We start from the raw sequence: 72,089 nt of genomic DNA on the forward strand, positions 1-72,089 counted from the left end.
GTAGATATGATTCACCTAGTTGTGGGTGGTAACTTTTGATTAGATGGTTTCCATGGAAATGTGTCTCCACGCATTCAAGGTGGGGTTGCTTACTGGAGCCCTTTAAGAAGGAACCATTTTGGAAAAAGCTTTAGAAACAACAGAACCCACAAAACCAAAGATGTTTGGAAATGCATAAAGTAAATGCCACTAGAGAAGCCGTTGAAGAAGCCTGGAGAGAAAGCTAGCAAACACTGCCAGGTGTCTTTCCAGCTGAGAGAGAAACCCCAAACGTCATCAGCCTTCTTGAGCCAAAGTATCTTTCCCTAGATGCCTTAGTTTGGACATTTTTATAGCCGTGCCTTAATTTGGATATTTTCAGAACTTTAGAACTGTTAACTTGCAATTTAATAGATTCCCTTTTTAAAAGCCATTCCGTTTCCAGTATATTGCGTTGTGACAACTTAACAAACTAAAGCAGTGGCCCTGCCCTTCTCCTTTGCCCCTATCTTCCCTTTTCCAGAACCCTTCCTTATTCCATGCCACTCCTTGACTATCCTTACTGGATGACATGAAAGTATTTCTCACAGTGTAACTAGAGTTAATAATTCCATCAGATGCCTGTGGCTTAGAATCAATAGAATGCTAATGGATGAAAGGAGATTGCTTTCAAAAAACTGAAAAAAGCAGTAATATTAAAGAAGTGACAGATGCGAACATTGCTAACATTATTACTAAGTTTAATTAGGAAATTTGAAAAATATCAGAACAGTATAAAAAGCACGTCAGATGTGGACTTTTCCTTAGAGGAGGTTTTGTGGAGTTGCATGATACTGAAGTATGTTCAGTGACGGTTGGTAGGCTAAGCAGTGTGTCTGCTCATAAGCCCAAGAGTACCTAGGCATAGTCCCAAGGGAAGTTTGTAATCAAATGCAGCTTCCAGAGAGAGTTTCAAATCTTACATGATTTTCATAGTGAATGTTTTGGATTATCACAGTATGTTTTCCTATGCTCATTTTCATCTAGATGGGGGGGGGGGATTTCAAGAATCCATTTGCCTTATACTTTTTATTTCATTCCTTAAGGTACCCAGTATTTCCTTGCCAAAATGAACCATGTGAAAATTAGAATCCATCTTGAAATTCATCTGAAGACTGCATCTCTAATTTGTTTCAAGAAATTGAGAGCTGAACATATTGTAATCCTCAGAGCTGTCCGTAGACAGACAATATTGCAGAAGTTTTTGCCCATGTGTCTTTGTTTTGCAAATGAATATGCAACATTACATTAGAGCAACAAAAAAAAAAATTAATCTTGGAATCCAAGAACCTAACAAATGTTGAATTGAAAAACAAGTTAGTTAACCTTAGAGAAAGAGAAAAGAAACATCCTAAATGTATTAATGCCTCAGATTTTACTGTGATTTTTCCATTGGTGGTCAAGGGCAAGGAGAAGGAAGTAGAGATTGTGTATAGTATTAGATGCTGTTTTAAATGAGTATCTATTGTTCCCGTAAACATCATATAATAAATCTAAATTATTCAAATATTACTTGGAAATGTATTCTGATAAAAGGCACCAGGCACATAGCCAATATAATTTCAAAACAAAGAGGCAACAAAAAATAAAAACCTTTCATGTCTCGAACTGTTAGAATTCTGGTGTAAAAATTAGTGAAATTATTCTTTGCATTCTCATGTAGATATCTCTGTGAGAATACCTTCTAGTTTAATATGGCATTATATATAATTTATGGAAATATTTACAGTATATCCTTTTGTGAATCTATCTTTGTCTCTTTCAAGTTGCATTTTTAACAGCTTATAGTCTTGTTCCCAGTCAATTAGAATATATTGTGGACCCTTGGTTTAAATAATGAAAAGGCATAACTATGAATTTTCTGCAGTTTTGAAGACTAATAGTGTCTGAAAAGAGGTTGAGAAATCAAAGTAGAGAAATTTATGTACTTCACAATTTAGAGCAAAATGTTTTAAATAAATGTGCTTCTCTTTGTGTGATACAATGCCAGACAGTTTGAGAAACAAATCTTGTTAGAGTTATTTCTCTTTGTGTGATATAATTCCTGGCAGTTTGAGAAACATCTCTTGATAGTTATAAGTAGATACCTAAATGAAAGATTTTTGGTTAATTGATAGCTTCGCCTTGATGGCCTTGATAAAAAAAAAAGGCATTATATTCTGTTAAGTAATGCCAGATGGCTGACGGTAGAAATTCTGAACTGAGAAGTTATTGTCATCCTTCCCCACACCCTATAAATGAGGTCACCCAGCTGTGAGGTTTGTCTCCTGGCCCCTCCTCTTCTCCCCTCCAATTTATCTAATTTCTCACACTGCCCTGCCTCCTTGAGTATTACCACCTCTGGTAAGGACATTTCGTACAATGCAGGGTGCTACTGAAATTTATTCTCTTGCTTAATAGAAGTTCCCTTTATAATTCATTCAACTTTCCATAGTGATTTCATTATGTACTACACTACATTGCAGGTGGAAGAACTGGCACTCAAAGAGGTTAAGTGTGTGAGACCCAGAAATCAATGACTAAGATATGACCAGAATTTAGTTCCCCACCTTCTAGCATGGCTCCTTTACAAACCTGGTGCTGACTGGCTTTCAATTAAAATGAAACACATGTATTTTCTTGGAAGTATAGTTCTTGTCAGAGGTTATTAGATCCGGCTCTGTATTTTACCCAGCATGTCCATTCTTTCCACATCATTTCCAGTACTCTTTGAGGCAAAACCAGCACTCATTGTGGTGTTGAAGACACATGCTGATGATTCTGTGTGTTTGGGGCTACTTCTCTCTGGTCTGAGAAAGCTTCCTTGTCCCCTACCTAGACTTTACTGGGGTCCTTTCCACTTTCAGCAGTGACTTCCTTCTGAGTTAGCAAGTGCTGAGCTCAAATTGGTGGGGAAGTATAAAGAGGAGATAATTGCCAAATTGTATTTTTAAATTATAGTACTTATACATATGATATTTGTAAGATGTATTAAAAAATCTCATATCTTAGAATCATGTATACTATTATCCTCTGTGTTACCATTCAATGTGAATGTGTTTAGCAAAACATTTTTTTTTAAAGCTTAATGGGTTTATTGCTAGAGAGAGAAAGAAAGCAACAGAGTGAGAGCCAGGGGAGAGCAGGCAGGTGGGAGCCAGAGAAACCTGCTAGTGAAAGGAAAGGAAAAAGGGCTCCTAGTAAAACATTTTTCTATTTATTCAAGTTAGAGGTTTTAAAAGGCTTTTGGATATTTTCATTTTATTCAATTCTGTTGACCATTTTGGAAATAAAATCAAGTTCAGCTGAAATGAATACCAAACATATTATTTAATCCTTATTATAAATATTACTTCAAAGTTTAAAATTCCCCATTCAAAACTTATAACTACTTTGGGATTGAAAGAGGTGCACTTGTCAGTCATTTCACATCTACCATGCTTATGATTCAAAACAAATCAAATAGGGACAACTTCCAAGAATAAGTATGGATTACTTGATAAGACATATTGTTTTAACTTTGTTTATCATACATGACTTACTGTTTTTTTAATAGCTTTTCATGATATTTTTTATTTTTTGAAAATCCAGTTTGCTAAGTTTTTGAATTTTGCATGTTGTCTTGGTTATTTGTATGCTGGAGGATGTTTTTTAACTCTGTAATGCCCAAATACAAAATGTCATTTTAAAGAGTTTTTTCCAAAAATTTCATATATGGACAGAATACCTAATAATTTTGTTTACATAAATTTTATTTAAATTATTATTTTTAGCATTCTAAAGTTTGGCATATTTGGAAAGTTATTCTTTATGTAAATCTCATTTGGAAATAATTCTCTCTAGTGTTTATATGAACATATTCTTTATCTTCTGCTTATTTTTTTCTCAGTTGGCTAATTCTGGCATAATATATATAAATATTATCTCTAATATATAATATGAATATATAATATCTAATATATCATGAAGAACCTGCAAAGGCTGGTTATTAGGTGACTCTTAAAAAATTAGTTTCCTGCAAATGGAGTTTTCATTTTTCTAAATTTAATCCAGATTCCTTGAGAACATTTGGAGAAAAGCACAAATCTAGCTTAGCTAAAAACAAACACTCTAAGGGCCAAAATTCTCTACCTTTTTTTCTCTTCTGTAATCTGCTCTGGGGCCAGAAAACTGATTTCAGTTTAAGTCCTTTCTTCCTTATAGGATACCTGAATGCCAAACTGACTATCTACTTATGTCAAAATGCTTAGTAGCTGACTTTTAGGTCAGGTTGTAATTATATTATCTCATTTATATGATGCTGGCTTAGAGTGGAAATAGGGTTTACTTATCATTGGATGAATACAGTTAAATATTTCCCCCAATATTTTAGCAAATAACAATCTTCAGTTAATCACTAAAAAGGGTTATTTCACAGATATCTCTTTAATTTTTTAAGCTGTCAAATTCACTCGAATAAAGTAATTAATGATATATTTATTATCTATTTATTTTTCCCTTTGTATTTGAAATGGAGTTGAAATAAAGGAAGCCTTACATTTCCTATTTGAAGTAGAGTTAGGTGCTGAAAAGTTTTGTAATTATCTAAAAATGAGCTATTATCTAAAAAATATTGGCATAAAACTAAGGAATACCATGTTATTCTCTGACATAAAATACAAGAACCTTAAGAACAACAAGAAAAGGTAAAAAGAGAAAGGAAACACTAGGAAGAGGAACACTTTAAAAATATTAAACTATTAAAAAGAAATATTTTAACCATGAATCAAGAACAGAGTATTATTAAAAAGAACTCACAGAAAGAGAAAAAAAAGTTAGAAATTAAAGTTTGAATAGAGAAAACTATTTGAGTTGGAAGTGGAAGTTGAGAAAATCTCCCAGAAAGTACAGCAAACTATCCACCAGATTCAAAATGGGGAAGAAAAAATAAGAAATTTAAAGGATCCATCCAGTAGGTCTAATATCTGAAAGATAGCACTTCCATAGAAAACAAAAGAAAGAACCGAGTAAAACATCACTTATATCTTGGAATAAACAAGAATTTTTCTTTCCAAAATTGAATGACTTGGGTGTCCAGGTTGTGGCACCTGAATGCCTATAAAGTTGGGAGACAAATTCATGCTAAAGCATACTATCACAAAATTTCATAATCCTGGGGACAAAGAAAAAAGTTATTATAAGAGTCCAGAGAGTTAAAAAAAAAAAAGGCAGTTCTGATAAAAATAATCAGAAACGTTTGGACTTTTCAAGAGTAGTATTGACAGCTAAAAGGCAGTGAAGACCTGCCTTCCCCCCCCCCCCATTTTTTTGAATAATTTCCAGTTGGAAGTCTATGCTTCCCCACACAATCAGTCAGGGGGAAATCAAGGGTGCTTCAAGCACTCAAGTTCTCAAATAACTTATTTCTTTTTGTCATAAGATTTTGGGAGAATGTGTTCCACCAAATCAAAGAAATAAAACAGGAAAATAGAAGTCGTGAGATTTGGGGAACAGGAGATGGCGTGCAGAAGAGGAGTAAAAGCGAAGGAAATCACTGCTGAGGAAGAAGTTTCCAGAATAGAGCTGTGCCCCAGGAGTACAGAGCAACTGGCTAAAAGAGGCAGAAATCAGAGGGCTCCGTGAAAACACCTCTCAAAGCAAGTGAAATGAATGAAATACCTGATGTATCCGAACCTCTAGAGAGGAGATTTACTAATTGACGAAGAATTTTAGGTTGGATTTGTAACGAGCATAATGAAAACTAAGCAAGTAGATAAAATTAGAAAAATACATTAACTACACCGAAAACTACAGAAAGGGAAAATTGATCATAGTTTATTTCACGGACAGATTTGAGTTAGTTTATTGTCATAACATTATATATTCTGAATATTAATCTAAATAAGGTATAATATAACTTCTTAGAATGATGTGGGACATGGTAGACAGGGTCTGAGTTTTGGGGGCAAAGGGTTGGCAGGAAAGATAACTAAATGTTTACCTTCCATAGTAGAAGTAAATAAATTACACTTAAAACTGAAATTTAATAAGTAGCAAAAGAAATCTTTTTTTTTTTTTGGAAAGTCGGTTGCGTGCACCAACATAAACAGCTAAATGTAAAAGTTGTTGCCATGGGGAGAAAAAATGGGGGAGAATGTGTATGGAACTGTGTTCATAATAAATTTTGAAGAAATAGTTCACTTTGTTAAACTCCTTGGAATTATAGATTTTATTAAATCAAAACTAAAGCACAAAAAAACCTAAATCTAAACAAAACAAAAGAACAACTTAATCACATAAAATGCAAAATATTTTTAAACTTGTGACTTTGGAAAGATTTGAACGCAGGCAGCACTTCATATTCCTCATTTTTCTTTTAAATTTCTTTCTTATTTATTGGCAATATGTAGAGCAAGATAAACACGTGTTCTCACAAACCAACTTGAATTTTTGTTGGAACCAAGCAGGGTATAAATATATAGCGACATCAAGTCTAATAAGGATTAAAATCTAACAAATATAAAACAAATGGAGGGAAATTAGATGTCCAGCACAAATACATAAAATAGGGATTTGGGATATGGAAAAATCAGTGCCTGACTCAATAGCAGTTTATCTATAATTCTTTAACGGTTTCTATGACCATTACGTGGTTAATTTTTGTGTTTTGAGTCACAGTAGATGCAGAATATAATATACTGTTTCTTATGAAGGAATTGAATTAATGTGTGAGGAAATGTAGTTCGTTTAATAATTAGAAAATGACACGAGAAAGAAACCAAAATTCTAGGACTAGGGATGACTTCAGCACACTGAGAGGAAAGTAGAAGAAACTCAACAGAATGGAAAGAAAGCAGACATTTCAGGGAGAGCTGCATTTGCAAAAGGGCTTAAGGATAGGAGAGATTTCTGTTTGGACAGAAAGAAGAAAGATGATGAAATAGGAAACTAGGATGAAAATCTGCATAAAACTGGGAAGGAAGACACATACTGGCAAATCAGGGACAAGAAAATGATAGAGGTGGGAGCAGATTATTGAAGATTACGGATTTTAATATAACAGGTACCGGAAGTTATTCTGGAGTCTGGAAATGTGTGAATAAAAAGATTTTCAGATGGGTACAAGAAAAATCAGAGAGGAAAAAGTCTGGTGGCAACAAGGTTAGTCAGAGATTGATTGCTTGAATGAATTGATTAACATTTTCATTAGAGTGGAACTGGTGAGATGGGTATAAAGAAACATATCTAAGAATTTGTGATATTACATATTTTTTATATTTATGAAATAGGGTGAGAGAGTAAAGTGGGCAATTTCTGAAGAAGAGTTTGATGAAAGGCTTTTGAAGACACATTATAACTCCTGTAGCCAGTTATTATCAACACATTTGAAAGATTTCTTCTCATCTTCTGTTCTGGACTGCTAAAGATCTCTAATTAATCTTTTTTTTTTTTTAAAAACGTGTATAATAGGAGCTACTCTACAGAGACCGGGGCCTTGCACAAGGTTATCAATGTGAAGACAAAAATTGGGGAACTGCTGTAATTATTAAAAAATTTCTACTCCTAAGAAAACGATCACTGAAATAGTCAAATAATCACAGCATTTCTTTAAGTACACAGATAATGACTTTCATTTGTATGTCTGTTTAGCTGATAGAGATACCGCCAGTTTTTGAGTTGATAGGTATGTGCAAATAAATTCTATCTTTCATTGTGTGTTGTTTAATCTCTATGGGTTTGTCATTACAATGAGATCTGTTTTCTCTGTATATGTAATATATGCATATGCATTAAACTGTTTTCTGCATATGTAGTTAAGTACATTCCCTTCATTTTTATTGTTTAAAATGTTAAAACTATCAGATTCCTATGATGAGCAAGAGCGAACTTAATTAAACAGACAATAACTTAATCACATCACTGCAGTTGAAGTGAGTGGCAGATGTGTAGCTGAAATTCTATTTAAGATTTTAAATATTTATATTGTAAGCAATAAGTCTAAATGTTATTCAGATTGCGGCTACCCACACAGCAGGAAGAGGAGGAAAGTGTGAGAGTAGGTGGGGTTGCTGGAGGATGAAGAAGTAGGGAAGATAAGGCACCTCTCCACCCCGCATCTGAATTATTTTGTAAACCACAAGCATAAGGAGCCTTTTTGAATACTTGACTTGGACTTACAAAATTTTAGCTTACAACATTGTTTCCTTTTATTTGGACACTTTGTCAAAATTTGGTTTGTTCATTATAGCCCCAGACTATTTCCTCTCTTCTAACTAGATGAAATAATTATAGTTTTTTTTTTCCTGAACAATAACAAATCAAGCAGACCTGAAACACTTGTGTTTTTCTAGTTATTTTTTATTGTGCATTTCTGAAAAGTTAAAGCCAACTGCTGCTCTCCTCTGGTGGTATTAAACATTAATAATTTTATCAAAAGAGCTATTGAAGTTTTGACTTTGTGGTTCAAATTCTCATTTGAAGAAGAAATATGCCTGCAGGCCATTAATCAGGAAGAAATGTTGAAAATTGGTAATACTGCCCGTTGTGTGTGGCAATGTTGAAAATTGGTGATACTGCCCGTTGTGGCAGATGGTGGCGATGGAGCTTACCTCATTTCATGTGTGTATAATACACACCCTGCTAATGCACTGCTTCTCAGATGGAAAGTTTTAGAAACCTTAACTCTAACATGCCTCCTGGCACCAGATCAGAGTCAACCATTCTTGAGGAGAACCAAGTTCTCTTGGCACAGGAATGGAGAAACCAAAAGCTTTTTATACTCAAAAACTTCAATCCAGTGTAAGGAAAAGCAACATGGAGGTTGTCACTGGTGAGTGCAACAGGTAGACTGGTGAACCTATCTGAGGTACCTCGTGAGGTGCCACTAAGTAAGGGAGTACTTTTCAGTACCTTGGATACTGCAGTGAGTAAGATGGGGACCCATCCCCAGAAGCAAGACATAGTGGGACTTCTGAGTCATTGGAATTTTGCCCTAAGTAATGTCTACTTTGTATGTCAGGCAGTTAAAAACAGGAAATATTATCTATATATGCATATAAAATGACTGGAATTAAATACACAAAATGTTGACTGTGGTTATTTCTGGATACTGGGACTCTGGTAGATTTTTATTTTCTCTATTATTTTCTTTTGCATTTCTAGATTTTCTGCAACATTTATTAACGTTATTATCTGAAATGTTAAACCCCCAGTAAGTGAAAAATGTTGAAGTTCTGAGTCCAAATTTGTGGAATACAGTTGGCAGTTCATATATCAAAGTAAGGCCCGCAGGCTAAGGTGAGTTTAGTTCAGGTGTCAGGGCTGTTGTCCAGAGGTCAAGCTGGGAAGGGCATAGATGGAGGCTTGGTCTGAGCATAAGTCAGGGAGTCAAGTGCACAGGTTCAATCTAGAAAGAGTAGTAGGAGAGGGAAGCGAAGGCAGGGCAATGAACAGTCTGAGTCAGGGCTGGGTCAGGGCTCAGGCCAGAAACTTCAGCTCTAAGTTCCATTCTGAGCTTCCAGCATCTATGGCCCCTCACATGCAATGGTGAAATCCCAAATCTCTGGAACTTGAAAATTCTTTCTTTTAATTTATTTTGCAGTGAAACCTGATCTGGTTTCCACTCATTTGGTGGCAGAACCTGAGCTGAACTGACATAAAACAACTTATAGGCTGTATTCATCCCACTTAATATTAATATTCAGATGTTTTATTAAAAAGATTTTGTTTCTGTTTGCTAAAGTTGCCAAAATGCAATATGCCAGACATAAGGATTTAATACTTTACAAATTTACAGTTCTAAGGTGATAAAAATGTCCAAGTTAAGGCATCAAGAGGAAGATACCTTCTCTGAGGAAAGGCTACTGGCATCTGGGGTTTCTCTATCACATGGGAAGGCATATGGTGACATCTGCTGGTCTTCTCTCCTGGATTCTGATTTCAATGTCTGTTTCTTTCAGTTCTTGTGGGGTCCTCACTTGTTTTTTCTGGTGTGTTTCTCTCTCTCTTAGCTTCAGCTCTCTGAGTTTCATCTGTCTTTTCTCAAAGAGGACTCCAGCAGGGGGATTAAAATCCACTTTAATGGGCTGTGCCACATCTCCATGGAAATAACCTAATCAAAAGGTCCCACGCAACAATAAGTCCACCCCACAGGGATGGATTAAGAAAACACGGCCTTTTATGGGGTACATAACAGCTCAAACCAGCACCGATATTGTGTTTAATTTTTGGTGACTGCCTCAAATACTGTTGGGGGTGATAGATAATATATGTGGTATGCTCCATGTGACCTTTCTAAAATCCCAAATCATCTGAATTTGAGATACATATGGCCCTAGGGTTTTAGTTAGTCATTGTGGATGTATGTATCTGTCTACTTGACATTTCTCTATATATACACTGAAAAATCACCTCCAGCTCAATATACCTAAACTGAACTCATCTTGCCTTCAACACTATTTTTTTCCTGTTAATTTTGCCACCATATTTCTAGGTACTGAAACTTAAAACCAGTATTTTGGTGAGGCCCTTAACCTTTTATGCTTAGATTCCTTACAGTTATTAGTCTTCAAATAGAATATACTCTCCCCAACATTTCTCATTCTAGTCTCTCTCGTGCATTTCTGAAAGCTCCCAAGTCTCTAGTAGCCTCCAACTATCTGCCGGATTAAATAAATATCTCACAGCAGCATTAAGGACCTCACCATATGCTCCCAGTCTATCTCCCTGGGGGACTCTTTTTCTTTTCTTCCTTTCCTTCTTTCTTTCCTTCCTTTCTTTCTTTGAATTCAGTCTATTCTCCTTCCCTAAGTTTATTTTTTATTTTCTTATTTTACCTATTTTGCTTATTCCATCTTCTTCTCCGAGAGTAACCTTCAATTCCATCAATTTAAATCCTAGATTTTCCAAGTAGGATCAGCACCTCCCTCATGAAGCCATCTATGGGCAGCCACAAATAACTCCCAATCTTTTCAAATCCTACCATGTGTTAACTAAATAGTCCCTGTGAAGTGGATTTATAGCCTTGTATTGTCTGTATTTGCTGTCAGCAGATGCCTGCTTGACCCAAGAGTGGAGCATATCGTTGGCCCCTCAATGATGTTAATTTCCTACCACCTGAATAGCAAGGGCTGTTTTTTACTTATCTCCGTACCCACCCTCCCCAATGCTCATAGTAAATTCTCAGCAATTATTTTTTAAGCAGTTGGATGAACTTATTGTTCAGGACCTACTTAATTTGGTGTAAAAAGTGAACTTTTTCTTCAAGAACTAAAATTTTCCTTTGAGATGAGTTTAATATTTCTATAGTCACTTCTGAGAGTTCCATGCTCACAATGCATAACCCTCTGCTAGAGATATTATTATGGACAAAATGACTGGAGATTTCATGAGATTGCAGAAGGCTCTCTGAAGAGCATTCTATGAAACCTATGCAAAAGTTACTCCAGCGAAATTTCCCATGCTAATTAAATATGCCAAAGATGGCTATGTGGAGATTAACCTTTGAATTTATGGGTAAGTTTACTTCCTCCTTTTATTTAAAAAGTTACTTCTTACTGTATTGGAAAGCCAAATAAGGTGAAAAAAAGTGAATTCGCTAGAGGCTGTGTGTAAAGAAAGAGCCAGAAGCTCAGAGGCCTAAAGACTTGTCTAAGATTTTGAGAAGCTTCGCAGTTCTTGAGTTACTCCTGCAGTCCTCTCAAGAGTGGGGACTCAGAGAGAATTGCCAAAGAAGGGTAGAGGTTTAAACTCCTTCTATTCGAGCTTCCGTGGGACGGTCAACAATAATCTTATTTATTGTGCAGTAGAGTTTAGTGCTATTTTCCTTTTCTGGAAATTCATCTTCCCTTGGATTTACCGATAATTTCATTCTTTTAGGTCTTCAACCCCATAAACTGTTGCTCCTCAGTGCTTTTTTTTTTTTTTTTCACCTCTCAAACCCATGAAATCTCTGTCTACTCCTCTCTTTTGGGGAAATTTCACAAACTTTCATGATATCAACTCCATAGCTCCTAAGTGTGTCCTTATCTTGGATCTCTGCCCTAAGCTCCTGTCTATATTTCTACCTACCTTTTCAGTTGGATCCTTAAATTTAACATGTCCGAAGCCTACTCATTATGCCCTACATATGCTCCCCTGCAGTGTATCTTCCTATTAGGTTCCCTTCCAAAAGAGCTTTACTCCAAACCTCAGGCTTCAGACCACAACCAGCTTCAACTTTTTATACATCTACTCCTCTAATCAGACAATGATTTCTGTCTGTTTTAGCCCTGACTGTCATATACGTTGTTTCTTTCTATATGCTTTGCTACTACTTACTTTAGCTCCTTCCTAAACTAATTATTATCATTGCGTTAGTGGTCTCCCTGGCTCTAGCTTTCCAATTTAGCCTACACTCCAGTCTAAGGCAAACTTTGGAATATCTAGCTTCTATCATGATTTTTATTCAAGTCATCCAAAGCACTTCTGCATCTTCCCTTTAAAATTACTTCTGTGATCCAATTCCAACAGAGCTTTTCAGCCTGGTTATTATTGTCATTATAAGAGCCACTGTTTGATGAGGTTTTCTTATGCTAATATTGTCCTAAATTCTTTATCTGCATTATGTCATTTAAGCATCACAAAAACTTCTTGAAGTAGGTATTGCTATTCCCCACATTATAGATATCACTATCCCTACATTATAACAGGAATACTAAGCTATAGGGGTGGTCTGGTACACATGCCACACAGCTGAGAAGTGGGCAGACTGCGATTTGAACTTGGGCATTTAGACACTTAAGCCCAAGCTCTAAATCATTACTTTGCCCCAAATTAACTTTGCATCTTAAGCATCACACTCATCATCATCATCATCATCATCTTCATCTCTAACATTTATTGAGTGCCTACTGTGTGCCAGGCACAGGGTTTAGATCTTTTACATATGGTATCTTTAGTCTTCAGCATAGGAATTATTCCATTTCACAGATGAAGTTTTATTCTATGGGAATTGTCCAAATAAGAACATAAGGACCAGTCATTCACATTTGTGCATATGGAGCACCATCTTTACCCTTAATTTAGTTCAACAAAATCTCAAAGGCAGACATAGTATTGAGGCATGGTTGTATGCCTCTGCCTTCCTTTTAAGTTCTTTTAAAGCAGAACACACAAACTCAATGTCTGCATAAGTGGAGCAGGTAACATCAAGGAATAATTCAGGTTGTAAGACTACAGGACTGGGGAGGATCGCAGAAAATAATCAGGTTTAATTTGTCATGACACCACGCAGGCAAACACACACACATGCCACACTCCCCACACACACAGTCTGCAGTCCCTTAAATGATTATTTCTTCCTTTCTTAAGCAAAAGTTATTGTCAAATAGATTAGAAAGGTATTTCAAGAGACATACATTTCCATGTTCAGGATGCATGTGAAGTAATTGGTTTGCAGGTATTCACATTTACACCCTTAAGGCTAGCCTGATGAAGACATGATGGATGATCAGTTTTAAGGGGTTTCTGCTTTGGTTGAATTGTTTCATTTAGGCGATAATAACAGATGAGAGCTTTAGTAGTTTTTCAGCTCAGAAAAATAGATCACACACTCCTTGTCTTCTTTGATCAGATGATTATCACTCATAGCTTGAGAGCACAGCAGTTCCCTCTCCGTGTGAGGAGCGAGCCAGGGCTCCACATGCACCATGGGCAGTTCTGTGGTCCTGCCGGGTCCTTGGGCCCGTGCGGTAGAAGGCTCTCATCCCGAATGAGGAAATGCTGCTTGGTCTTTCAGTGCTGGCTGACGGGACTTCATTGTTTCAAAGTCGCAGTTTGGAAAATTCAGACATTAAGGGTTTATCTACATTTTAAAATAGTCCTTTTGGAGGAAATTATGCTATAAACGAGAAACCTGTGTGGAGTTCTGGGTTCTCTCTTCATGTTAGCTTTGGCAGGGCCGCGAGCCTGTTTTGATGATAAAGCCAGCATTTGAAACCTGTATTTTTATATCACAGGAAAACTAAGCAACTTTAAAATACTCCACATTTGCCTTTTGACACCCTATAACCAGTAGACGAACTTTCATTCCTGGGAGGCCTCCCAGTGATTAATGCCTCTGCATTTATGACGTGAGAAGAATGAGCCGCATGTTACAGTCGGTCTTCTGTCCGTTTCTGAAGAGCGCCGGTGCCAGGAATTTGATGTGCACTCGCGTTCTGGCACCAGGCTTTACACTTCTCACCCAGCACCGAGCCAGCTCGCAGATCCTGCTCGGCGCAGCGACTCCAGACATGCGGCATCCATTTGAAGGCGGCCCCCGAAAATGTGTCAGGCACAGTCTCCCTCTTCCTATTTGGAGCCTGTTGTGTCAGGCTAGGACCTCTCTCAGCTGCCTGCAGAGCAGCTTGGAAGGAATGAGTTTGCTCGCTCCTCACTGAAACAATCTCCATGAAGTAAATGAAGGCTTGGCAGTGTGGGGCTGCTTCTCGAACATTTTCTGTTTCTTAGACTTACTGTTAAGAGAAAAACCTTATACCGCACTTATCACATTTCCATTAGCGCTTGTGTGCTCTCTTCTCTTGGAGGGTCAGTTCTGGGGTGACCACCTTTAGGGCCTTCCTTAACTCCTGCATCCCCGAAGGGATGACATTCACTGAGCCATATGTGATAGCTGTTAATTCTGCTCATTAAATATTTTTGGTTCTTCCTGCCTCGAGCCACATGGTAGGATTGCATTTCCTGCTGTGTGAGGCTGCGTGACTTGTTTTGGACAATAAAAATGAATAAAAGTGGCAAATATTACTTTAGATCGTAAGTTTTAAGAACATGTGTGGGATTTAGCAATGTCCTCCTTTCACTAATGTAGAGTTTGTGTTGAAACAAGGCCTCCATCTGCCCTGGGGCCCTTTGATGAACAGAGCAGCCCTGCTCACCTATGTTAGACTTGTGGTGTGAGCAAGAAATAGACAATTGGACATTAACCATTGGCACTTCCAGACCGAATGGAAATCTAGCCCACACTGACTAATATGCCTTGTTAACTAGAGAACAGAGCCACTGCATTGAAGCTCAAGCAGTGTGGAACCACTTTCTTGTCTCACTCTCTCTTTTATATATCAATAAAAAGGCCAGTTTTCTCCCCTAATTTTCTCCTCTAGGTAGAAAAGAGACAGAGTCTCCTTTATCAAGTCCACTATCCTCCAGATTTTCTTCCTGTGTTAGAAGAGAGACATCAAAATCTAAATCAAGAAAGGAGATAGGAAAACCTCTTATGTTCTCCAACTAGCTTTACCATGAATAAACCTACTATAGTTTGATCCCCACCTGATTCAGGTCTATTTCTTCTTACATTGGTCAGGAAGCCATTAGAAGGAGAAGTGAAGATGACTGCCTACCCCTAACTCCCACACTTAGAGATCGTAGATCTTTCTATGGCACACTGCTTAGACCTCCATGTACACAACAGATGCCAGCAGACATTTTAGTTGTTTCTTAAAAGTTCTGGAACGGTATCAGCCTAATGGTTCAGTGGTGTGGGAGGCAAGATTCTAAGATAGGTCCTGAGATTCCTACCCCCTGGAGTTCATCCTTCTATAATCTCTCCCTTTGTGTCTAAATACAATGTGATATCACTCTCATGATTAGGTTCCATTGTTTGATAAAAGTAAAGAGATTTTGGTGACATAATTAAAGTCCCTTATCAGCTGATTCAAGGTTAATCAAAAGGGGGATAATCCCAGGTGGGCCTGACCTAATGGGGAGAGCTTTTAAAAGAAAATTTGTAGGTCGCAGATGGAAGAAACATGAGAGCCATTTTCCTGATGTCCTTGGGGAAGCAAACAGCCATGTTTTGAACAGCCACGGGTAGTCACATGGCAAGGACCTAGAGTGGTCTCTAGGAGTTGAGAGTGATACCTGGCTGATGGCTAGCAAAGAAACAGGGACCTCTATTAGAAAGAACTTCTGCCAACAACCTGAAGGAGATTGGAAGTGGATGTTTCCCTAGCTGATCCTCCCAGTGAGGGTACACCCAGCCAATACCTTGGCTTCATCCTTGTGAGACCATGAGCAGAAGACCCAACTAAAATGTGCCAGGCTCCTGACCCACAGAAACTGTGAGATAAAAAGTAGTGCTGTTGTTTTATTATACTAGATTTAGGGCAATTTGTTATGCAGCAATAGAAAACTGATACAAACAAATGAGAGTTTTTCTTGCTCTATCTGGCTTTCATTAATAATGAATCATTTAGGCACACTCTCCATCTCCTTAGCTCCCTGAAATCAATTTAACTCGCACTTGGAAGAGAGAGAATGGAAGAAGCTTAAAGCATGGATTGTTTTCTATCAGGCTATCAACTTCAAAAATGAGCCAATGAAGCAATAAAAATCTCTCTCCCCTTTGCAATGAGGCTCATTTCTGTCTGTGCTACAATTACAAAAGCATATATTCCAATGTTTAAATCTTAAAGGTGGTATTTGACCTCCCCAGTACAAATCTAAACAAACCCCTGCCAGTGCTTCATGGTCTGTAGTTCTTCTGCTGCACAGTGTCCAGTTTCCTTCACTAGGAGTGATTTTGTCCCAGTCATCCACTAATTCAAAGCACCTGGGGATATCAGGATGCCTGCAGAGTATCTCTAAAACCAAATGATGGGTCTTTTTGAGCAGTTCTGAAAAAGAAGTATCATATATGCAGAAGCATACTTTACCTAGTTGGAAAGCCCTTGACCTTTTAAGGTAGATTTAAACATTGGAATATATGCTTTTGCAATTGTAGCACAGACAGAAATGAGCCTCATTGCAAAGGGGAGAGAGATTTTTATTGCTTCATTGGCTCATTTTTGAAGTTGATAGCCTGATAGAAAACAATCAATTTCATATAATAACTATTTGAGGTAAATAATTTTTCTTTATATATGCCAATGGTTTGACTTGCTACATTTTATGTAAAACTCTTAATAAAAAGAAAAACAAGCAAATGAAAAAGCAACACGTAAATGGCAAAGAGTTTTAGGTCTGTTACTCAGTTTGATGGAAAGACACTGTTCCAGTTTGGAAGGATTATGTGCCCTAGAAAAGACATGTTTTAATCTTAATCAATCTTGTGGGAGCAACCGTTTCTTCTAATCCTTATTCAGTACAATAGGTAGGAAACTTGATTAGGTTATTTCCATGAAGGTGTGACTCACCCCAATTGTGGTATTAACTTTTAAATAGTGGGAGATATGACTCCACCTATTCTAGTTGGGTCTTGATTACTGTGCTGGTCTGAATCTGTGGTGGACCCCAGAAACGCCATGCTTTTTGATCCTCATTCGATATTGCTGGGTGGAAGCATTTTGATTGTTTCCATGAAGATATGACCCACCCAATTGTGGGTGGTAACTTTTGATTAGATGATTTCCATGGAGGTGTGTCTCCACCCACTGAAGGTGGAGTTGCTTGCTGGAATCCTTTAAAAGAGGAAACGTTTTGGAGAGTCCCTTTTTTTGGTAGAGCCATGTGAAAGCCATCAGATGCCACTATGTTCGCCACGTGCCCTTCCAGTTGAGAGAGAAACATTGAGCATCATTGGCCTTCTTGAATCAATGTATCATTCCCCGGATGCCTTAAATTGAACATGTCTATAGACATGTTTTAATTGGGACATTTTCTCAGCCTTAGAACTGTAAACTAGCAACTTATTAAATTCCCCTTCTTAAAAGCCATTCTGTTTCTGGTATATTGCATTTTGGAGCTAGCAAACTAGAACAATTACTTTACTGGAATCCTTTAAAATTCTGGAATCTTTTTCCAGATTCTTGGAGAAAGCTCGAGAATGATGAGATAATCACACAGTCCACTAGCCAGTGACCTGTGGAGATGAAGGAGAATGCCCCCATGGAATTTCATGAAGCATGAAGCTTGGAGAGGAAGCTAGCAGATGTCCCCATGTTTGCCAGGTGACTTTACAGTTGAGAGAGAAACCCAGAACTTCATCGGCCTTTCTTAAGTGAAGGTAACCTCACTTAAGAAGTGGTTGGTGCCTTAATTTGAACATTTTTATGGACTTGCTTTAATTTGGACAATTTCCCAACCTTAGAACTGTAAACTTGCAGCTTAATAATTTCCCCCTTTTAAAAACTGTTCCATTTCTGGTATATCACATTCCAGCAGCTAGCAAACTAGAACAGACACCAAGACAGTTTATTATTTAGGAGAAACCATGTAGATTCGCCAAATGCTAAGGAAAGAGAATCAGTTTTCATGAGGAAGAAGAGAGAGAGAAAACAGGAAAATTGGCAAATGTGTGGAATGTGTTGTTTTCTTTTAAGCAAGAACAGAGAGGCATCTGATCAAGTAGCAATGACTGGTCAGAGCGGCACAGAGCTCTACACCAGGTGAGTTGAGCACTAGGATTCCACACTATGGAAATATTATTATGAGGAGAAAACCAGGAGTAAACAGGTCAAAGGTATCCAAGGGTGCAGCTTTCCCTCAAGAGTTTGTTAAGGATTTTTTTGAACAAGAAAACAGATGACAAAGAGAGAATGAAAGGGACTTCCATGTAAAAGTGTTGACTTGACTCTATGGTTTAAGAGAGTTTTTGGGAACTTATGAATCACTGTTTCTCCCATTGATTGGTTGAGTAAATCTAAATTTTAAAAATATCATGCAGTTGCTAATCCACATTGTCTCACCTGTGTTATAGATCATCACTTCTTGGAAGAGAGGCCCAGCTGGAGCTAAGAAATGGGAAATATTTGTTCTCCTGCTGCCCTGTGGTGAATCAGAGATTTCTAGGTAGTCTAGTGCTTGGATTTGTTCTTCCTACCCTTAACCTTTGCCAGAGAAGGTACACAAGCCCAAGGGGAAATTAGAATACAGGCTAGATATGTTGAAAACATCAGTCTTTAATGCATTTTGTTCTGGGTGACCAATGGTGCCACTTAATTTAGAAGTTTGCTGTTTGACTTTCTTGAGCCTATACTATTGGCCACATGTTAATAGTAGCAAAGTTCTCAAAGGAAGTGGTTTTCAAAGTCTTGTTGGTTTTGAATAGAAGCTGAGATCACTAAGACAATGAAAAGATGCAAAGTCAGCTCTTTTATTTTTTGGCATGGGCAGGTACCGGGAGTCAAATCCAAGTCTCCTGTATGGCAGGTGAAAACTTTGCCACTGAGCTGCGGTGGCCTGCTGTCTCCCTTTCTTTTTGATCGTCTTTCCTCAACCTATTATGAAGCAATTCCCTCTCCCTAGATCCCAGGAACTTTATCTAAGCCAGTCACTATTCAAAACTTTTATTTCTTTTTCTGTTTAAAGTTGCCAGTTTACCTTGCTAGTTGATTTCACTTAGAAGGGTAAAAATCTGATTGTTTAGTGGGTGGGGCAAGATGCTGGCATAGTGAGGTGTGAAATTTAGTTAGTCCTCCAGGGAATATCTATGTGGGGGACAGCCGTGACCAGACACACATTATACACCAGTCTGGAATGGGTGGAATCCCACACAGAACTGTAATTTTCCCAAGCCAAAGAGGCTGGCACCTCTCCCCCAGGGCATGGCAGACCGTCTTTGAGTTTATGTCCCGAGGGAAAAAGAAGCACTCTCGACTGGAACAGGGAAGGTATCTCAACCAAAATCCAATCATAGAATTAATGAATAAATTTGGACTGCTGAACATAAGCTCCAAGCACATATAAACCTGAAATAAGCATGAAAGGAACCCAGAGGTTTTGTTCTGGCAGAGAGGAGATGGGGCTGAGGGAAAAAAGAAAAATTAGAGGCTTTTTGAGCTGGATGAGCTCAAAATATTGAAAATAGGAAACAAAGAGCCAAGTACCAACTCCGGCTCTTGACTGGCAAACCCAGGGTACTGAGGTCCTGCTCTGAAAAAGATTTAATTATTGTATAGAACTGCAGGCATTCTCAGGCTCCAGCACTGCCTCCAGAAGGCAGAATTAACATACGTCTCAGAGATAATGTAACTAGTGAGGTGAAGAAGATAATCCCCTAATGGGCATACCTTCAAGGAGTCTCTCCTGGGAATAAGGAAAGGTAGCTCAGCTGAGCTCCAAATGTGGTTTTAATCCTGGCAGAGAGGAAGTGTGGCTGAAAGACAAAAAAAGAAAGAAAGAAAGAAAATATAGAAAGAATAAATACAGAGGATTTTTTCAGAGCACCAGAAAGGAGGTGGGAGTGGGGCGCACATAGAGCCAAGTACCAACTCTAGCTCTTGACTGGTGAAACTTGGGGTCTGGGGACCGGCTGTGAAAAGGAATTTCTTTTTACTTTTCTTCTTCTTTTTTAAAGCTATTCTAAGTAGCTCATTAGAGAAAGCTTCAGGCATTTTCAGTTGTCAGGGGGACACAGGCAAGGGCTGATTTAAGTCTGAGAGAAAAAGTTATCAGGCAAGTGGGGGAGGGGAGAATTCCCTAGACAGTATATATCTCCCCCAAAAAGCGGGTGGGGTGGGGTACAGCTCAAGTGGCAGCCTTTCTTCAGAGAATCCAGGCCCCAGGGGCTGCTAACCAGAAGCAACCTAAGCCCACCTTCTATGTCAGCATTTGTTTTAACCAGGCCCCTGGCAGGGAGGGTCTGCTGTGCATTAAAGGCACTGCATCGTTTTACATTGGTGGGGAGAGCAAGCTAATAAGGGTCACCTGCTGGGAAAGAGAGGAAAAGCATAGAGTCAAGAAGCATCACAGGGTCCCTGCTGGGTCTCACTCTCTGGGAAATTAAATATTGACTCCACTCTCCTTCTGAGACTTGAGCCTGTCTGATTGGGGAAAATCTGATAAGGGTTGATCATATCTGGGGAGACTGTCATCAAAGAAAAAGTTCCATATAGGCAGGACAAGAACCAGGAAAACAAGAGCTGAGAAATTCTGATTAATTAGATAGAAGCCAGGCTAGAGGTCTAGAATAAGTTTGAACACCAAAGAACAGAGAACAAAGCCAACCAACAAGAAAATCCTAGGGGCAAGCTGGCAATGTAGGGAGTTATGGAATTTAGTTAGTCCTCTAGAGCAGCTAGTAAATAGTCAGAAACTGTCTGGAAGAACTGTTTGGGGAACATCTGTTACCAGAAACACATTGTACAATCTAGAAGGGTGGAAAGGCCAAGATCACACCACAGATTTGTAAGTAAAGGCCCCAAATCTGGAGGCTGGTGCCCATCCCTCACTGACACAGCAGCCTCATTCAGAAGCACTACCTCATGGGGAAAAGAAGTCTCTACTGGGAGCAAGGGAGGGCAGCCAAGACAAGCTCCAATTACAGTTTTAATTAACAACTCTGGAATGCTGAATACAAGCTTCAAACACAGAACTGAGAGCAAGCAGGAAAGGCATCCTGAGTTTTCACCTGGCAGACAGAAGGTAGGGGCTGATAAAAAAAAAAAAAAGGAAAATCAAAAATGAGAATTTTGAGTCAACCCATCTGAGAATATTGGGAAAAGTTTGTGCCCCAAGGCACAGAAAGCCAGGCACCAACTCTAGCTCTAAAGAGGTGAACATTGGGGGCTGGGGACTGGCTCTGAAAAGGGATTTCTTCTTATCTTTTTGACTATTCTAAGTAGCTCATTAGAGAAAGCCTCAAGCATTTTCAATTGTCAGCCCTGATCTAGGCAAGGGTGGAGTTAAGATAGTCTGAGAGATAAAGTAACAAGTCAAGGGAAGGAGATAATTCCCTAAAGGGCTTATCTTCCCCAGCAAAAGGGGAAAAGGGCCTAGCTAAAGTGCAGCCCTCAATCAGAGAATTCAGACCCTAAGGGTCTCAAAGAGTGGGTGAAGTTTTAAAACAATGCAATGTCTTCCTTACCCCTTAATCCTGACCTAATCAGAATTCTTATCTCTAAATACCAGGTTGTACATATATAAAACAGCTCCTCAAAATCCAGAAATAACAAGTACCACTCTGGACTAAATATGACTGCTATAAGAGCTTAAAATTTTAGCCCCAGTTTTCTTATAAGTATTTGCTAAATGAGATCATACAATATTTTCTCTTTTGTTTTTGGCTTATTTTACCTCACCAAATGGCCCACAGGTTCATTCACATCATTGCATGCCTCATACATTCATTCCTTTTTGTAGCAGCACCGTGTTTGATCATATGTTGACACCATCATATGCCATTGTACTTCTCAGTCAGTGCATCCTTCAGCTGCCTCCATTCATTGGGTATCAGGTATAAAGTCCAAAGTTAATAGACCATCAACACTCTTATATTTAGATAATTTCATTGTCCTTAAGAGAAAGATAGCCAATAAATACTAACTACCTCACCAAATAGAAAATCCAAACCTATCCCTAACATTTGTCCCTCTCCCCATTATGTACCCCTGGTATTACTGCAGTACTATTGATGTTGCCTGTTAAACATAGCCCAGAGAATGCAATATCATTCATTCTGTCTATACTCTGAAATTATACACTCTTTGTACAAGATTCATACCTTTGCAGTAGCTCATGCAAGAGCATTTTTATATTTTTAGTGCTAATAGGTAGGACAAATGAGTCTACACAACTCCTTTCAATCATGTTCACTTTCAATATGGGAAGATTATTTAGAGACCCACTAGTGAACTGCCTTCAGTTGTGCTTATTCTCTTATAATTGTTCAGCCTCATTAACAAACTATTCACCCATTTCAAGCATCTGTGCATCTCTAGGTCCCTTATATTCTGTGTTACAGAACACTCTGATTTTACCTTTACCATGGTCATGAAATTGAAATCATATAATGTCTGTCCTTTTGGGTCTGGCTTATTACACTCAGCATTATGTCCTCAAGGCTCATCCATGTTGTCATGTGCTTCAGGATGTCATTTCACCTTACTGCTGCATAATATTCCACCGTATATATATATATCACATTTTGTTAATCTGTTCATCTGTGGATGGACCCTTGGATCATTTCCATCTTTTGCAATTTTGAATAATGCTTCTATGAATGTTGGTGTACAAATGTCTTTTTGTGTCACTACTTTCAGCTCTTTTGGGTATATATCCAGTAGTGAAGATACCAGGTCATAAGACAACTCAATATTTATTTTTCTGAGGAACCGCCAGACTGTCTTCCATAGTGGCTGTACCATTATACATTCCCACCAGCAGTGCATAAGTGTCCTGATTTTTCCACATCCTCTCCAACATTTGTAGTTTCCTGCTTGTTTAATAGCAGCTATTCTTACGGGTGTGAGGTGGCATCTCATTGTAGTCTTGATCTGCATTTCCCTTATAGCTAATGAGAATGAGCATCTCTTCATGCGCTTTTTAGCCATGTATATTTGCTCTTCAGTAAAATGTCTATTCATATCTTTAACCCACTTTAGAATTGGGTTGTTTGTTCTTTTGTTGTTGAATTGTATGATTTCTTTTTGTATACCAGATATCAAATCTTTATCTGATTTCCAAATACTTTTTCCCATTGAGTCAGCTGCCTCTTCACCTTTTTGACAAAGTCTTTTGAAGCACAAAACTATTTGATTTTGAGTTCTCATTTATCTATTTTTTCTTTTATTGCTTGTACTTTGGGTTTAAAGTTTAGGAAGCAACTTCCTATTACTAGGTCTTGATGTTTCCCTACATTTTCTTCTATGAGTTTATGGTACTGGTTTTTATGTTTAGGTGCTTGATTCAGATTGAGTTAATTTTTGCATAAGGTGTAAGGTAAGGGTACTTTTTCAGTCTTCTGGCTATTGATATGTAGTTCTCCCATGCTCATTTGTTGAAAAGACTATTTTGTCCCAATTCAGTGAATTTGAGGAACTTGTTGAAGATTGCAAATAAATAGAAGAATACAAGTGCTGGAGAAAATGTAGAGAGAGGGATGTACTGCAAGCCTGTTATTGAATATATACTTTGAAGAACTGTGAGCAAGGACATGAATAGGCATTTACACATTGGTGTGCAAAGCAGCAATATTCACAATTTGCAATGGTTGGAGGTGGTCTAAGGTGCATCCACCAAGGAAAGGAAATGCAAACTGAGGTCTATACATACAATGGAATATTGACCAGTTGCAAGAAGGAGTAAAGTCGTGAGGTATGCAAACTAGGTAAAGAGACCTTGAGGAGATCATGTTGAGTGAAATAAGCCAAAAAGAAAAAGGCAAACATTATAATGCTTCACTAATATGGACTAAACATAATGTGCAAACTCTAAGAATTGAACCTGAAATCATAGGTTATCAGAGCAAGGTTGATTATAAAGTTTCCTAGGTTGTAAACACTTAACAGCAGTCACATCTATTCCTGAGTTGTAATGGTTATTTCTAAATTCTGAAATGCTGAATTCTTTGTGTATAACTTTGTCGGTCCCTGGAACTTTGGGTATCTGTGTGATACTTGAGACCCAGAGTTAGAGTTCTGTAGCTCAGAAAGTCAGCATTACCCTGTAGTGCACTGTCTAAAAAGCTGAAAAAAAGATCAGACTTCAATTAGATACATAAATGAAGAAGATCTGGTTAGGACTAAAGTAAATCATACTAAAGGGTAAAGGATGATATTGACTATGTTTTAAAACTTTCACTGCCTGTGTGAGAGCAAAGAAAAAGATGTTAATTTGGTGCAAAATTTATATTTTCTGAAGCACACTATCTAATTTAAGGTGTATGGCTAATTTATTCAAACAACATAATTACATGGAACCTTGAATAGGAACTGTGACCTTGTTGGTTTGTACAGGTTAGTATGATGCCCTGATATATCCTAAAGTAATTCGGGCAGGGAATAAAAAAGTATTTGCAAAGTCCCATTGAGGGACTGGGGAAAATGTGGAAATATTAAACTTCCCCACCTGGGGAATTTCATATATTCTTGCAAACATTGAGGACTACTAATTTGATAAGTCAAGCCCTTGAGCTTGAGGTTTGCCCTTATGAAAATTATTCCTACAGAGGATAAACTAAGTCTACATGTAATTATACCTAAGAGTCACCTCCAGAGAACCTCTTTTGTTGCTCAGATGTGGCCTCTCTCTTTAAGCCAACTCAGCAGGTGAAACCACTGCCTTCCTCCATATGTGGACAGGATTCCCAGGGATGAACCTGGCTCTGGCATCATGGGATTGAAAAAGACTTGACAAAACGGGAGAAGAGAAATGAAACAAAATAAAGTTTCAGTAGCTGAGAGATTTCAAACAGAGTCAAGAGGTTATTCTGGAGGCTATTCTTATGAATTATATAGATAATTGTTTTTAGTTTTTAGTGTATTAGAATAGCTAGAAGGAAATACCTGAAAATATTGAACTGTAATCCAGTAGCCCTGATTTGTGAAGACAATTGTATAACTACATAGCTTTTATAGTCTGACAGTGCGATTGTGAAAACCTTGTGGCCCATACTCCCTTTATTCAGTATTTGAACAGATGAGTACAAAATAAGGACAATAAATAAATAAATAATTGAGGGAATAAGGGGTATGGGTGTTCTTTTTTACTTTTATTCTTATTTTTATTATTATTTTTTGGAGTATTGAAAATACTTAAAAATTGATTCTGGTGATAATGCACAGCTATATGCTGATACTATGAACAATTATGCACTTTGGATGATTATATGGTATATAAATATGTGTCAGAAAAATTGCATTAAAAACCTAATTATTTAATTAAAGTACATGAGGAGATTCACATTGTGAAAGATCTGTGGGCTTGAACTTTTAAAGTATATTTAAAATTTATAAGATAATTTCATTAATCTAAACAAATCTCTGTTGGAGCAGTAAAGTAGGGTTTTCTTGAGTCTAAGGAGCTGTGTTCTCTTCTGACCACAGCTGCCACTCTTTCATGTCTTTTCTCCATGAAGAACAGGGTTCTGTAATTTAATACTCCATTCCTAACGGGCTGCCAACCATCTGTAGTGAATAGAGACTGTTTTCTCTCAGGACATATTGTTTTCATTGGGGTTTATACCACTCTATTATCTGCCTGAGTTTTACACCAAGCGTAAGATACACAATGGAGTCAAGGAACTGGAAATAAAAATGTCAGGTTCATTACTTGATAGCACTACCGAGAACAAAACTTGGACATATGGAAAAACTTTGCTGTCTCAAATTGTGCCAGAGAATTAAGTACTGACTTAACTACTCAGTCAGAGGCTGTCTGGAAAGCCACAGAACCTGCCCACAAGGAGAGTTTCTTTACCACTAATCTTCCTGCAGATGAAGAATTGAACCAACCATATCTTCTTTGAAAGCTCTCTTAGCCCAAAGAAAGGGGGAGTGGATGCAGAAGCACTGAGCTACTCATGCATGGTTCCACTTTTAAATTTATCAATCAGATCCTTTTTTCCAGAATTGGATGTATGATTTGTAAGTACCAATGCAAAATGAAAATGTATAGTTGAAAAGTTAAGAATTTCAAGATGGCGACAATAGAGCATTAAACCAAATGAAGGTCCTACTAAACAGAGGACCCTGTGTGACTACACAAGTCACATGCCCATTAAACTAAACTTGCTCATTTCTTCTTCTTTGGAGAAGACTAAGTAGTGGAATGGAGGGAATACAAGAATGAATTACATGAATTAATGTCCATCTACCTGCTAAGACCGTAAGCATCTTACGTGCTAAGTGTACGGAGGTTTCCCCAAAGAACAACATTTCTTCTATTCTCATAATCCTTTAATCTTAACCAACAAATCAGTGTTCCACTAGGGTGGTGGCCATCCCAATCAGGAGAGGAAGGCAGCAATAATATAGAAAATTCCTGCTCTTACAGTCATGGATCCATTCCTTTGTACCAGCCACTATTACTTTGTTGATCCTTTGGGTAGGCAGTGAAGAATTTACTTAAAAAGACTCTGAAAGTAATTAGACAAGAAAAAGAAATAAAGGAAATCATTGGAAAAGAAGAAGAAAAACTTTTACTGTTTGCAGATAACTTGATACTATATTTCAAAAATCCCGAAAAATCTACAGCGAAGCTACTAGAGTTAACAAATGACTACAGCAAAGTAGCAGGGAACAAGATCAACACCCAAAAATCAGTAGTGTTTCTGTATACTAGTGATGAGCAATCTGAGGAGGAGATCAAGAAAAAATCCCATTTACAATAGCAACCATAAGAATAAAATATTTAGGAATAAATTTGACTAAGGATACAAAAGACCTATACACAGAAAACTATAAGAAATTGCTAAAAGAAATCAAAGAAGATCTAAATAAGTGGAAGGGCATACCGTGTAAATGAATTGGAAGACTAAATGTAGTTAAGATGTAAATTCTACCCAAATTGATATATAGATTTAATGCAATACCAATTAAAATCCCAATAACTTACTTTGCAGAGATAGAGAAATCAATAACAAATTATTTAGAAAGGCAGTTACCCCAAATAGCTAGAAATATCTTGAGAAAGAAAAATGAAGTAGGAAGTTTCACACTATCTGTCTTTAAAGCATATTACAAAGCCACAGTGGTCAAAACAGCGTATTACTGGCATTAAGATAGATATACTGACCAATTTAATCAAATTGAATGTTCAGAAATAGATCCTTTCATCTATGGACAATGTATCTCTGATTTGGCAGTCAAGCCAATGCACCTGGGACAGAGCACCCTCTTCAATAAATGGTGTTTGGAGAACTGGATATCCATATGCAAAAGAATGAAAGAGGATCCATGTCTTACACCCTAGACAAAAATTAACTCAAAATGGATCAAAGGCCTAAACATTAGAGCAAAGATTGTAAAACCTTTAGAAGAAAATGTAGGGAAATCTTGTAGTAGGAGGCAATTTCTTAGACCTTCCACCCAAACCATGAGCATTGAAAAAAAAGAAATAGATAAATGGGATCTCCTCAAAATTAACACTTCTGTGTACCAAAGAACTTTGGCAGGAAAGTAAGAAAAAGTAGCCTATATGATTGGAAACAATATTTAAAAACCCCATATCAGATAAGGATTTAGTATCCAGAATATATAAGGACATTCTTCACCTCAATAACAAAAAGACAAACAACCCAATTAAAAATAGACAAACAACACAAACCAACACTTCGCAGAAGAGGAAATACAAACGGCTAAATGACACGTGAAAAGATGCTCAACTTCAGTGACTATGAGGAAATGCAAATCAAAACTGCAATGAAATACCATCTCACACCCAGTAGAATGGCCATTATAAGAAACAAAACAATAACAACAACAAAAGGAAAAACAGAAAACAAGTGCTGGAGAGGATATGGAGAAAGGTACACTTATCCACTGCTGGTAGGAATGTAAAATGGACAGCAGTTTGGCAGTTCCTCAGGAACTAAATATAGAATTGCCATATGATTCCAGCAACCCAGTTACTAGGTATATATTCAGAGGAACTGAAGGCAAGGACACAAGAGAGTATTTGCACACTGATGTTTATAGCAGCATTATTTATGATTGCCAAGAAATGGAAACAGCCCAAATGTCCATCAACAGATGAGTGGTTAAAAGGCTGTGGTATATACATATGATGGAATATTAGGCATCTGTAAGACAGAATAGTCATGAAGTATGTAAAAGCAGGGATGAAACTTGAGGATATTAGGCTGAGTGAAACTAGTCAGAAACAAAAGGACAAATACTGTATGGTTTCAGTAATATGAATTAAAATTAATGAGTAAACTTTGAGAGTTGAAGTTAAGAACACAGGCTCTCAGGAGATAGAAATCAGGTAGAGACTGGACACTTAGTGCTGAAGGCATATGGACTGTGCAACAAGACTGATTGTAAAAATTCAGAAATGGATAGCACAATTCTATGTGATGGTACCACAGTAATATAAGTACACTGAATGAAGCTGGATTGAATATAATTGAAGGAGAAGGGCTGGGGACACATATGCAACCAGAAGGAATGATAGACGATAAAGAGTGAGACATTATAACTTAGGAATGCTTACAGTGGACAATGATGGTGATTAAATGTACAAATATAAAAACGTCTTTGCATGAGGGAGAATAAATGCATGTCAACATTGAAGGTGTTGAAAATGGATGATATACAGGAAAAAGTACAATCAATGAAATCTAGGGTCTATAGTCAATAGAAACATTTTCATATGCTTCCACTGAATGTAACAAAGGCATTATGCCAAAACTAAATGTCAACAGGCAGGGGGCATGGAGGAAGGGTATGGATTCTTTGCGAAAGAAAGGAAATGTCTTCATATAGATTATGGTGACGAAGGCATGTCTATTTACTCAGGTTAGATTGTATCATGTGTGAATAAAACTGTTTAAGAATGAATATAGAGAAAAAAATGCTAGAGGAAATGTGGAGAAAAAGATGTACTTATTCATTGTTGGTAGGGAAGCTGAGAGGTGCACATCTTCTGGAGGGTAGTGTGGTGGTGCCAAAAGAAGCTAGGGTGGGGTTGCCATATGATCTTGCAATCCCCTTGCTGGGAATACATCTGGGGAAACTGAGTGTGGGGACATGAATGGACATTTGCACACTGGTATTTATGGCATCACTGTTGACAATTGCAATGGATGGAGGTGGCAAGGTGCAACTGTAGTAGATACATACATTGGACTACTGAGCAGCTGCAAGAAGGAGTGAAGTTGTGAGGCATGTAACCAGGTGTATGAACCTGAAGGACAGTGTGTTGAATGAAATGTCAGAAACAAAAAGACAAATAGTATCATGCCTCACTCATGTGAACTAAGTATAATATACAAACTTGGTGAATTGAAGTAGAAAGCATGGGTTATCAGGTTGGGGCCTATTGTAAAGATTGTAAGATCTGACAGCAGTCACATACATTCAGGAGCTGTCACTGTTATTTCTAAATTCTGAGATACTGAGCTGTTTGTATATAACCTGATCATTCCCAGAAACTTTGGGTATTTATGTGACACCTGAGACTCAGAGTTAGAGTCTGAAGCTATGAAAGTCAGCAGTACCCTATACAGAAACTATTTAAAAAGCTGAAAAAGAGATCAGACTTCAACTAGAGGTATGAATGAAGATTACCTGGATAGGACTAAGGTAAATCAGAATACAAGGTGAAGGATGATATGGTCCATATTTTAAAACTTCAACTTCTGTGTGAAACCAAAGGGAGACGTGTTTATTTCGTATAAAATTTATATTTTAGGTAGTGCATTTCCTCACTTAACTTGTATGGTCAGTTCAGCTGAACACCATTGTTACATGGAATCTCAAACAAGGCGTAAAAATCTTGTTGGTTTGTCCACATTAGTGTGAGGCCTTCCCAGATACTCCCAAAGTAATTTGGGCGGTTAATAAAAAAATATTTCTAAAGTCTCCTGGGGGACTGGGGAGAAAGGAGGAAATGTTCAGATTCCCCATTTGGGGAATTCCTGATATTCTTTCAAGCAGTAGGAACAACCAAATCAATAGGCTGGGCTCTTGATCTTGGGTTCATCCCTATGAAGTTTATATCTGCAAAAGGTTGGCTAAGCTTACTTATAATTACACCTAAGAGTCACCCCCAGAGAACCTCTTTTGCTCAGATGTGGCTTCTCTCTCTAAGCCAACTCGGCAGGTGAACTCACTGCCCTCCCTCCCTACATGGGACATGACTCCCAGTGGTGTAAAGCTCCCTGACAACGTGGGGCAGAAATCCTGGACTGAGCCAGGAACTGCCATCATGGGATTTAGAAACCCTTCCTGACCAAAAGAGGGAAAAGAGAAATGAGTCAAAATAATGTTTCGGCGGCTGAGAAATTTCAAACAGAGTCAAGATGTTATCCTGGAGGTTATTCTTATGCATTATATAGATATCTCTTTTTAGCTGTGGTGTACTGGAGTGGTTGAAGGAAAGTACCTGAAACTGTTGAGCTGTGTTCCAGTAGCCTTGATTCTTGAAGACAATTGTATAATGGTATAGCTTCTACGATGTGACTGTGTGGTTTTGAAAACCTTGTGTGTGATGCTCCTTTTATCCAGGGTATGGAGAGGTGAGTTAAAAAAATATGGATAAAAAAATAAATAAATAATAAGGGAGAAAAGGGATAAAATGAATTGCATAGATTGAAATACTAGTGTTCAATGAGAGGGCTGGGTAAAAGGTATGGGAGGTATGAGTATTTTTCTTTTTATTTCTTTTTCTGGAGTGATGCAAGTGTTCTAAAAAGATCCTGATGATGAATATACAACTACGTGATAACATTGTGAGCCACTGAGTGTGTACCATGCATGCACTCTGTGTGTGATGATTTCTAAATAAAACTATTTTTAGAAAAGATTCTGAAATGGGTCAGAATCATATAGTCATCACATTAACTTCGAGGCTACCTGGTATCCAAGGCTGAAGTTTTATGTCTCTCTTTTGATGTATCCCAAATTCTGTCCAGTCATATTGTTCTGCAGAACTATTTGTGCACTGAAATTAAATTACATCTTAATAATATTCCAATAATAGAATGACAACAACAAAATAAACCAATTAGAATATAAGCCACTCCTATTATCAAGTTTCCAGGGGGAAATTAAAGTTCAAATCGTAGACTCCCAAATAAATTAATGTTCATAATTCTTAAGTTAAAGTAAAAAAGAATTAAAGTCTGAAACCATATTTTCTGGTTCTTGTTATTAAGTATCCAAAGAAATCACAACCCAAGTGTATCCTCCTAAAGCCTTATTTTTTTCGGTATTACCTAGAATGGCTATCAAAGAGAAATAAACAGGTTTTACGAATTTTGTAATTTTGAAGAAATGTTCATTTCATATCTTTGGAAAGAAAGCATGGCCTTAAAACAATATATTAGTCTCTTCATTCTAGATGTAATTTTATATAAAATACATACTAAAGTGACCATGGAGAAAAATTGAACAGCACTGAATATGGGGGCATATCACTAACAAATTTTTTTTATATTTGTGATTGTTATTTGGGCCACATGGCAAAAGAGAGTAAGTAGTTCCACTGGTGACCACCATCAGGTAATATAAATCTGCCACAGGAGCCTGGAGGATGGATGATCTTCCATTTAATTGGGAGTAAGCTGGGTGGCCTTGGAGAGGCCATGAGTAGGTCTGGAACAGATCTCTTTTTATGCAGTCAACAGGGAGCCAGTGGTGACACAGGACCTCTGTGTTCCTTCCCTCTGTCACAGGGCAGCAAGGAAAACTGATGGAGGAACAGTCCTGTGCAGGGAAGAGTAGCCACACCAAGGGCTGCTTGGGAGACATGATACAGAACAACCTTGTCCTCCAGCACCAGTGCTGGCTGTGGGAGAACATGGCAGCCTCTCCAAGGATTGTTCCGTTCCAGTGGTGACCAAAGGCGGCAGAAACACAAGCCTCCGATATTGGGTGGAGAATCTTCCTTCTTCAAGATGTCGAGTCTGAGTTCTAGCATCAGTTTTAAGGCAGCAACCAATAAAATGGACCCAGTAGCCAAAATAAGAGCACACGCTTGTCTGAAATTTATCACTGAGAGGTCTCTAGGGGGAGGAGTGCTATTCTTCTGATAAAATCAAAGCTCAATTAATTAATTATTAACTAATATGTTTGTTAGTTGCATTTGTGGAGCCTTAAAATGAAGACTTCTTTTTCCATCAGTTCCTGCATATTCACTTCAGTGTTGCCTTCTCTCTGAGAATGTATTATCAGTTGTGTTTCATGCATTTCTGTCCATTCCCCTCCGCTGTGTTCTTGCTCTGGGAAAGAGAATGGAGATTGCTTTTCTGGCTCTCATTGCACCTCTCCTACCTTTGGGGGGAAGGGGAGTCTGAAAGAGCCTGGGTCATAAAGGGGGAATATGGCTGCAATGATCTCTCCTGCCTGAGGCTCTGTCCTACAGGCAGGAGAAATGTGCTACACTGGGAGAGTGAGAGACTTTAGGAGGTATTCAGAAGCCTCTGCCCTTGACCCTTTTCTGCCTTATCCAGAGAAGTCTAGGAGTGGCTGCTGGTGATGGTCGTGGAGGGATAAACAAGCGGTAGCTACATCCTCTGAGTCTTCAGAAGCTAAGATCTGTTTTATGAAAGATAAAATGTAGCTGATGATATTTTCATTACCTTCAAAAGGGTTTCTTTTTTTCTAAGAAAAAAGAAATCAATGTAAGGGAAATTCTATTCCCCATGAAATAAAGTTTTGTGCTCCTATATGTTCAAATCAGTCTATAATTTCAACAGTTTTGTCAATCTGTTCTTACTGCTTATACAGCACTAAGGATGACTGTGTATATTCTAAACCACATGTGGTTTAAACAGATAAAATGTGTGACCCTGGAGCAAATAAAGTCACGGAGCGAATTTTCACTTATAGAATTTTCTTTAAAACATTTTAAGATTCAAAAGCTTTCCGTCGTTAGACTTCTTTCTTCATGTTTTCTTGCTTTTGTTTACCGAAAAAAAAAAAGCCCAAAACATGTAAATGTAGGATAACAACTAGATGATACCCAAAAGAAAACTGGCTAAAAATGGATTATGATATTGTAATATCAAAGCAAATTCACAAACTATATCTAAGTTAAAAAATTCCTTACACCAAGAATTATAGGTTTTGTCCTTCAGTGCTCCTCTTTCTCAGTGTCTGCTCTTCAGATCTAGAAGATCAGCAAGCCAAAGAGTTCTGGCATCTCCCCTCACCCTTTAATTTATTCTTTTTCATTCCTGTACTAACAAGCAATGCTGGGCTCTCATAATCTCATATATGCTATATTGTATCAGTCTCCTAACATAACTTGGGCCAGCAGCAGCTCCAGGCCTGACTCCTCTTTCAGTTGAGACTGGTGAGACAGGACCTTTTTCTTTGCAGCAGGCTCTGGGCTCCAAGCCCTGGCATCCTGTTCCACTTCCTTTTCCTTTTGTGAACATGTAGTATATCATGGGGTCTGTCCTCCTCCAAACCACGCTGTCCAGCAGCCCCTCTACTGAAACCCCTGAATGTGTGCACATCAGCCCTTTCTATTTCAGTGTTGCCACAGGTAGAGTGTAAGAAACAAGAAGTAGCAAAAGTGAGAAGAACTCATACAGTTTCTGACTCCATTTTAATAGGTTAACTGCTAGATATATTTGGCTTTGTTCCTTGGCTTTACTGTAGAGGATGAGGTTCAACAAGTCTTCCTAGGCTTCCAGATTCGACCTTAGTAAGGGACATTTCAAAGTTAACCTCACATCTCAGCCTGCTGAGGTAATTTAGACAGAAATGTAGGGTATCTCCTAGATCTTAAGTGTGCAATTATCTCTCTGAGGGCATCCAAACGGAATGAAGCTCAGATCCCTTTTTAATTATCCCCAACAAACCCTCTCAGGAGTTTTTCACTTCTTACTTTCTATTTTCAGTCCTATCTCCCACTCTTCCTCCAAATCTGTGGGTTTCAATCTGTGCTCTTAGAGCACTGCAGGGGGTCACAGAGCCACCATATGTCCAGAGCAGGAGGAGATGGTGAGGGAGTGCAGAAGCAGGCGGAAATGTGAGCGTGGTCTGTCCCTTCACCCAAACGAGTTGCTTTGTTTTGTTTTTTCCTTCCTTGCTGCTTTTTCTCCCCCTATTTTACATCTTGGGTTGGAACATAAGGATTTGAATCTTGCTATTCCCTCAAACAATCATCCCAGATCCTTCCATCCTTTCCCAACACAATTTCTTGAAGAAAAAAAGTACCTGCTCATAAATGTCTTTTCAATTTTCAAAATAGCTTTTTTTTTTTTCTTTGACACCAATGATCATTCTTTCCTCAATCAAGACTCTTCTTTCACCATTTCTGGGACATTGTGCTATTTCTCTAACAAATATGGTCTATATTTTTGTTGACTTTACTTCTCCCACAGATGGCATTTGTCTTAGGTCAGTTTCCCTAGAAGCAGAACCTGGATGGGTATCACAGTTCAAGTGGTTTATTAGAAAACATTCTCATGAGAAGGAGGGGGAAGGAGAGTAGAACAGGGTGCAGGGGGTGGGGTGAAGAGTGAAGGGAGACAAGAGCATGGCCTCAGTTGCAGACTCACTTCAGTCAGATCCCATAGAAAGCTCTGGAGCACAAATTACAACCTTGTATTTCCTCTTTGAGTCAGGGAGACTGGTTGTTTATAGCTCTACTTTTTGCATCCCCTCATGGCAGTTGGGAGATGGATTCTCTAGGTAGTCAGGGGATCTGGGCAAGGCCTTAACAGCACCCACTATCAGCATCACCTTCAGCTATGCCCTCTTTCTTTACATCACCTCTTTTAAAGGGAGGTACTTTCCCAATCTATGTGTATGTCTGCCTCATGCACATCATCAATGTTTTGCCCCAAATGCAGATGTTAATTTCTTAATTCATTTCACATTGGGTGTACTTCAAAGTCCACATTTTCAAAATCAAAATTATTCAATGTTATTTTACCTCCCCCAAATAATGGTGTTATATTTTAAATGCTACTGTTGCCAGGGTTCAAAATATTTTAAAATATCATGCTTTTTTTTTTTTATCAGACTTTCATACTTTTCCCACTTCCAATTTATTTCAAACCCCAATGATTCTGCCACTTAGATGCTTTTGGTTTTGCTACATTTTCTTTAATTTTAATGCTTTTCTACCCATTTGCATGTGGAAGAATTTTTGAAGGAATGTGTGAATAAATGATGGTGAACTTGCTTTTTGTGGTCCTTTGCTTCCAGCCATACCTTCTTTCCCTTCATCTTTGAATCTGTCCTTTTCCTGTTGACTTTCTTCATTAAGTGAAACATCTTCATTCTCTTGTCCCAAGCCAGGACTTTGTCCTTTCTCACTAGATAATCATTGCAAAGTAACAAGTGCAAATATATTTGTGAGAGAGGGACTAAAGTGCATTACTGTTTTAGAGACAATACTTGTGCCTTTGTTTTCTAATCAACGATGTCAGGTTCAAAATTTAACTTAATGCGATAGGATAAGAAAATATGACTGTGGAATATTTGGTGATGAACTGTGAAATGACATGGTCCAAATTCATCACAAGTACTCACAAAGCTGGCCCTCATATATGCCGTATTCCTACTAAGTAAGATTCTCACATTTGGCAGGTCTGCAAATGTCCAGTTATCTGTAACCATGGCAATAGACAATACTTCAATGTCTTCTTACAATAAAGACAGCTCAGTATACCTGGATGAATCTAAGATTTTAAAATGTTCTTATAGAGAGTACTTCTGTACATTAATGCTAAGGATATTCTGTCAGTTTCCTCCTCTCCAAGGGCTTTGCCACAGGCCAGCTCTGCTATGTACAGGGAGCAGATTTCACCCATTCAGTGGAGTAATTATATCCTTCATAGCTGAACAAGGAACTCAGAAATGAATATTTGATTAGCTCTAGAATTGACAAAGCACAATTTCAGAGGGGAATGACATTGAACAAACTTAGTAATAACTCTCTTTCTATGCATAAAACAAACAATATATTTACTTTCTCATGTTGTGCTTCAGCATCAGCCATAATCTGACACAAAGCAATGAAATTATTTGCCTGTTACAAACATTTTTAGAATTGTGTTACTATTTTACATTTCTAAGTGTAATCATCTATATAAAAGTATTAATATGAAGATAAGTTTCAAATGATCAAGGTGAAAAGAATATGATTTGGAGAGTTTCACTTTCAATAGTAGCAGACTTGTTAACTCACACCAGTCTTCCCATCAGGACAACTGAAGAAGCTGCTTAATATTTCTTAAAAAAGTATGTTCTTCAACTTACCAAAGATCTTAGAATCCAATGAAGAATAGTCAGGCCAAGACTTGGGAAAACTCAGAAGAAGCTGTTCAAAATTGCTTTTGCTCTCAGGATATTTTCTTAATCTAGAGAAGCAGCTGCAGAACTGAGCTGTACTTTCGGTGGACTCATGAAGCTGGAAGGACAGAAATCAAAGCCCATATTCTGCTAAGGATGAGGACTCTGGACTCCATGTCTGAAGAGTTAAGCCCTTAAGGAAGAGTGAATGAGATGAGAAGTAAAATATGATAGGAACTTGCAGCCAGAATTCCATTATTTAGAGTTAATGAGACCTCAGTTTACTCTAATAATCACAGAAGTTAACAAAAATACTCTGAAGAAAGTTACCATTATAAAATATATCAAAATCATCTACCAAATAATTTATTAAATAAAACTTCTAATCGGAAATCAACAATTGGTCTTATTGTGGTTCCCTTGCAATGGGATGAATTGCTTTTCTCTTACCACTTTTGGAATGCTCTCCTTCTCTTTAGCATTTGACATTCTGATGAGTATGTGTCTAGGAGTAGGCCTATGAGAATTTTTTCTCTTTGGCATGCACTGCACTTCTTGGGCATGTATATTCATGTCTTTCATAACAGTTGAGAAATTTTTGACGATTATTTCCCCAGATGTGCTTTCTGCCCCTTTTCCTGTCTCTACTCATTTTGGGACATTCTTGACACATATGTTTGTGCATTTCATGCTGTCATTCAAATACCTGAGAACCTGCTCAAATTTTCCCATTCTTTTCTCCTTTTCTGTCTGGAGGATTTTAATTGTCCTTAATCTAGCTCACTGATTCTATCTTCTGCCTGTTCAAATCTGCTTTTGTATACCTCTAGTGTGTTGTTAATCTCTTCTGTTATGACTTTCAGCAGTGATGTGCTATATTTAAGGTACTAAAAGTGAAAAACTGCCAGCCAATTTTGAATGACCTGTCATTTAAAAATGAGGGAGTTCAAAATATTCACAGATAAACAGAAACTTAGAGAGTTCATCCAAAAGGGATATGCCCTGCAAGAAATACTAAAGGGAGTTCTTCAGCCTAAAAGGAAAAGACAGGAGAGAGAGGCTTGAAGGATAGTGTAGAAGGGAAGATTATCAGTAAGAATAACTGAAAGGGTAAAAAAAGGGAGCAAAAATTTAAATATTTGACATTCTTAAAAAGCCAAAGGATAAAATAACTGAAGTACTGCCTTTATAGTAATAACATTGAATATTGATGGATTAAACTCCTAGATCAGATATATATTGGTAGAATGGATAAAAAAGTATGATCCAACTATATGTTGTTTATAGGTTCTTAGACCCAATGACACAAATATGCTGAAAATGAAAGGTTGGAAAAATGATGTTCCATACAAACAGTAACCAAAAAAGAGCTGGGGCAGCTATACTAATATCAGACAAAATACTAATATACTAATATTTGGCAAAATATAATTCAAATGCAAAGCTGTTAGAAGAGACAAAGAAGGACACTATATGTTAATGAAAGAGCAATCCATCAAGAAGAAATAAAAATTATAAATATTTATGCACTTTACCATGTGCCCCAAAATACATAAGGCAAACACTGTCAAAACTAAAGGGGAAAATAGACATTTCTACAATAATAGTTGGAGACTTCAATATACCACTCTCAACAATAGATAGAGCATCTAGACAGAGGATCAATAAGGAAACAGAGAACTCGAATAAAATGATAAATGAACTAGACCTAACAGATATGTACAGAACATTACACCTGAAAATAGCAGGATATATGTTCTCCTCAAGTATGAATGGATCATTTCCCAGCATAGACCACTATATAAGTTTGAAAAGGTAGAAATTGTATAAAGCACTTTCTCTGATCATTGTGGAATGAAGCTGGAACTCAATAATAGTTGGGGAACTGCAAAATTCACAAATATATGGAAGTTAAACAACGCTCTTAAACAATCAGGATTAAAGAAGAATTTACAAGAAATATTATAAATATCTTAAGATGATTGAAAATGAGAATACAATTTATCAGAAGTTATAGGGAGTAGTGAAGGCACAGATGAGAGGGATGTTTATAGTCTAATCATTTGCATTTAAAAAGAAAAAAGAGGGTGGTGCAATGGTAGCTCAGCAGGCATGCTGGAGACCTCGGGTTCGATTCCCAGTGCCTGCCCATGCCAAAAAAAAGAAAGAAAGAAAGAAAGAAGAAGAAGGAGCTAAAATGAAAGACCTAACTGCACACCTGGAGGAACTAGAAAAAGAACAGCAAACTAATCCCAAAGAAAGTAGAAGGAGAGAAATAACAAAAGTTAGAGCAGAAATAAATGAAATAGAGAATTAAAAAAATAGAGAAAATAAAAAAAACCCAACAATTGATTCTTTGAGAAGAATAAAAATGACAAAACTTTAGCTATTGACAAAAATACAAAAAGTTAAAAGACACAAATAAAATCAGAAATAGGAGGAGGGACATTAATACTGATGCCACAGAAATGGAAAGAATTATAAGAGGATACTATGAACAGCTGTGTGCTAACGAATTATACAACTTAGATGAAATGGGCAAACTCACAAAAACACACAAACAGTCTACACTGACTCTAGAAGAAATATAAGACCTCGACAGACCAATCACAGGTAAAGAGATTGAATCAGTCATCAAAAACCTCAGAACAAAGAGAGCCCAAGACCAGCTAGCTTCGCATGTGAACTCTACCAATCACTCCGAGAAGGATTAATACCAATTTTACTCAAACTCTTTAAAAAATACAACAGGGAAAACTACCTAACTCATTCTATGAGGTAAAGATCACCCTAATATCAAAGCCTGACAAAGTTACTACGAGAAAAGAAAATTACAGACCAATTTCTCTAATGAATATGGGTGCAAATACCTGCAAATTGAATCCAACAGCACATTGAAAGAATTATACACCAGGATCAAGTGGGTTTTACCTAGGTATACAAGGATGTTTCAAAATAAGAAAATCAATTAATGAAGTATACCAAGTTAACAAATCAAAGGGGAAAAACACATGATCATCTCAATTGATACAGAAAAGGCATTTGATAAAATTCATCATCATTTCTTGATAAAAACACTTCAAAATATAGGAACAGAAGGAACATCTTCAGTATGATAAATGGCACATATGAAAAACCCACAATTAACAATCATACTCAATGGTGAAAGATTGAGAGCATTTTCTCTAAGATCTCAAAAGAGGTAAGGATATTCACTTTCACCACTGTTATTCAACATTTTGCTAAAAATTTTAGCCAGAACAATTAGGCAAGAAAAATAAAATAAAGTGAATTCACATTGGAAAGGAAGAACAAGAACTTTCACTATTTGCAGATGACCCTATACATGATCCTATATAAAGTCCCCCAAAATCTATAACAGATCTCCTAGACCTACAAAAACAGTTCAGCATAGTGATGGGCTACACAATCAACACGCAAATATCACTAGTATTTCTATGCACAAGTAACAAGCAATGCGAGGAGGAAATCAAGAAAAGAAATCCATTTACAATCCCTACTAAAAAAGTAAAATATCTAGGAATAAATTTAGTCAACTATATAAAGGACTTGTACACAGAAAACTACAAAATACTGCTAAAAGAAATCAAAGAATATTTAAATAAATGGAAGGACACCCCATGTTCATGGATATTCAGGAAGACTGAATAATATTAAAATGTCAACTATACCCAAATTGATCAACAGATTCAATACAATCCCAATCAAAAGTGCAGCACCTACTTTACAGAGATGGAAGAGACAATTATCAAGTTTGTTTGGAAGGGTAAGGGGACCCAAATAACCAAAAGCATCTTGAAAAAGAACGAAGTTGAAGGACTTAAACTTCCTCTCTTTAAAGCATACAACAAAGCTGCAGTGGTCAAAACAGCACAATACTGGCATAAGGCTAGATATATTGACCAATGGAATTGAATTGAAAGTTCATAAATAGACATCTATGGACTGCTAAATCCACTTAATTGGAAAGAATAATCCCTTCAACAAATGGTGCTGGGAGAACAGGTGTTCATATGCAAGAGAATGAAAGGTTGTAATTTTTCATTATACCATATCTCACACCATTTACCAAAATTAATTCAAAAATCAAATACATTTTTTTCTTATTTAAAAAACAGCCCTATGTTATATTACTATAAAGTTCCTAGAAGAAAATATAGGGAAGCATCTTCAAGATCTTGTGGTAGGCATTAGTTTCTTAGACTTCACACCCAAAGCACATGCAATGAGAGAAAAAATAGGTAAATGGGATCTCTTCAAAATTAAAAACCTTTGTACATAAAATGACTTTGTCAAATGAGTGAAAAGATAATCTACTCAATTGGAGAAGATATTTGGAAACCAAATATCCAATAAGGGTTTAATTCCCAGAAAGCATAAAGGGATCATACAACTCAACTATAAAAAGACAAACAATCCAATTAAAAAATGGGCAAAAGACATCAATAGACATTTATCCAAAGAGGAAATAGAAATGTCATAAAAGCACATGAAAAGAAGCTCAACAAGGGTAATTATTAGGGAAATGCAAGTCAAAACCACAATGAGATAGCATTTCATACCTACTAGAATAGCCACTATTATAAACACCAAAAACTGTAAGTTTTTGGAGAGAATGTGGACAAATAGGAACACATATGATGCTGGTGGGAAGGTAAAATGGTGCAGCCACTCTAGAAGACAATTTGGTGGTTCCTCAGGGAACTAAGATCTAAGCTAAGAAGTATATATAGGTATATACCCAGAACAGCTGAAAGCTGGAATGCATACAGACATTTGCATTCCGATGTTCACAGCAGCATTATTCACAATTGCCAGAAGATGGAAGCAACCTAAATATACATCAACTGATGAATGGATAACTGATGAATGGATGAGCAAAACATGATATACATGCATGATGTTATATTATTCAGGTGTAAGCAGGCATGAAGACCTGATACATGCAACAGTGTGGATGGATATTGAAGACATTATGCTGTGTGAAATAAGCCAGACACAAAATGACAAATATTGAATAATTTCACTATTATGAACTAATTATAATTAGCAAACTCACTGAGTTAAGAGTCTAGAATATAGATTACCAGGCGATAGAGTAGGTTTAGGATATAGGGAGTTGATACTTTAAACTTGTACAGATCTTCTATATAGGCTGATGGTAAGGATTTGGAAATTGATGGTGGTGATGTTAGCACATTATTTTTAGTGTTGTTAACAGCACTGAACTGTATTGGTGAAAGTGGTTAAAAGGGAAACTTAAGGATGTATATGTTACTAGAATGAAAATTGAAGGATAAACATAGGACTGTCCAACACAGTGAATCCTATTATACATGAAGGATTATAGTCCTTAAAAGTACAAGAATAAGAATGTTCTTTCATGAATTATAACAAATATATGACACTAATACAAGGTGTTAAGAGTAAAGGGGTATATGGAAAAAATAAATCTAATATAAACTATGACAGTAGTTAATAATACTATTTTAATAATCTTTCATCAATTAAAACAAACAGAACTACTGTTAAAAAATAGTACAATTATAAAAAAGTACTATCAACAATTGTAACAAATGTTCCACACTGGTTCAGGCGTTGTAAGTGGGGTGGGGTATGGAAATCCTGTATTTTGTGCACTATTGTTCTGTAAATCCACACCTCTTTTTAATTTAAAAAATTGAATGGAAAATAAAACTTCTATAGCACATTTACAGATAAGGAAAAAAAAATCAGAAAAACACAAAAGATATACACCCACAAAGTTGTGAATGTAGGAACTGCCAGGCAAAATAAGGCAACTATTCTAACCTTAAAAATTAAAAGACAAGATTGAATTATTTGTTAAGAAACAACATATCATTGTAAAAAGTTACATAGACAATTTAAAAAGAAATCAACTAAAATTATGCAATTAAAACTAAGATAAAATAAAAAACTAAGATAAAATAATAGAATAACTCAGTTTATGACTTTTAAAACAAATTAGACATAGCTGAAGAGAAATCAATGAACTGGAAATAGATAAGAGGAATCTATTGAGGGAGAAGCATAGAACAATGCAAAGATAAAAAAAATACAGATGAGAGAGAGTAATTTAGAGGACACAGAAAGAACACCCTCTATCTACTTGATTTAAGACACCAAAAAGGACAAAAGAGAGAATAGAGTAGAGGAAATATTTCATGAGAAAACTGAAAATATTCCAGAACAGATGAAAGGCAGATCTTAAAAAGCCAATGAATCGCAAGAGGAAAAATAAGAAAAAAGAAGACTTCCCTTAGACATGGCATAGTGTTACTTCAGAAAACCAAGAGCCAAGTTTTAAAGCAGCGGAGGACATTGACTTTAAAGAAACTGGTCATAGTGACCTCTTGCTTCTTGAGTGCCAACACAGAAACTTAAAGGACAGAGCACTAGTGTTTACACTTAAGTAGCAGGAAATCAAAGTTTCAAAACTGGAATTTCATACCCAATGAATATATCTTCAAAAATGAACCAAAAATAAGAACATTTTCAAATGAACAACAGCAGCAACAACAAAATAGAGTGATTTACTAGCAAATTACACCAAAAGCAAATTCTAAAGTATATACTTTCAGCAGAAGAAAAATAATTCCAGATGGAAAATCAGATGTGGGAAAGAAAATGCTACACATAAAGATAAACCTATTGAATACTGGCTGTGTAAAGCAATAATAATGATGATCCTTCATAGGGCTTAATATATTTCTGGCTTAATGCTGTATCACCAAAATACCTGACAGCAGCAGTTTTTAAATCTGGAGTTGGGTAAATGGATTTTAGAAGTTCTAACTTCTTTGCATTGTCCTGGCAAAGAGTAAAGATATAGAAAAATATTAAATCTTGATTGGTGAGCTTGCATGATTTAATGGAGGGAATAAGCAGTAGGACAGATGCTGTTGTTCCCTGATCTGTATTCCATTGACCCACTTTAAAAGCATCTGCTGATCTAGACTGTCCAGCATAGTGACGGTGTAACAGCCCAAGTGTGTGCTTCTCTTTCCCTTTCTCTTGAAGGAATTCTGCGGTAAATCTGGAACCTACAGCATCACAAATAGATGCCATCTACTTTTAGTGCAGGGACACTGACTGTCTCATGGGAATCCCTCAACCAAAGGGGATAGAAATTTGGTGAAAAATGCCCTAGCCACCCCATCCTTCTGTGGGGTGATGCTGAGGTATGTTCTATCCACATTCTCCCAGAAGGTCACCGTAAATTGAGCCCCTATTGCCTACAGAAGTACCTTATTCATTATTGATTTCTCTCCCTTCTGTGTTTCATATCCAAACACCTCTCAGTTCTTCCTGGGAGTTCTCCCAAGTAAATTTCTGGCACCCAAGTTCTTATCATAGGGTACTATTTTAGGGAAGTCCACAATAAGAAAATCGCACCAGAAGTGGCCCTAGTAAACAGACCTTTGGACTGGGATTATGGTACTGGATTGCTTGCCTATCAGAAGACAAGGACCTGATTGCAGACGGTAAACAAGTTGTTGAAAAACTTTCATATATTGTGGTATCACAATTCCTTAGACTATTGCTGTAGAGGATTCGGACAATGTAAGGCAGGAGCAATGGCTTATTCAACTAGACCAGCACCTGAAAGATAAGGGGGACATGCATGATAAGCATTGTGAGTTGTCTGGACTGCTAAATGGTCTAGAGGCCTTGAAGAAGGAGAAAGACTCAGATCAGCTATGAAATCCAAAAGGGTCCTGTCTTAGTGTCCTATGGCTGCTGTAACAAAGCACCACAATAATGGCTCACAACAACAAATTTATTGTCTTATAGTTCTGGATCCTAAAAGGCCAAAGGGAAGAATCCTCCCTCGTCTCTTCCTAGCTTCTGGTGGCTTGCTCTCCATCCTTCAACCTTACTTGAGCATCACATGGTGTCTGTGTCCAATTCCCTCCTTCCTAGAAGGACACAGTCCTATTGGATTATGGTCCAACCTAAACCAGTTTGAACTCATCTTAACTAGTAACATCTTCAAAGACCTTATTTCCAGATAAGTTCACATTCACAGAGCTAGGAGTTAAGAGCTGACTGTATCTTTCGCAGGGACACAATTCAACTCATAACAGCTTCCAATGAAGCATTTAAAGAAACCTTTATCTCCTGTCTCAGGAGAGCTGAGGACATTGAAACACAGGTCCAAAAATTGTGTGAAGGATGGCAGAGCTACAAAAGAGGTTAACTGCACTGCTCTAGCAAGAATCAGAGGCTAACATAAGGACCTTAACAAAGGAGCAGGCCATAAGACCTAGCAGAGAGGGAGTAGTGGGATATGTTTGAAAACTTTGAACTCCAGATGTCCTTGTGTCCTCCAGGGCAGCAGAAGTAGTCTTTTCTTCTTTGCCGGAGGAGAGCAGCATCTCATTGTTCTTAACTATCTTAATTTTGTTAATGAATAAATTTGCCTTCCTAGTGCCACAGAGATGCCATTAATAAGTAGTACCGTGGTGCCGTGCAACTGGTGAGTATTAAGAGGGTGATTTCAAAAGAAGCCCCATGAAACATGTGACACTGGAAAGATGTCCATTTCTTTGGATGAAGGCCTTATGAGTATTCTTGGGAAGCATTCCTGACAGACCGAGGATACAAAGCATAATCTTTTGTTCCTAGGCAATCAGTTAACGCTCACCTTCTGAAGCTGGAATTAGGATTTTGTCCTCCTGAAACACATATTACCAACACCCCCATTTTGGTTCTCTTTGATGTAGTTTATTCTACCCTGTTTATTTTGCAACATGGTAACAGCCATAAATTCTTACAGGAAAAATATAGGGTGAGTGTAGTAAATATGAATTAACTTTAAAAACGAACTGTTATGGCTGAAACACCATACACCCTATGGCTGCAACAACACCGCAGTTCCTTTGAGGCCTTCACCCATCCTGCTAACTAATTTTTCCTGCCTCCTTCTTCTCCCAACTTTTTATGTCTATGGCTTAACACCATTAGACTTGGACAAGTTTGTGGAAATAGTGCGGCTGTACAGGTACCTGCTGGAGAACAACTTAAAGCCATTATGTGCCTATTTTTGTGACCTCCTTTTAAAAAGCCCAACATTCAGCCAATAACAGCGTGTGGAAACATACGTGTTAGGGACAGACTGTGCTGTTACCAATTTTTCATCTAACATAAATTTACAGCCTTTCTGCACTAGTTGGTGGGCTCTGTAGATGAGTTTCAAGGCGAATTTATTCATTAGCTAAATTTACAACCCAAAGATGTAAATACAAGAGAACTTAAAGTGATTCTAGGCAGTTCCAGACATACGTGGACAGTTTATGACCTTTATGAACTATTCAAACTGGAAGTCAGGTTCCTACACAAACTATTTATGGGTGACTTTCTAGACAGCGTTTGCTACAGTTTGGAGAATTTCACTTACTTTTTTCTCTAAAGGCTAAATGGCCTGATCATATTACATTCTTGCGATGAAATCATGAGAATAGACAGATAACACAGGTATATGGATTTTATGATGTGAGTCAACCCAATGCTAATGCCTACAGATATTGCACCAAAGTTTTTGACATGCTCACAGTAGCACCTTTAATAGATGAGCAGATTTTGCATGTTTGTGGTGGTTTATTCCCCGGTATCAAAACACTGGATCAAATTTGAACTGCAGAATGGAATTGGAATTTTGGCAAAAGGAGTATTTTGTGACCTGATTTGGTAGGATCCCCAAGATGCGGATACTTGGGCAATCAGTCCCCTGGGAGCAGGTTGGCTTTTTGTAATAAAAGTCACAAATGAGTTTGTTCATATGACAACCTGAACTTCATCTGTGAGCCCACCAACCAGTGCATGAGGGCTACAGGTTTATGTTAGATGTGGAGTTGATAACTGTATGGTCTCTTCCTAATTCCTGCTGTTCATTGTGGAAATATTGCCTCAATCATGGTCTTTAAAGATGTAAATACAGGAGAGCCAAAGCCGGTCTGGGCAGTTTCAGATTCAGAATGTGTTATTCCTTTCAGAACAACACTGCAGTTCCTTTGAGGCCTTCACCCATTCTGGTGACTCACTTTTCCTGCCTGCTTCTTATCCCAACTTTTTACTGAGCACTCTTCTGCTGAAATGCTCTCTTGACTTTCTTATTTTAAATGAACTTACTGTTTGTCATGGTGCCTGCACCAATACCGATGTTTTTCTATCACTCCGCCTGCCCCCCTCCCCCACCCCATCACTTTCATACTTTGGACTAATTGGAGAACGTTTGAGAAATGTCTTAGTACTCACACTGCTGTATGTAGCTCTCGCTAGTTTAGCGGTCTTAGGGAAACAAGAGGCATTCGCTTTTTGTAAAAAGTCAATTCGAATGGACTACACCCCCAAAACTCAACCCTTTGTATCATTCAGCCTTTTTTTCAGTTTGTCAAGTTCTGAGAAACTTCAGTAGCAAGACTGATAGTCTTGCACAATGAATAGCTACTGCCTCGAGCCATGTATACCCGTCTCAGCTGTAAACTTCACCGTCCTTTGTTGGATATTTTAAATGAATATAAAATAAATTGGCCTAAAGGACTTAAAAGAATTGTTCTTAGTGGGTCTGGATCTGCAGCTTCGAAGGAGTTCATGCACTACTCACAGGCCTAACATACCCTGAGAGTGGGGTGTGTGTACTCCGAAGACCTGAGTAACGAACGATGAGCTAACCTTTCCTAGCCCAGCTGTGAAAGACCCTTCACCATTGGTTCAAGTGACTCTTTTCCCTTTCCTTGCAACCAACTGGATTTTTTTTTCTTTTTTTGGCATGGGCAGGGTCCGAGTATTGAACCCCCGTCTCCAGCATGGCAGGCAAGAATTCTGTCCCTGAGCCACTGTTGCCCGCCCACTGGAATTTTTATTAAATATCATTAATCAAAGGTGAAAAATTCTCCAAGCAGAAAAATTGTCAGTGAAACCGGCTGTGTATGTGGAAAAAAATAAATAAAAGGCTTTGATAATTATATATTAATTCCAACAGTAATAGTCTTTTCAAATCATCATAGGCTTCAGGTCCTCTTTGATTTTAGGGGTCTAATTTTGGGGAAGACCTATTAATCTTTTTTCCATTTCTTTGCCTTTCTTATTCAGTAATTGAACTGCTCAGGTGTTATTGATTAATGTAGCTTTCTTAAATGACAGGTTGGTATGGCAGCCAAAGCTATTCTCTACGCTGTTCTTACTTCTGAAATGACTCATGAGATATTCTGGAATACGGAAAAAGAATAAGGATTTTAAGTTTTGTTTTTTTGGTTTTTTTTCTTTATTAAAAAACAGTCTTAGGTACCACCTAAGGGGAAAAAACCTTTAAACAGGTTTTCTTTGGATGACCAGTGTTGGAGCTAATTGGAATGAACTTTAATTTCCTTTAAGGTTTAGAGCCAGTGTATTATAAACATAGTAGATTTTGGGGAAAATGTACCCTAGGAGAGTTTTTTTTTTTTTTTAATATGCTCCCATAAACCTTAAACTGAAGTGACTGCAAGGAAGACATTCTCTTTCAGATGAAGCATGTTGAGGCTCATGCTGGCTGCAACAAGTTAAGTGAGTCAAGCGCTTGGGGTTTTTAATAGGATGATATCACAGAGAAAAAAAACATAATGCAATCTTGAGGGTTATGGAAAAATCAGGGATTAGTAAAAAGCAGGTATTTAGGAAGGTAGACCCTATAGAATTATATCATAGCACAAAACTGCCAATATCATTTATTTTGTAGAATAAACATCTGTGCTTTGCAATATAATTGGGGGATACAAGTGCAATGCTAGTTCTGTTTAGTTTGCAACTCTGCTTGTTTCTTCCCCCATACTGGTTGTGTTAATTGCCCCTTTGTGGATGCGCTGCATATTCTCTAAGCCTCATAGTGTGCAACTGAATTTATGCTGTGCTTCTCTCAAACACACCTGCAAGAAGTTTTAATAGCTTTAAAAACTATAGCTGTTTCCCTATCTCCCTGTTGCATGACAGACATGACTACCTGAGGAATTATCACAAAAGATAATTTAATAATAATTATGATGGTGTAGGCACCTGAAATTCCATCTGGTACTGTACACTGTAGTATGATATATCTCTCTATAGAGAGAGATTTTATAAGCTTGGCTGACGTATTTCCACTAGTGCACATGCATGTTGAGTGCTCTTGCTTGGACATCCAAAAGAAAATTTCAGCAATAGTTATAATAGTGAATCCACACTGAATTACAACTTGGTGAATGCTTTCACAAATTATGACCTGTTTCTCTCCACCCCCTGAATTTTTCTCTTAACGTTTAAATTTAGCTTAGAATAAAGTTGTATAATTATAGAATGGGAGGGATAATATGCTTCACTAGCTGTAGCTTTGTTGTAGCTCTGGATTAAAAATGGCAAAAATAAATGCTGTTTTTATTAAAATGTCTAAGGGACTTAAAGATTTTACAAGCTTCCAAAATTATTTATTTACTGTATCTTAACAAAATGATTATTTTGTAAGGAGAACAAGCTAAATTATCTTTCATGGAGTGATCAGTAACTCTCTGTTGAATGGATAAGAAATGATTGTATGGAAGTATGAATGAATGAACTAAATGAAAGTGTAAATTCATAAAGATTAAAAACAGATATATTCATATATTTTTCATCTGGATCTATACTGAGAAACACTTGAGAGCAATATGTCAGAAAAATGAGCAACTTTTACAAATATATCCTTTTGTTTTGTGGTCATGACTATAAGACTGCATATCTTGATTGTCATTAACCAAATAATCTGAATTTGGGGTAATATGAAAGTCAATAGAATAATGTGCATGCTATGGCTTTGAACCGTGTGCTTTCTCTCTGCTCTCTGGTGCTGTTGACTTTTCACGACCACTGAATATGTCAGTAGAAAATACCTTAGATTTTCCTTTCATTAGAAATTATTTGTATATTTATATATATCTCATTAGAATTGGTAGGATTTCTAGTATGTGTTTAGGAAAGGTTAGCGTCAACTAGGGATGAATCTCCACTAGAGAATTATCTACAGTTTGTGCTTATTTTCTTGTATTAGGTGCTCTGAGATTAATGCTAGCTGACGAGGTTTCTTTCATATATATTGCATATTAAAACTATATTAACTGTTATTACTGTAATTTATTGCTTAAAATATTGCATTGATCTTTATCAAAGGCAACAAAAGCAAGAAAGCTTTTGCCGATTTAGATGATTTTGATAGCATTGAAACTTCACCAGAATGCTTGTCTACTCTGCATTCTTTTTTCCAAACCGAAGTGTAACTTTTTGAAAATAGGACTTGAAAGTTTGATCCAGTTCACCCAGGCATCAAAAGCACATACTATCAGTGTGTTTCTTAAAAGAGATATCCAAGTGAGGCTGCAAACCTCAAAAGCTATCTTGAGACATTAAAAATTTCCTTTGAATTGAGTTTCAAATGCCAAATGAGTACATCAGTACAAACCTTCAATCTGAATTAAATATTTTAAAGCCCAACATGTTAATTTTAATTTGGTTAGGATTTTAGATACACTCAGTGTTTTCCAGAGGAAGTCTGGTAAAGGTGGTATAGCAGCACCACCATACTAAAACAGACTTCTGCTTCTGCTGTTTATTCCACCATCCTTGTCACTCCATTGCAAAATGACTGCTGAAACTCCAATTGCAGTTAGACAGAAGAGGCAGTTCTAGTAGGTTTGGTCACACCTTTTTTTTTGGTCAGAATAGCAAAACTTCCCCAGATACATGCTAGTAGACTTATGATTACCTTTCATTTGTCAGAACTGGATCACATGGTTACCTATAGCTGCAAAGGAAGCTGGAATTCTACCAAGATTTTGGAATAGCAAGTTTGACAATTCCAGCCTCTAGAGTAGAAGGCAGTATGAGAGAGTAGAAGATTGGGTATTATGTCAGCTGAGTCTATTATACTTTCCTAGTGTTATCTGCTGTCCTATTGAATTGTAGTAATTTGAATACAAAACAAATTATGAGAAGACAAAGGAATCTAAATATCTTTTGAAAGTTTATTATCAAGGATCCTACTGACAATTAAATGCCATCATCTAATAGGATTGATGTACATTGTAATTTGAAACAAACAAACAAAATTCACTGTTTTAGGAAAATAAGAACATTGGTTGTATTAAGTGTACCTTAAAAAATCAGGATGCAGAATGCAATTTTCTTTTTAAGACGACCACTTAATATAATCCCTTTTAAGTAAATCACAGAAGACCAGTGTGATGATTAAATAAAGATTGTGTGTGTGTGCATGTGCACGCGCGTGTGTGTGAGGCTTTAGTTAAATGAGCACTAGCATCACTCCTCAAATGAGTATTCATAACCACTACTTGCTTTTATTCTAGAGGAGCAACAAAATGGCAGAGACGACAGCTGCCACATCATATACATACACACACTCCTTCCTACACAAACTATGCTTTGTACATCAGATGCAGCATAAATACCATGGCATGTGGCAGTTGCTATGGTAACAAGTTTTTTTTTTGATGAAGAGCAGATGGAATAGGCATGTAAAACTTGCATAAGTTGTTAGTAATCTGTGAGTTACTGTAGACTAGTTGTTGAAAGGAAAACTTTAAAATTATAGTTTTTCTAAATCGTCCATGTAACATGTTTAACTATCTCTTTTCTTCCTACCTAATGTAGTCCAACTTGGTATCTGAATGGCAGTGGAAAATTGTTACTTATTTTTCTTGTGACACAGAAAGTATATGTGTGCATGTCTAAAAATTAGACATATATATATATATATACATGTAAACATACGTATGTATACATATATATTTTTCTGTTTTTGTTTTACCATATCAGTTTCTATCATGGAGGTTTTAAAATTGTCTTTGAGTGAATATATATGGACTTCCAATGGCCCCATATTCAGTACTATTCATTTGAGTCCAATTCATAAAATATAAATGATAATTTTGAGGGTTTTAAATTCGAAGATGGTCCCTCTGGAATAACCAATGAGAAGTAGGCTTGTTATACAATACAAATTGCTGCTGTGAGCCACCAACAATGGGACATATAATTGGTATTTTGGATTGTTTCTGGTTTTCTTTCCTCCCTGTTTATGTAATCAATAAGAAACAGAAAAATCATCCAAACTTGGTTCACCTTCTACTAAAATGTCCTCTATTTTTTAACTGCTATAATGAAGTAGGCAGAGAAAAATCAAAAATCAAGGAATTATTTGGGTTCTACTATCATAAACAATGACTTTTCTATATTGATTTATTTCCTATATTTATCTGTAAAAACAAACAGCAAAGGAGATTTCAACAGAGTTCAGCAACTATTTGGTGTGCACCATCATGAGACAGCATATGTTTATAACATCTTTGGGCATAAGGCACAGCAACTGGCAACCAGGAACAAGATAATCATCGGTGAAAGAAGAAAAATATGCAAATTTCTCTAATCTGAAGTGGACTCTAAAGATCACTAAAGAGGGGACTGTTGAGGTGTCGAGCAGAAAGAGAACATGTTTCATGAGGCCTCTCTTTTTTGGGTCTCCTTTTCGTTAGGTTCTGCTGATTGTACGCAAATTTTTAGATCCTGGTTCCAAGTCTCTGTGACCAGGCAATTTCCTGGATCTTCAATCCTTTTTGAGGGCAAATTCTTCATTGCATAGACTATGGGAATATCTGGAGAAGTTGGTTCCCATGGAGAGAGGAAAAATATATATTGAATCCACTTTTCTATACTCATTGAGCTCTTTCTTGAGAAATTCCTCAAAGACAAGTCAGGTATACTGTCATCTTTATATTTTATATTTCTACGTGAGGACAAAACTGAATACAGAGACTCTTGATATGTAGTTCCTTTTATACTCTGAATGTAAAGGCATTCCTTTGGTTTACGCCCCTGATTGCCGTTTTAGATGCTATGAGGATTTGTGCTTCTGCTTCATCAGGTAACAGGCTTAACAAGATGATAAATCACTATTGTCCAGCCAGCCTCTCATGTGTGTGTAATGAGTGATGTACTGTCTCCCCCCCCGCCCCTCTTAGTGCTCATGTGCTCCCAAGCATGCTCAATGGTAGAAGCTGTTGAGAAGATTTCCAGGGAGGACTGATTCCTATTTACACAGAACATTCATTACAGGCTCAACTGTTGCTACTTTGGTAAACTGATGGCCAATTACAAAAGCTTGGGCCACAACCCCCTATTCAGTAATTCATCAGTTTATCTATTCAATCTCTATTTATTAAAGTGTACCAGATGCAAAGCCCATACGGGGCACTGGAAATAAGGTTAACAAATAAGACTTTTGGTGCTTATATTCTAGGAAGGGTTTCAGACAATAAGCATGTACATATGTATTTTTTAAGAGTTGACCACATTTTTATCCACTACATGGGTTATAGCATGGGTTGCTGTGACAAAGCATAACTAGAGGAGAATAATTTAGATAGGTTGGCCAAAGGCTGTATCTCCAGAAAAGAACATTTGAGATTAGCACATATAGGCTCTTTAATTGAACTTGTAATTGTGAAGTTAGAATGCTAAACCACTTTACTAATCACCTAAACTTTCATTTTTACTTAGGAAACTGCAGAGAAGAAATAGAAAGCAACTGAGGCAGGCTGACATATCAACAGTCCTTTGCAGTGCTAATTAAGACACCTGCCTCTATGGGAAAGGACGAACTGTGATAAACAAGTTGTGCTGACACCAGCAAATCTGCTTATCTTCACCAAATAAGCCTGTTTTCACAGAATCATCCTGCTTGGGCAGCTTTTGCAGAGTATGGTACCCAAAGACTATCTGCCCCAGACAACTACATAGCTCAACTCCTCCTTGCCTCCCCACCCCATTCCCACATACTCTTTCTTTGTCCTAAGCAGGTATATGAACAGTTTCCCTGCCACTTTTCTGTTAGCAGCAACTTTCTTTTAGTTCTGCTTCCATACATGTCATTTAGCTCAATAAACTTATTCTGTGCCTTCGTTTTCAGACTCTGTTTTCAACTTAACACAATAAAAGTGGTAGCAATTTCCAGTTTTAGCTTGGGTCGTCTGTGTTTTGTACGTCCTGTAGCACTTTTCAAGTTATCAGTGCACAAATCCAATATTAAATATATTTCAGGGGATTGTGTTATCAGGATAGCACCCATTGGAAATGATTATTCCATGCATCAAAATAAGCAGGATAATCATAACATTTTAAATTATTTACTATAGTGTTACATGAACTGCAGTAAACCTAAAATGATTATATATAATTACAGAGAAAAAGAAGGAAAAACGCCCTTATTTTAGGATCAGTTTCTGAAACCAAAATATATTTATTGTTCTTAGTGGTATATTCAGAACATTTAATTTAATTGTTAAAAAATCCATTACTTAAAGGTGAGTAGACTCACAGAATTTTAGCACAGATGACACTCATATGTATGGTCTAGAGCCCTAAGAGAATTACACAGAGGTAATACCCCTGCTGGATTTAAAACTCTGGAAAGTTGTTCTCACTCTTGAAGAGCCAATACACAATAATTGCTGTAATCATACTGCATTCCTTTATAAATTAACCCTTCACTCCATGGGAAGCTAAGGAAAATTAAGATGCTTTGACTTCCAGAGAATTACATGTATTTTTATATTTCCAATTCATTACAATAATAATTGTGGACACTAGTTTTGTTTAACTAGTGTGCTACTTATAATTGCAAAATAGCTGTTAAACAATTGCAGCAAAGGCTTAGCTTTGTGAGACATTAATAACTTCAACCTCTAGTAATGCTAGACACTTAATGTGGAAGGACGTGAGAGATTAATAATTAAAACAATCTTCTCAATGAACTGTTAGCTCAGAAAACAAACAGCTCTCCTTTACCTTGGCGCTAGTAATTGACAATGAACTGAAAGCCTTGTTGACAGTGCATTTGGCTATGCTTTACTACTTATTGAAATAGGATTTACATTCATTGTGCTATCACAGGACATGTGATATAAGTTATAACTCACTAGCAAAGCATGATACATGATTGAACACTTTATTCTTCTTAGTGTTATTAGAGTTTATTCAGTGCAATAAAAGTTTGTAATGTATCTAGTTGTGATTATTCTCTTTTTATATTTCTATACATGGGGGCAGACTAACAAACATAGACATCTGAAGTCCACACAAAAAGAGTGATTTAATGGTTAAACTGTAGAATGGCTCTGGGAATTTTTTTTGCAAGACTATTCTAATCAAATAAATTTAGACTAATCATCTCAAGGAAAAGTGGTCTAATATGCAAATTATTTAAAATGCAAATATGGTAGATTTCAAGGGACCAGATCATGTAGTTTTTATGTTCAGAGGGAGAGCAGTGTTTCATGCTTTCTGACGTTCAGGCACGTGAATCTTTTCAGTGCTCTAGTCTTTTATGAGCAGCCCTCACTGGGGCCAGTGCTTGGAGAACTATGAAGTCAGCAGATGGGATTTTTGTGGTCCATTTCTACAGCATTTCTGCACACTTTTCTCCGGTCAGCTTCCCCCATACATCTTTCCACTGTGAGGAAACTACTTCTACGCTTGAAGAAAAGACACGAGATTGAGGCCTGATACTGTCACTCCATGTCGCAATCAGGGCAAGTTAGATATGACTCTCTAAATCTCACTTCTCTTATCTGTAAAGTGGGGAAACTGATGTTATCTTCCCTGACCAGGCCACAGGATTTTCTTGAAAACACACTGAGAAATTTTATGTGAAGGCATTGTAAGTATATCAGCCGTTGTTGCTTCCAAAGCTGGTTTTCAGTTCTCATGAATGTGAATATGATCAGTTATTCCCCATTACTCGTTTCCCATATAGTCATTGTGGTAACTTCCCATTAATATTTGCATTTAATTTTTATCAAAGCTTTAATGGTGTTATTGTAGGCAATGTCATAGAATGGGATGATCAGTGATTTGGCGTCTGACAGACTGGTTTGAAAGTTGGCTCTGTTTTTAACAACTTTTGGTCTTCAAGCAAGTAATTACACCCCTTAGGCCTCGGTTGTCTAACCAGTCAACATGGATAACATACCTACACTGCATGATGATGGGAGGATTAAATAAAAGGGTAAGATTGTTGGCATATTGTAGGTACTCAGTAACAGCTACTGATTACTAGTGATTAATAGTGAAAATATCTACGGGTTTATAGGACTTTCGTATATTCTTTTTTTTTTTCTCTGAAATTACACCTTGTAGGCTGTTAGCCACTACAGCCCTAGGAAACGATCATTGCACTTTGTGTTCTTACGTAAGACTGGCCCTTGTAAATCTATACTTATATTTCATGGTTTTGTTCCACATTGTTTCCCCAACTTATCGCTGAGAAATTAGAACAAATATATTAATTGTTTACTGCAAGTCCATACCTATGTATGGTCCTAAGCCCTTGTTTAGAAAATAAAAGCCGAGTTGGGGACCCAGTGCCCTACCTGAAGGAGTTTTGGCTCATGTACTTGGGGTATCCTACTGAAAAACTCTATTCTTACCCTACCCAATCCATCCATTCTGCCTTTGAGTAAACTTTGTTTGTTTGTTTGTTTGTGATGGAGCCATGATCTCGACTATTTGAGCATGACCATATCAGAGAATTCTTTGCAGTTACGCAGATGGTCCTAATGGATAGGTAGCCACACTGACCTTGTTTCCTGGTTGCGAGAAGGTAATTTCTACCTGAAAGGATATTTTGAAAAGCCAAAAACTATAATCAACAGTTATTTCAATAGGATTTTTTATGCATTTCTGAGTTCAGAGTGACACTAATTTATGCTATGATATCAGCTTCCATTAAAATGGACAAAATTAATAGGCGCATTAGCTATCCTAACACAACCTAATAAATCATTTTATCTTCAATTATTACTATATAATATAGCTGTTTGCCTGCTATCCCTACATCCTTTTGTACCTATGTTTAAGGCTTCACTTGCAAACGGCATATATATGACTCTTAATATTTATGCATTTCTCCCTTTAGCTCATTAACAAAAAGCAACAAAACAAAGAATAATGAGGACTAAAAATAAATTGAAAACAATAAAAATGATATCACCAGGGGATTCTCACATCTTGGAAGACTCTAACAAGCTGAACCAGACTACTAGATTGGTTTTCATCATTTTGCTATCTTTGAAAATACTACAATAAAAGCCTCGCATTATAATCATTGCTGCATTGCCGACTATGTCCTAAGACAAATTTCTTGATGTTGGTTTGCTAGAAGAAAGTTCTGAACTTTTACAAGACTTTAAAACATAGATTTACCATTGGCCTCACAGAAACACCTCCTCAGTTCAAGCTCTTTCTGGCAGAATGTACACTGCCCAGGCCACCATTTCTTTCACATACCTGAATATTATTTTTCAACTCTTTCTCAATTCGCTAATAAAAATAAAATGTGTTTAAAATTCTCCAGGCTTTTTTTTTTATTAGAAAGGATGATCATTTTCCCCCATACGTAGCAGTCATTTCTGCACGTGCGTATGTGGTTTGGAGGGGAGTTTTTAGTCATTTGCCTGTTTCATGGCCTTTACTTAATTGTTTTCACTTTTTGGCTATTTCTCTTATTATTATTTTTTTTTTCGCTCATGAAGTTTTCAGACCTCAAAAGTCTTACGTTTGTTTGCATGGAGTCAAATCTTTGCCTTAAAATGTTGTTTAGGAAGGCTGTTCTGGCGTAGGGTAAGGATCACACATGAAGATTTTCACAGCTCAGCCAGTCTAGAGCAGTGAATATGTTCTGGGATAATATCTGACCATCCCTGTTTAGTGCATTGTGGGTGTGGCTCACTGTCTTCTAATCCAAGAATGAGGGGAGTCTAAGAAGGGATATGGCTGAGCACGGAGTCAGTCTTCAATGGCAGCACTGCATCGGTAAGAAATTCGTAAGTGGTAAATTGCTGGGGCTAAAAGTCTTCCCCCATTTGGTATGTGGAAAAAAAACTGAGCTCTTGGACTGGATAAGTCCCCACAGTCCCTGGACCATTTGAGATGGAGGCAGAGTCTTCATTAGAAAGGTATTCATTCCCTTACTTTTGGCTAATAGGGTATTTAAGTGTTTAAACATTCAACTGGGAGAAAAAAGGGAAAAGCCATATCTGAACATTGAATTTATTAGGCAGGTTATATAATTAAAAGTATATCTAGACTTCTGGGAAGATGGTGGGTCAGGGTGGGCTGAATTCATCCCTTATCCATAGAATAAGATAGGGGATGGGGAGAAAAAGGCTGGGCCTGCGGTCCCAGGGGGTGAGTGATTAAAGATGGTCTTCAGTGTTGCTTGGGGAGGAAAGAGGTGGGCAGATCAGGATGGGGAGAGCAAGTTGGTCTAATGGGCTGTGACCGTGGGGTTGGGTGGCATGCACAAGAAAGTGCAGACCTGAGGAAACTGACTGCCCTCTGCTCTGGCCTGCCCCAGCTGCTGGCTGGTGAAACCTCCCTGCATGGATCACAGCTGGCAGCATCTGTGGGAAGCCTGGAAGTGTGGCTAGCCATCCACCCCCAAAAGCTGTGGCCCTGGGCACTGGGAGCAGTTGCTTGGCTGAGTGCTCTAAATAACCATCCCATCAGACATAGTGAATGGCAACTCTGCAGTGTTCTGCAATCAACTGTTCCCCCAGGTACTGTGATTGGTTCCCCTGTCTGGTGGCTGTGTGCTGGGACATAACCCTCTGCCAGCTGTTGCAGTTGGAGAGGGGTGAATTGGAAGGAAGGAGGCACCTCAGGAGCACTACTACTGGAAGGAAGTGGTTTAAGTACTGTCTGGCAAACTCCCTATCTGTCTAGGATTTTTTAAAAATATATTTTTCCTGTATTTTATTATTTCTACATATTTTATATGTTTATTTACTTATTTTATTGTTCTTATTTTCTTTCCCTTCTGTGGGCATTAGTCTGTGTTCATTAGCAATGTATCTATAGGTGTGTCCTTCTGACTTCAGGTCCTACTACTGCTGAGTTGTGATTAAAAAAATATTTTAAATTTTGTTTATTTTAATTAATTAATTAATTTATTTTTCAGTGTATGGTCTGGGAACTGCATTTGGATCCCCTGTGTTGCAGGCAGGTGTGCTGCCATTGAACTACCCATGCACCCCTGCCTAGCTTTTAATAGAAACCCAAGTAGAATTGTATCCCTTACATGAGATCCAGAACTTGGTTTGGTGGGGAATTACTGACAAACCAAGTGTAAAAGAGGAACTTCATGCAAAAATCAAGCAAATACAAAATTTTAGATGCGACAGCAGGAGTAGCTATACTAATATCAGAAAAAAAAAAACTTTAAATGTAAAGAATGAATTATTCTGTCTTCTAGCTCACTTATTCTTTCTTCTACTTCTTCAAATCTGCTATTATGTGTCTCTAGTATATTTCTAATTTGGTTTACTATAGCTTACACATCTGTGAGCTCTGCCATTTTTCTGTGCAAACTTTTGAATTCCTCTTCATGCTCTTCTAGTGTTTTCTTGATATCCTTTATTTCTTAACAAATACCCTTGACTAATTGTCCCATATTTTGCATCCTCTCTGGTGTTTAGATTTGATCATTTGGCTGGGCCACTTCTGCCTGTATCGTCATATACTTTCTTAGTTTCTGTTTGTTTGGGGCATTTTATTATTGTTTGGGGCATTTTATTATCTTAATCAAGTTATTTTGCAAGTTTGTTTCCTTCACTCATCTAAAATTTTGTATTTACTTTCTCTGACCACAATGCAATGAAGGTAGAAATTAATAATCATCAAGGAATCAGAGCTTTCACAAATATACGGAGATTAAACAAAATACTCTTAAATAATCAGTGGGTCAAAGAAGAAATTGCTAAAGAAATCAGTAAATATCTGGAGACAAATGATAATGAGAATACAACATATCAGGACTTAGGAGATGCAGCAAAGGCATTGCCCTAAACACCTATATTAAAAGACAAGAATGAGCAAAAATTGTGGACTTAACTGCTCAACTGGAAAAATTAGAAAAAGAATAGCAAACTAACCCTAAAATAAATGAAAGAAGAGAAATAACAAAGACTAAAGCAGAAATAAATGAACTGGAGGACAAAAGAACAATAGAACAAGAACAACAAATAAACAAAAAACCCCCAATAGACTGACAAAGCAAAAAAGAGAGGATGCAAACAAATAAAATCAGAAATGATGGGGCATGGGTCATTACCATGGATCCTAATGAAATTTTAAAAATTGTAAGAGAATACTATTATATGCCAACAAACTAGACAATTTAGATGCAACGAAGAAAGTCCTAGAAACACACGGACTACCTACACTGACTCGAGAAGAAATAGAAGATCTCAACAAACCAATTACAAGTGAAGAGATTCAATCAGTCATCAAAAATCTTCACACAAGGAAAAGCCCTAGACCAGACAGTTTTGCAGAAGAATTTTGTCAAATATTCCCCAAAGAACTAACACCGATTCTGCTCAAACTCTTCCAAAAATTTGAGGAAAAAGGAATACTACTTAACTCATTTTATGAAGCCAACATCACTCTAATGCCAAAACCAGATAAATAGGTTATAAAAAGGAAGAATTAAAACTTTCATCATTTGCAGGACATGCTCCTGTACTTGGAAAACCCTGAGAAATCTACCATAAAGCTACTTGAGCTAATAAACAAATTCAGCAAAGTGATGGGTTACAAGATTAATGTACAAAAATCAGTAATGTTTCTATACACAAGCAATGACCTATTTGAGGAGATAATTAAGGAAAAAATTCTATTCCAAATAGTGACCAAAATAATCAGATATCTAGGAAAAAGCCTAACCAGGGATGTCAAGGCCTTGTACACAGAAAACTACAACATATTGTTAAAAGAACTTAAAGAAGTTTGATATATTGGAGATGAATATGATTGAAAGGGGGTGTATACTGCCATGTATCTCACTGATTAAATCTACAATTATAAATATGTTCTTGCATGAAATATTTCAAAGGCTTAATACTGACAAAGAGTCAATAGTAAAGGGGCATAGGAAGAAAACTAAAATTGCATGCTATGGTCAATGGTTAACAGGAAGGCATCAACAGTACCACAGCACTACCAGGGGCAACTAATTGCTGGGGAGAGACAAGTGATAAGGAGTAGTTTTGATTTGATATTTGGTGAGGTTATGTTTGTCAGTTCTTTGTCTCTATGGACCAATGAAAACTGTCTAAAGTTCAGAATGCTGCTGATTGTACCACAAAGTGATGATACGCAAGACACGGTTTGCTTATTTTGGATATTACTCATGATGTCCAACAGATGGAGGGAGTTGAGGGGAACAATGACTCAGAAGCGGAATGGTGAACTGTGATAAATATATATGATGGAATATAGTGCAACTACAAAAAGCAAGGAGAGGCATGTAACATACTGAATAAACCTTGGGGGCAATGCGTTGTGCAAAATAAGCCAGAAACGAAAGAATAAATATGCTAAGAGCTCTTTCAGAAAATACTTACAAGAAAATTGGAGCCTAGATTGTAAAGTCTTATAGCAGCCATACTTACACTGAAATTGTAAGTGTATTTCCAGATTCTTAGACACTGAGCTATGTTTATATTTGTGTATCAGCTGGTACTTCCCTGGAAATGGAGTACTGCAGCCCTAAAAGTTAGCATAGTTATACATGATAGCAATTAAAGTAATTGAAAAAGTCACCAGATCTCAATTAGTGATAAAATGAAGCCAGTCTGGCTGGGCCTAAGGTAAATCAGAATACAGGGTGGAAGATGACAGTGTGTGCATGCTAGAACTTCACCTACCGTATGAGACCAAAGGCAGAGAGGTTTATTATGCCTAGAAAAATGTTCTGCAACACACAACCTAAATCAACTTGTCTGGATAGTTCATTTAAACAACCCAAACTCCTGGAGTCCGGAATGGTATTGAGGCTTTGTAAATCCGTATAGTTTAATGTAATTCTTGGATACATCTCAGACTACGGTGGGCTGATAATTAAAAAGTATTGGTAGAGTCCCTTTAACCTCTGAAGGGAAAAAAGGGAGCTATTAAACTTTTCCATCTGGGGAAACTGGTACCCTCTCAACCACTGAGGACTCCCAAGAAAATAGACCAAGCCCTTGATTTTGAGGATTGCCCTGATGAAATGTATTTCTATGTGAAGAAGCTAAGACTACATAAAATGAGGCCTAAGAGTTGCTTCCAGAATCCTCCTCCGTTGTTCAGATGTGGTCTCTTTGTCTCTAAGTCCCCCTCTGCAAGCAAAATCATTATGCTCCCCCCTAGGTGGGATATGGTATTTCAGGGTTGATAGTCTCCCCAACAACGTGGGGCATGACTCCGGGACATGAGTCTGGGCCCTCGCACCATGGGATCTACAATGCCTTCCTGACTAAAAGGGGAAAAGAAGTGTAATAAAATAAAGCATCAATGGCTAAGAGAGATCAAGTGGTCCAGAGGCTATTCTGGAGACTACTCCTATGCAAGCTTCAGTTGGATAGTGCTAATTGCCCTGGTTTGCTAAACCCTAACCAACATCTCTCCTGTTAACTCTTGAGAACACCTAGGGCTCAAACTGAGACTCTATAAATGTTCCATGTACTACATTTGCTTTCCTGGACCCTATACTTTCTAGAGGGTTCCTAGGCCAGATAAATCCTAAAACCCAGAGGGATCAGCCTCTCCAAGATTATGAACAAATCACATTCCCCTATCCTTTAGTGTCAAAATGCCTTTTCAACATGAAAAAGTCAGAACAGGCATTGCCTTAAGATTCCTATAGATTTGGAGAAGGATCAAAGGAGAAAGAAGAGTTATAACAGAGAAAATAGGATTTAACAAATGAGTATGACCTTCTGAATCACTTCTAGCCCCTAATGTTTTGGGGAAACTAGAAGGAAAAATATGAAATAGTAGAATGGTAATCCATAACAAATTCTGAAATCTGTTCTGTAACTACTTGGTGAAGTGTACTTTGAACATCATTGCTTTTTCTTTCCTTTCTTTGTATATATGCTAAATTTCACAATAAAAAATGTTTTTTAAAAAGTATATCTAGGAAATTTTTTACTTTAGTCATTACAAAATATACCTTAACTGATTAAAAACATTTTTATTCCTTTTAGCGCTCTAAGATTGAATTCCGACTTGCCTTAGATAAATATTGCCAATCTACTCTGTTTCTACAGTGTTTTAGATAAATTTTTTCAATTCCTTTTACTTTAATTTTTTTCCCTTTTTGTTTTATTCATTTCTCCAGACAGCAGAACTCTAAATCAAATTTACAATCTTATATTTTAATGAGTAAGTTAAAAACTTTATGTTTATCCTCATGATTGCTAAATTTGCTCTTATAGCTGTCATTTCTTTTTTGCTTTCTGCTTTTCATGTTTGCTTACTGTTTCCTTTTCTCTTAGATAATACTCTGTTTTTTACCGGTTAGAGTGATTTGGAAGGAAGCAATCTGATTTTACTTTTATTATGTTTTTGGTAAGCTCATTCTTTAATCTGTATTTGTGAAATTATCATATTCAAGGAAAAACAGAATCTTTGGAATGTCTCCTCTGTTAGCCACAGATTTAACAAGTGTTATTTTTCACAATTTTGAACTCTCCCAACCTTTACCTCCTATACATTTCTAATATTACCTGGATTTTGATCTTTATTATTGTTCTTAAATCATTAAAATATTAATATCTGCCCAACATTTTAAAAAATTTCCATTTTATTTTAAAACTACTTAAACTAGTTATTTGTTTTATAAAAATGCTACTACTTTTATTTCCAAATGAGAGATCTTTAATATTATTTCCCAGCTTTTGAATTCTAATTTTTATTTCTTCTCTCAAAAGACTAGATAATACTGTTTTTAATAATAGACTTTAATTTTATAATAGTTTTATATTTACAGAAAATTTTAAGAGAGTACAAAGAGTTTCCATATAACACTCAGCCAGTTTCCCTTATTTTTAGCATCTTACAATATTATGGTATATTTGTTACACTTAAAGAACCAATACTGACACATCATCATTAATTAAAGTCTATACTTTATTCAGATTTCCTTAGTTTTATCTAATATCTTTTCCTGGGTCCCATCTAGGGTACCATATTCCATTTTAGTTATCATATCTCCTATGGCTCCTCTTATTTGGGCCAGTTTCTCAGACTTGCCTTGCTTTTTTATGACCTTGACAGTTTGAAGGAGGATTTACCAACTGTTTTTCACCTCTTTGGAAATTTGTCTGATGCTTTTCTGAAATACTGGACTGAACTTAGGGAATTTTAGGAGAAAGAGCACGGAGGTAAATTTGCCATTTCCATCACATCATACCAGTTATGCTTAACATCCACATGATTTGTCACTGATGATATTGACCACAATCATCTGGTGGTGGTAGAGTTTGTCAAGTTTCTCTTCTCATTTACTTATCAGTAATTTATTTACTTTAGTATGGAGTTATGGGTATTTATATTTTGGGTTATAATCTAATACTGCTTCATTTATTTTGTTGCTTAATTGCTCTGGCATTGGTAATCGGGAGATCCCTTTGACACACTCCCATCAATATAGGTTTTGTTGTTGCTATTTGAAGAACACTTCCTTACTTTCTGGTGCTACGAGATGCTCCAGGTTCATCTTGAATATATCCTACCCTTGACCTGTAATCAACCATTTTCCAAAGACTCCCTTTATTGGAGAATGGTACTATAAACTAAGATCTGGAACTTGGTGTGTCCATTGCCACTGGGTCCTCTCAGCTGATAGAGGAAAGAAGCATGTGCATATCAACTAACCAGTGAGACTATGCATATCAATAAATATTCTAATATATGGCCATCTCTATCTCCATTAAGCCCAACATGAATTCATACAGATGTCTCTATACTGATTAAACTAAAATACTCTATACTGATGGATTCATACTAATCTAGTACCACATAGATCATTCTAGCCCCCTCCCCTTGCATATCTGTAAATTCCACCTCTGACATTTGAAGAACCTGGCTACCACTATCAACCACTTATTCATGTATTCGTTCTCTTCCAGTATACATATACAGCAGTTGCAGAGTTGTTACCATATATTACTATGGGAAACAACTTTATCAACTAGAATGGAGTGCTTATGTGAAATTCCTTTTACCTTTAGTTTTACAGACTCCATTCATTTCCAGAGTTAAGTCAACATCTCCCCCATTCCCTCACAGCATACTAATTCTGTAGGTTGTTCCATACAATTGTAAAACAGGAGGATTATTCTGTGCTTGTCTGCATTACTTACAGTTATCTCCAGTCATGCTAGATTCTTATTTTTTATATTTTTCCTACTTGCTTTCACCATTTATTCTGTAAACTTCTATGAGTTTTAACAAATGAATAATTCCTTGCATCCACCATTATAGTATCATTCAGATTAGTTTCACTGCCCTAAAAATCCCCCATGCTTCATTCACCCTTTCCCCATTCTCTCATCTCCCTGGAAAACACTGACTTTTTTAGTTTCTCTCTAGTTTTGCTTTTCCTGAATATCCTGTAATTGGAATCATATAGTATGCAACCTTCTCAGACTGGCTTTCTTCACTTAGCAATGTATATAAAAGTTCATTCCTGGTTTTTCTGGCTTGATAGCTAATTTCATTTTATCAATGAATGATATTTCATTGCATGGATATACCACTTTCATAGTTTGCTTATCTTACATTATAATTTTCAGGTAATTTTTTGAGTAAAAGTTGATACATGGTAGGTACATTTTCTAAGTGCCCATTTGAATATATCTTTCTTATGCCTCTCAAAGATTAAAAACTTGAATGGGTACAGGATAGTGTTTACTCTCAGAGTCTACAATAGCAAAATATTTTTATTGCAAATGTTGTGTTTACAAATTCTGTTTACTCTCAATATCTACAGTAATAAAAATAGTATTTAGTGAGTGTATTTCATAAATTCTTAGATGTACATTTTCATATTTTAATATTTCTAAAATTGTGATAAAACCTATAATTAATAGCCTCATACAATCACTTTGGGCAAGTACAGTTATGACAGTTTGCTTATTCAAGCTCTTTATTTTTCATAGCTCTTTATTTTTCAGCACTTCAATTAAGGGTATGCATTGATGTTAGTGTATATGTTGAATTTAATTTCAATGCCAAAGGTCTTCAAAAGTATTGCATGTTGATTAAGCATTGAAATACAGAGTTATACATGATTGAAGTCATAGAATAGAGGTGCATACATTTGATATTTGTGCAGAAATGTTCACTGTTATCAGAATGCAAAGTTAATAACAAAGTGCTTTATAGTATAATAAAAAGAACACCCTAAAGTAGATGAACTGAACTCTATTAATTACTTATTTATTACAAATTATATATGCACGAATATTGCATATCACACTCAGAAGAAGGCAAATGAAAGCATAAGTAACTGCCAAAAGTATTGGTGTATCTGAAATTAATTTCAAAGCAAATGAGCGGCTTGTGTGATGGATTGTCACTCAGGATTATCATTAAGACATTATGTCACAATTTAATTGGCAGTCTTCTCCTTTACTTAATAGTACATAAAATAACAGTGTCTTAGAATACTTGAAGTCTTATATTCAATAAAATACGGTATTTATGAGGTTCTGTGCTATGCAGTCCTTATACTGAATATCATTTAAGCTTTACTTTCACACTGTTAGATTTTATTATCTCTCTATGATGAAGTCACTAGAAAGAACATGCAACTTGCCCAAGGTTATAAGGCTGATAATCAGTAGAGGTTGGACATGACCTTAGACTTTTGAGAACACAGGCCTTGCTTTTATATCTCAATATAGTGCTTCACTCATTTCTTGCATTTAGTGTTCCTGAGCAGTGTGAAGTCAGCCTGATCTTTCACTTATTAACAAATACTTGGATTATTTCTAAACCCTACCCACCCCCTCACCCTCTTTCCCACTTAGATGCCCATTAAAATGATTAGTGTTTTAAAATAATGGAGGTGGGTAAGAACTCAGGAGATCACAGGAAAGTCAGTGCAATGTATTAGAAGTTGAAAGATTTGTGTTTATTGGGGGTAGGCACATAGTAGCAAAAACATACTAGAACTATCAATGAAAATCAAATTCACAACTCCCACTGAGAGGTAATAACAACCCTATATTGCACCTCATTATTACTGAAAATTAGCAACATTTGAAAGCAGCTACACTGGAAGATGCTGGACATGTGCAGTGAGTATTTTAAGCATAGAAATGTGGGGTAGCAAAGGCTCGATTCCAATGCACCATGTGGTAGAAGCAACATAAAACTTGAGGATCTTGCAGAAAACCACTTCAGTAATATAGGGAAAATTTAGAAACACTCAGAACATGCATAGGAAAGGGATAAAATTAATGTAACAATAAAAGAACTAGGGAATACTTGGAAAAAAGAATAGGCTGCTCGATATATTGCAAGGCTATAATTCTTAAGAAAAAGAAGCAATTCCAAAAGCACACCAAAAATAAAAATTATCCTGAGGAGGAAAATGACATGAGTCATTTAGTTGAATGCATTTATTAATATAGACAAAATTAATTAGAAGTCACTGATACTTAGATGTAGCTTGATGGAATGTGTAAATACTCAAAACTATCCCATAAGCCTCATGACAGAAAATAACGTTATTTACAAAAAGAAGAAAACTATGGCTTGCTTAGCCTTCCACTCACACAAGTTTATACATGTACCAGTGAATAATTTTCTTCACTGACTGGTTTTGTTCATGACTATCTTTCCAAGGATGTTTATATATTGAGCAGCCTTGGAAGACAGAAATACAGTCTCCCTTTGGAGCAAAGGGCAGGTATGCGCACTGTTCATCATGAAAGATTTGTTCTCCCTAAAGTCAGGGTTTGTCTTGTCTCCTCTAACCCAAATCATTTTACATGCAGGAGAGACTTAGCCTTCTGGCCATGGCCCTTGAGAACTGAGGGTCTGGAAACCAGAACGAGAAAAGGCTGGTGCTCTGACTACTATCATCCCTGTGAGTAAAAGAGCCCTTCCTTTCTGACCCAGGAGTCTTGTCTCTTTTGCCAGCACCCATGAAACTGTGCCAGGTTAACTTACTAGAAGAGGGATAATATCTCAGACCCTTTACTATTCTTGACAAAAGCAAATTTTTTTGAATAAAGACAAAGGAAAGATTTTTTTTTCAATATAACTTTGAAGACATATAGCTTATTTCCTTTTCCCAGCAATGCTTCTTGAAAACATTACAGCTGAATTAAAATATAAAAAAACTTCGTGTATTTAGAAATCATGTTGTCAAATGATTAATAATGAGCTTTAAGACAATTAAGTATAAAAGTAATTAGAGGGAATATTTAGATATATGGTTAAAAAGAAAAGTGATTACCTTAAGAGTAACCATGTAGTATTTAAAAAGGTTACTCAATAATAAGTCCTTAGGTCAAAAACGCTAAAAACTACAAGCAGAAACTTGAAGATGAATAATGGAAGGAACAAAAAGTATAAATTTAGAAATGCCCTCTTTTTTTTTTTTTTGCAGGGGCAGGCACCAGAAATCGAACCCGGGTCTCCAGCATGGCAGACAAGAACTCTGCCGGCTGAGCCATCGTGGCCACCCCCAGAAATGTTCTCATTTTCAAATGAGATTGTGAAGGGAAACCATTTTCTACGCATTCTTAACATTTATGTTGTATTAAAACTTAAAGGATATGAACAAAGAATTAACCCAAGTGAAAAATTGGATGGCCAGCAAGTGTTTGGTATATAGCTCAACTTTCTAGTAATAAGAGAAATGCAAATAGAAATTTTAAAATATAAAAAACATATTGTAAAAATTTTATGAAATATTGACCATATCCAGTATTGTATGAGATGTAGTGAATGGGCATTCTCAATCTATGTTAATGGAACTGGGAATCAGCAGAATTCTTTCTAGGGCCAACTTAGCAGTATCTTCCCCAACTTCAACATGCATATATTGACCCAGCAATTATACCTCTAAAATACACTCCAAATATCTCAATGCATATGCACATTGAGTATGGAGAAATTGAGGGCCTTTCACATAAACCTGTTTTTATAGTAATAAAACTGTAGCCAGGTGCATGGCTGTCTAATTCCTTTCTAATTCTGTCTGATTCCTTTCCGTTCCCCATCCTCCCTTATGTGACTATTTCCAATAAAAAGTGAGCAAACATGACGCATGTCACTTCCAGGATGGAGCCCTTAAGATAGTAGTAGTCTTGCTTCCTCTATGATAGCTCTACCTAATCAAACATGTTGTCAGGATCCCAGATATGGCAGTGACCCAACCTCAATGAGGCAGATGAGGACATAGCCCTAGGGGATGAAATATCTAAAGAATGATCCTGGGGTTCTTAAATTACCATGTAGAGCACAAACACACGTTTTGGACTGTTACATTAATAATTAAAACAATTAAATCTATATCTTGTATATGCGTATAGATAGGAAATCCGTATACCAAATTGTATGTGCAAGTTAGAAAGAGTAGGAAGATATTTTATTTTATATATTTATATATTGTTTGAGAATGGGTTAATATATTTGTATAAAATGTCAGGAAAAATGTTCTTAGTGTTAATAAAACAAGAAAACAAAACAAAAAGCACACAACCACCCATCCCAAGCCCAGAAGCCATAAAGTTAACCACTAGATTAGAATAATAGAACAAGCAAAGGAGGAGAGAGACTATATCTTCTAAATTACTAGCAGAGATTAAAATCACAAATACCTTCAATTTTATGGCAAAATCATGTGTAATAATACAAAAGTACTTTCAGGGTGGAATACAAAATAAAATGACAAGAAAAAGTATAACAATAATATTGCTACTAAATATATATATGTATATACATACACTAAGCAAAGTTTGCATTATTAATAGTGGTGATATGCAATTCAAGGGAAAACCATTAAATGGAAAAATTATATATTTATGGAAAGAGTTTACAGAAACTTTGAAGTACGAACATCTAAACATTAAACAGAAGTATCAAAATACATAAATAATGTTAGAAACAGAAAGAAATTGACTGCAAAATTTATAATCTTTCTTATATCAAGTAGAAAAAAAGAGCAATTTATATCCATCATTATATATCTAGTATAAGATAATAGTTATATAATTAGTAAATCGTATGTGTATAAAAATACATACATAAAAGTGTGTACTAAGCCAACAGAGAATAAATATTAATTGCAAACATCTGTGGAATATTTTTAATAATATGACATTTAATCCAAAATGACATCCACAATAAATTACTAAAAGCTGGCACTATATACACTGGAGCCTTTGACCATAATGTTAAAACAATTAGAATATTAGGATAAATATTAAATCCATAATGAGATCAGTAATTTGTATCATCTCTCCTTCACCACCCCCACCCCCTTTTGTTTTTCGGTTAGCTGGGATAGATATTTATCAATTTTGTTGACCTTCTCAAAGAAACAGCTTTTGGTTTCATTATTGTCTTCCTGTTTTTCACTTTCATTGATTTTTGTTCTAATTTTTATTATTGTTTTCTGCTTCCTTTAGGTTTAAATTGCTCTTCTTCATCCAATTTCTTAAGGTGAAACCTTGGGTACTGATTTTAGATCCTTCTTTTTTTTATAATAAATACTTTAATTCTAGAAATTCCCCTATATGCATAATTTCTGTTGCATCCCATAAATTCTGATGAATTGTATTTTCATTTTCATTTAGTTAAAAATATATATCTTTAAATTTCTTTTCAGACTTCTTCTTTGACCCATGTGTTATTTAGAAGTCTGTGTTTAATTTTCAAATATTTTGGGATTTCCAACTTTCCATCTCTTACTAATTTTTAGTTTAATGCCACTGTGGTCTAAGAACACACTTTGGATGATTTATATTCCTTTAAATTTGTTACGATCTGTTTCAATGGCCAGAACATGGTCTATCTTGTTGAATTTCCATATGAGCTTGAGAAAACATGTATTCTGCTATGGTTGGATGGAATATTCTGTAAATTTCAATTAGGTCAATTTGATTGATAGTGCTATTTAGATAAACTATATCCTTACTGTTTTTAACCCTGCTTGATGCATCAATTACAGAATGGAGGGTATGGAAATCTATACTATAATAACGCATTTGTCTATTTTTCGCTTTCAGTTCTATCAGTTTTGCCTGTTATTTGTGATTTCGTGCTCTGTTGTTTGATGCATACATGTTTAGCATTGTTACATCATTGCCTTGCAGAGTCAATCCTTTTATTTTAACATAATGCCTCACTTTGTATGAAATTAGTATAGCTATTCCAGGTTTCTTTAGATATGGTATATCTTTCACCATTCCTTTCCTTTAACTTATCTACTTCTTTATATTTAAAGTGGGTGTCTTTTAGGCAATATATGTTGGATCTTATTTTTTTTATCTGCTCTTACCTGTCTTTTATTTGGGGTATTTAGACCATACATATTTAAAGTGATTATTGCTGTATTTGGTTTCACATCTATCATCTATGCAATGGTTCTCCATTCATTGCATTTGTTGTTTCTCCTCCTACCTTTTTCTGTTTTTTTCTTGGTTAAATTAAACATTGCATGTGTTTCCTTTTTATCTTCTTTCTTAGTATGTCGATTACACTTCTTTAATTTTTTTTTTCAGTGGTTGCCCTAGAGTTTGCAATATGTATTTTTAACTAACTCAAGTCCACTTAGGATCTCTGCGTTCCTCTCTTTTTGACTTCATCTTTTTTGTCATTTCCCTCCACTTCTGGGAAAATGTCACAAGTTTGTCCCCTGAATTACTGATTTGTTTTAACAATATCTGTTCTTCTATCAATAGCCTACAAACATATTTTTAAATAATACTAATTTATACTTTACTTTTATTCTTTCAATTTTTGAGGGTCCTGCATGGATACAAACTAATCCCAGTTGATATTTTCCTGTAGAATCTGACTTTTTAAATTTTAGCGTATTTTTGTATGTAGCAATAGTTTCTTGCACTCAATAATGGCTACCAAGCTTTTTTAAAAATTATTTTCCTAGGGTGCATGGGTGGTTTGGTGGTAGAATGCTCACCTTCCATGTGGGAGACCTGGGTTCCATTCCTAGACCATGCGCTCCCCCCAAAAATATTATTTTCCTGATTTTGTAATATATAAGTATTTATAGATTTGGTTTCAAATGTTCAGGATGTTGTTCATTTTCTTTATTTTTGAATAATCTTCTTAAATATGTCATTGGTTTCTTTTTATTTATTGATTTTAATAAAAAGAGTTCTTTTCAGACCTAGTATTTGCATACATTTTACTGCCCTTGACTTCATCTACCATCCACTTAGGTACTGACTGAATGCCTTCTTCTGCTCTACAGTTGCAAAGGAATTTGACAGATACAGTAGCAGCATCCAATAGCCTCTCTTATGGTGCAAAGCTGTTGGACTGAATTGAGGATCTTCACCTATTTCAATTACTTGGTTTCTACAGTTC

The 72,089-nt window shown here is 36.6% G+C and overlaps 1 long non-coding RNA gene and 1 pseudogene across 1 annotated transcript; both read left to right on the forward strand.

The window, feature by feature from the left end:
* Window positions 1-17,777: 17,777 nt before the first annotated feature.
* LOC143665346 (uncharacterized) lies at window positions 17,778-53,580 on the forward strand. The gene is made up of 3 exons (XR_013166895.1): window positions 17,778-17,900; window positions 18,273-18,338; window positions 53,190-53,580. It is a non-coding gene; the product is annotated as an uncharacterized LOC143665346 (long non-coding RNA).
* Window positions 33,726-46,646, forward strand: LOC143665774 (serine/threonine-protein phosphatase 6 catalytic subunit pseudogene; annotated as a pseudogene).
* Window positions 53,581-72,089: the final 18,509 nt, after the last annotated feature.

This window comes from Tamandua tetradactyla, chromosome 21 (genome assembly GCF_023851605.1).
Source record: "Tamandua tetradactyla isolate mTamTet1 chromosome 21, mTamTet1.pri, whole genome shotgun sequence".
Taxonomy (NCBI): Eukaryota; Metazoa; Chordata; class Mammalia; order Pilosa; family Myrmecophagidae; genus Tamandua; species Tamandua tetradactyla.